At 45.9% G+C, this 72089-nt stretch overlaps 1 long non-coding RNA gene and 1 pseudogene across 1 annotated transcript; one reads left to right on the forward strand and one right to left on the reverse strand.

The window, feature by feature from the left end:
- Nucleotides 1-27898: 27898 nt before the first annotated feature.
- Nucleotides 27899-28078, reverse strand: LOC126534961 (U2 spliceosomal RNA; annotated as a pseudogene).
- A 2700-nt stretch (nt 28079-30778) lies between these two features.
- Nucleotides 30779-44665, forward strand: LOC129385408 (uncharacterized). Its single transcript, XR_011895505.1, has 3 exons — nt 30779-30855; nt 34384-34470; nt 44364-44665. It is a non-coding gene; the product is annotated as an uncharacterized lncRNA (long non-coding RNA).
- The last annotated feature ends 27424 nt before the right edge of the window (nt 44666-72089 follow it).

The raw sequence follows: 72089 nt of genomic DNA on the forward strand, positions 1-72089 counted from the left end.
GGCCATGTGGCACAGACACGCCCACCATGTCAGACCTCGCCTCGGGACCTGGCCAGCACCCTCAACTGCCACTGAGTTCCAACCCGCAGGAGGACTAGCGGCAGCACCAGTCGCTTCTAGCGGAGTACCACCTACCTCGGAGGCGGCAACCGTAGCCAGTGGTGCGGCACCCGTTGGACCGGTGTCGAGCTCGGCACCACTCACGAGGCCGACCACTACGGACCCTCCGGATGGAGCGAGGCTAGCCCAGGCAGCACCCGGCATCGCCACACCCGACCCGTCAACACCGGTGCCCAGGCGGAGTACTCGACGGCGGAGGCCACCAGACCGTTACTCGCCTGGGTAGCAGGCACCGTCGACCCAGCTAGGGTGGAGGCAGAGCCTCATAGTGTGAACTTGGACGTTTGTTTTTTATTTAACAAACAAACTGGGGGTGAGGGGTTGTAGCAAGTAGGTGACGCCCCCTCGGACATAATCTTGGTTCGCCCGCCAAGCTCGGCGGCCTGCTATAGCTCGGCAGGCAACAGTGGTCACCCGCACCACAATAAACACCGACGAGCACGGCAGCTCGCCGGTCAGTGATCATTCAGCACCACCACGCTGCGGGGCGTCCGTCTATCGGAGGGTGCCAGAAGCCCTCCCTTGTTCACGACCCGGGGTGGATCGTGACACTGGCGACGAAAATGGGATCCTCGTGACTGACTCGTGACCGTCTATCGGAGGGTGCTTCTGGCACCCTCCTATAGACGGACGCCCCGCAGAGTGGTGGTGCTGAATGATTACTGACCGGCGAGCTGCCGTGCTCGTCGGTGTTTATTGTGGTGCGGGTGACCACTGTTGCCTGCCGAGCTATAGCAGGCCGCCGAGCTTGGCGGGTGAACCAAGATTATGTCCGAGGGGGCGTCATCTACTTGCTACAGTACTGTTAGACAATAGTTTATTGATTGAAACTCCGTCTGTCAGTAGATCTGCTGGACTCGCCTGTCCCGGACAGTACTTCCACATAGAAGGATGGTTTCTTCTCTGATCTCTTAGACTCTCTCTGTTCGACACAAATTACTTCCGCTTCTTTGTGTCTCTTTTTATCCAAGACAGCGTGAATCTAGAATGCGACCACATTGTACACTGAATCTCGAAATCAGTGCGGGCACTTAAGACGTATTAAAGTGTTTTTGCTCAGGTAAATCTCCTAGAAGTACGAGCCGTGGTAGGGTTGCCTGGATAAATGTCACACGCACTTTTGCGATAAGCAACTCGGGCCTAGCTGAACCGCTCAGTACGACGTAATGCAGTGAGCCGTACGCCGAAAGGCTGGCGCCGCAAGATATGTGGACCTGTAGCACTCGGAGCTCTTTGATTCCGCTTATAAAAAACGCGGTATGGAAACATTCTGCAAGACTGGTATTGCACACCCATTCATGCTTTTCTTCTTGCAGGTCCTAAAGTACCTGCTCGTCCCAGCCTGTCGCATGTGTCCGCAGCTTATGTGAGACTCTCATGTCAATTATAAATAACGCAACAAATCACAGCGGGTCCAATGTCCGTGAAGCAGCTTGAAAAACAAACCGCTTGGTTTCACACTTTCTATCATAATTTTGAGAAGGCTCCTCGAAGAAAAAGTGAAAGTCTCTGCGCGTGGATTCGATGTGATTCCAAGTACCTTAACGTTTGTCTTGTGGAGGACCGCCAGTCCTTTGCCGGCCGACTCTTTCTCATGTTCCAATGCGGTAATGATGTCATCCGACTTGGTTGCCCATTTTTGTAGTCATTCCTGCCTCCTGCGTGATATGCTTGGCTTCTCGACAGATTTGAAGGAATTATTCATCCGACTCGGCTCCAGTCACTAGATCATCTGACTCGCTGAGAAGTTACTCGGCACTCACTCTACTTAAAGGCACGCTCTTTAGCTGATGAAGTGTAGGTGTAGCGAGTAGGAAATGGCTACATATGTTATTTCGAATGGCACTCGCGTCGTTCTCCAATCTTGAATTTCCAATTTTTTCCAAACCAGAGGAATCGAAAGGCGTCTCTATCAAAATTTCTCTGAAATCGAGATTTGAAGGAATGCTCTTTCAATGACAGCAACCAAAGCTATACGGTGAATTCTGAAGCGCAATACTAGCTTCACGAGATCCTCGTACAGGCTTTCAGCCTTTCCAAGACATTCATTTATTGATAAGTGCCCTTTGGGTTGCGAAAAAGCGTCGAAAACGGCTATGACCTTTGTGTTTAGTGCGTGTTCTCAGATGATTGCCCTGTGCGGCAAGGAATAAACATTTGTCGCATCCAGGGGTGGTTCTTCAAAAATACCCGCATGTGCAGTTCGCAGGTACTCCCGTGTAGTGTTTCCATACGCCTCTAAAGGTATTGCTTCCTCGACAGTCGGAAAAGGAGTTTCCTGAGTCTTCATATTGCGCCTTGCTTGTTTTCCTAGAGCGCGACGTTTTCCTTGCACGGCAATGTCACTTCGTATCTTGCGTCCCGAAGACTGATATCTTCTAATTGCTTCAAAACTGGACTGAGCTTGCTTTCAGTGTCGAGGGCATCTGGTATTCTCACACTCTCGAGGTCCCAAAATTAGCAGAGAACTTTGTCTTTCTCTTATACACTGGTTTTCAGTAAGCAGACTAGGATCCACGAAGCTGTCATATCCGATGTCTTGCAGCTGGTGTTGCCTTGAAACATCCACCCTAGTTTAGCGTTCATATGAATAAGTGTCTCATTTCTGTATCATTCAGTGACCTCTCTAGTCATCGCAGTACACGCTGGGTCGAAACAGATGAGAACGCGTATTCCTGTGTCCCCGACAAGAAATTTGCACAGTGGTTAATCAGCGATGACCTTTCCAGACGTCTGAATTGCCATGACGAATGGTGAGCTAGTTGTACTTGCTTAGATATCTTGCTAAATGTGTGGAATTTGTATCGATTGCAAGGCAACTTCCTTGTCTCAGGATTTTCTCTGCAGATGGAGCTGCGCAACTCGCCGCTTCGGCGCTGCCAGACTCGACGCGCTTGAAAACATGTATAGCGGAATGAAGGCAGAGCCCACACACTGCAACTTCACTTATCGTGACAGCCGCTCTGTGACGAACGTGAGCGGACTGCCTCCGTCTGTGACACCTCTGGCACATCGACATGTGACATCTGTTGCTGCCAAAGCGCGGAACGTCCGCAAGAGAACGCTTGTCGATGAATTCTCAAAGGTGTGCCGATTTTTCCCTAGAGATGCGCGCACAGGCGTTTTTATGTTTGGATTGCTAGTTGTTATTCTAGCATTTGTTCAGCCAGTTCCACGAGTCTTCTGGCTTGCTTTTTGCGGATCACAGACATTCTCGTCCCATAAATTCCTTGGCAGGTAGAACACGTAACCTTGCGTCCACAATAACATGCTCTATGACCTTTAGTCGTGCTTCTTAAGCACGTCATGTCTCCAGATAAAATGTGTTTCTTATGCTATAGTGGGAAATTGTGCGACCAGTCTTCCGTAGAACGTTGACTCGATTTACAAAACACGGATTTCTCAGGTACTTTCTTAGTGTGGTTATGGAGAACTTAAGACGTAGATATGGGGCAACAAATATAGCGACATTTGTTTTGCGCATTCTCAATACGGCTATTTCTCCATGGATGATTCACAAACTCTTTTGCTCTAAGCTCTCCGACTTCATGGACAGGAACTTATTTAGGAGTTCAAGCTCCAGCGGAGGCGCTGCCTTACTTGTCGTCCGTATGACACAACACTACTGATACTGTGGCATTAGGGCGTGTTTTAAAGCCCGAAGCAACAGGTCGTACAGCCTGGAGGAAAAGGACGTCTTGCTCACCCCAGGTGTCTCTGGATGACGATCTGGTCATACAGCTTGCTTAGAGCTGCCGGGTCACTTGAACGGGCCGAAAGCAACATCAGAATCCTGAGAAGCACCCCAGTTTCGTTCTATCACCGAAGCGCTTCTTGAGTATGTCAATGGCGTCCTTGTGGCAAGCTTCTGTGGTTGGCAGGCCCTCAATAACTGAGGCCACGTCGCCTCTAAGAAGAACCTCAGGTAGTTGAATTTTTCCGTCGCACCGAGGTTTCTGTTTGTGCGAATCATCTGGTTGAATTGTTCCCAGGAGTTGATCCATCGACACAGGTCATCAGTAAATGGATGATAGTAAGCTTGGGTTGAACCCGCTGTTGTTGTTTAGGGGCTAGGTGTTGGGCTGCTAAGCACGAAGTCGCGGGATCGAATCCCGGTTACGGCAGCCGCATTTCGATGGGGGCGAAATGCTAAAACACCCATGTACTTAGATTGAGGTACACCTTAAAGAACTCCAGGTTGTCCAAATTTCTGGAGTCCCCCACTACGGCGTGCCTCATAACCAGAACCTGGTTTAGGCACGTAAAACTCCACAATTCAATGTTTTAAGCATGGGTAGCTTGGTTCCAGAGGATCCCGGGGTACTGGAAACCGATGAAATCTGAAAATTTGATGTTGATGACGTGGACTGAAAGCCGTCTCCCTAGCTACGGTGGTAGCGTTGTCCTCGGGCATCACAATGCTGCTGCATTTGCTGCTGCAATGCTGCTTAATCAGGTACGTGACTCTCTAGCTCCTCTTTGATCTGGTTCAGCTCTTCACCTTGAGACGTCGGAAATTAGCGTTGAGCTGATTTAACGCGGCTCTTTCTTCGTCAAGAATAACTCTTGTCTTGTCGATAATGCTGGTGCACAGGCATCGTCTCGACTGCCGCTTCGATCTCAGCCTGACCATGCTGGTCAGTTCACTTGTAGACTTCTGTGATTTCGGGTAGAAGTTCCTCGGTCTTCGACACCAAATATTTAAGATGGCCTACGGTTCAATGGCAAAAAGCAAGTGTTAAAGCATCTGGAACGATATTTAGCCATTCTGGTAGACACTGGCTTCGCGTACTCGTGAGCAGGGATCTCCCGTGGAACGAGAGGCTTGTTATTCAATCCGAGACTGTGCCGAGCTTAATTCAAGGAGGAACACTGTTATGAATAAAATATACGGTTTATTTGATAGAATTTCGTAAAAATATGTCGCCTTAATGTGCCCTTCGTTTTAAAAATTGCGATAACGCGCGCGAAAACACTGGCGCACCCATTGGCGGTCAAGTCATCTTACTAGGCTTTACTAAGCTGACCAGTATGTACAAAAATGTAATTATGAGAGGGCCTTACATTCCAGCATGTTCCAGCCAGTCATGATGGCCAAATTATTATCGGCAAAGGCTAGATTCCAATACTATAGCAAGCACTTACGAACAAAAAGTGTTGCTAATGGGTTCGCGGATTGCATTTAATGTTAGAATTCTTAAAAAAACAATGCACGACGACAGGTTCTCCTGTGGAAACATTGGCCAGCCCTTCCAGGGCGCCTTATCCCTCTTTATATCCTTCATATCATGGTGTGTTACTCCATCTGCCAGCCCCTTCTTGATTCTGGATTACGCAACTAAAGTGGTGCAGTAAGGCAGGCCTGTCGGGGTGAATTGAAGCGACGTGTAGTTTAATTGCCAGCATGACTGACAACACTAGCTTCCTTCAAGCCTGTCGAATATTACAGAGCTGGGGCGCTATGCAGGATGCTCCGAGTTTGGCGAAACTCGGGATCTTCACGAGCTCTCGCGACACCCCAAAGTGAAAGCACAAATGGCTCAAAGACATATTTTATCTTTCGACAAGCCTCTAGTTTCATTGGTTTATCTAGATTCACTCAGGGTGGCTATGATTCCTTGGGCGTTGCCTTCTGTGTGGTCGACAAGCTGGAGCTCACGTGATGATACCGTCGGTGCATGGTCGTGCCTTCTTTCCCTTGTTTGTCGTTCCACCGAGTGCATTACATGCACAAGCGAGGGATAAAACAAATGCATTTAGTGCAATATTATTAGTTATTTTAACGTGGTTTAGAAGCATTTTAAAGCTTACAAGATGTACACTCAGTGTGTATTAGACTAATTTGTAATTTAATACGCTTCGCATTATACCACGAGGGAACGCTGTGGTGGCGTCATCACATCCATTCACCGGGCCAGCATGGCGGCTAAACATCGAAGAGGCCCATTGTAAACAAACTCGTACGACGAGCTTGCAGTGCGCGACGTAGTGATCAGGCTCGACAATGGCCACTATTTCTTGGATAGTTCTGTTCCTCCGTGAGCAATCTTTCCGTGCACCCCGTAAGAGTGTCAATAGCTTTCGCGATTTTACAGATCGCAGCGTGCACCTACTCTTCACGACACACTGCTGAAGAAACAACTAGTCCGGTGCTGCTTCTGTGAGTGCGCTGAGTTCGTCCACTGCGCGTGACTGCGAGCATCACGAATATTACATAGTGTGTGCAAAAGGAAGACAGCCGATGTAGCTACGATGCGACAAGGAGGTGGTGCCGACGATGGATCACGCAAACAACACAGTGAAGGAGACATCGACAAAGTGCAGATAAGTATATTTGTATTGTTTCATATTTGGCATAATAATAGTGCACGGATTAAGTCACTTTCGTAGTAACGAACTGAATGTCCCGCAGTTTAAAAAGGCATTGAGAACCAATGAGTGTTTGCTTTTACATGCACGTGGGCTCGCTAAAATATGGAATAGATAAAGGTAACCTTCACTAACTCGGCGAGATAACAGAAATTCATGAGTGACATTCAGCCCGCAGAATCTATGGAAGAGTATCTTTATCGAGGTCAAATATCAATAGCGGGTACTGATATAAAGCAGGATGCTTATACAAAAATTTCATGGGTTGAACAGCGCATGGAAGGCATTACCGAATCGTGATCGCCATGTTAACGATATCCTTGAAAAATGTTTAGAATCATTGCATTTTACCTGTTATGCAATATGGGACATAAACCTGGAGGTTTATGTCCAATCACGCTGTCTCCACACACGAGAGTCTTCGCCTAGTTTGTCACACAGCCAGAGCACTGATGTCTTCGACAGGCGAAAATAACGCTGAAACTCCATGGCGGTCATGTACGTGAACGGGTCCAGACGGTCATACTAATGCTTGCTGCCGCTGGATGCAATGACGCTGGCTGCTGCTTCCGCAGCCATGCTCCCGAGTTGAACTAGGAGGGGGTTTCGCGATGTACGCGTTTAGCACGAGTTCGCCTGTCAATCAAAGCCAGAGGTCACGCCCCGCGCGAGGCATGTGACTCTTGTGCGCGCACCCACCATGGTGGGCCACGTCCAACTTGTTTTTCAGCAACAGCGACGCGGTTGCGAGCTGAGAGGCATCAACAATCTTGATCGCGACATAAAACACGCACAACGCACTGTCATCCGTGATGCACGGAGCACCGCTATCAAAAACAAAGCGTTGACTGTCACTGGCTTATGCATATATCTTCTCGGGCTGACATGGCCCCACAGCACGGTTTCATTGCCTGCATTGTGGCGACGTGGCGCACCGTAAATAATTATCGGCGCGTCACTGTAGCTGCTTGCATGGCGTCGATGCGCCGAGGGGGACGAGGATGCTGAGGAGTGCGTATCGCAGCAGTAGTTTGAGATGGCTGCTCTGTCATCGGTGATGTATTGGAGCCACAGCATCGTAAACACGATCAGCGTCCGAGAATCGCTCGCTTTTCTATACCCAGTGCAATGGCATTTCTTCATCACAAGCACTGCGTACTCAACAGTTCCAACACCTTCCTCCGTTCGAAGTCTCATTTCATAACTGCACACAAGAGCCCTCACCTGCAAAAATGCGATTGCTGCGGTGTCGTTACGATATCCTTATGCGATCGCTGCTGGCTCCAGCATAAGTAATCCGCAAGCACCTTTGTGGGCACAAAACACTCAAATGCTGCGTACATGCGCTCAGAGGCACTTTCACTGGGCAAGCGATGACAAGCGATGAATTTTGTCGCTGGGAAGCACGCACTTCTTCGCAATGCATCACAGAGGCTTCGCGCACACAGATAAACTGGTACATTTTCACTGAACTGCGTCACTAGGGACCCTAAAATAACGCATGGCCATTTTGCAGCGACAGCCGTTGCTCCCGTACACGGAGGAAGGAAACTTTCCTTCATCCATGCTCCCGTATTTCCTTCATCCATGCTCCCGTATATATGACTAGTGTGTCGTTTTTAGTCGGTAAAGCGGGGGCCTTAATAGCCTAGTGAAGCGCCTGCGATGAACAGCCGTACCGCGGCGCTGCGTTTCTATTCCCCTAATAAAAAAAAAAAAATCGTAATGACTGACTTTACTGACAATAGCACTGCAGCGCCCCTAGGCGACTTCTCACCGTATTAACTCCCTCGTGCGTGCGACCTTCTTCAATGGATCTGCTTCTAAGCTTTCGCCTCACTGTCGGCACTCGCGGCAAGAAGTGCAAAATTAAATAATTTGCTCGATCTCCGTTTGTCATCAGAAATTTCTAGCATTCAAAACGAAAAACAGGTATTTATAGAAATAACAATGTTTGTTATTTTATTTGTTGTATTTTAACGTATTCGTTTGAGCGAAAGTGTAGGTGCAAGAATGCGCCGCATGTGCTCTGTTCGCATTCGATGGATGATAGCAAGATTGTGCCCGAAAGGGGAGGCACGCCCTTGATGCGCCCGTGAAAGGCGTGGCAAGCGACTCACGGCAAGTGTGCATACAGAAAGCGGAACAGTCACGGTTTGGCTAAGTTGCAATAATCCGTTGATAACGATACGCGGCGCTGGCGCGTTTCGTTGTGCAGCCTTCTGCGCTTGAAACGTGGAAGCAGTATGCCGCGCAGGGTGTGCTCATGTTGTCATACGCGGCTTTTTGTCTACATATTTTTTTGCCTGCCGCTTTTGCGCGTTTCACGCTATCTCCGTTCACTGACTGCCGTCGAGCAAACTCGGGTAAAACTCGGGTCAACGCGAAACTCGGCGCATCCTGCATAGTACCCCTGGATAATAAAAAAAACACATAAAATGGGCTGATATGTATGACACCAGTTCCATCGCTAACCTCAACATTTATCGTGTGTGATAACATTTTCACAGCACTTCTTATCTGGAACTAAACAGACTCAAGATGAACTACAACGCTCATGGTATCCTTATTTCTACGAGATATACCATAACTGACGTTAAGTGCAGCCTCACGTTCGACGAAACATCTTCTCATTTCTTTAAGGAGGCCAAGAAAAGTGACGTGTTTCCTTGACTCCTCCGTTAACTCTATCCCGACCACGTTGAGCTTCCGCCACGCCACTTACACGCTATATGATCTAATGATCTATGATATAATGGATCTGTTATTCTGGAGCATGCGTCCGTTGCACAAATGTGAGTTTCGCACCTCTGACGTGGCAGGAAGAGAAATGGAAATGCAATAGGCATAATCGCATTATCGCGCCCGCGGGGCCCACCATTCAAGCGCCCATGCGCTTCGTGTAATTTTTCTCTTCCGGCCTGTGATTGTGGCCGGAAAGAGAGTTTGTTCGCTCTCGATTGGAGCCATTACACAGCACCTGCGACGCTTTTTTGTTGTTCGAGATTCTCCGTTCTCGTCGATAGTGCACAGGCATCAAGTTAGCTGAGTGTCCGTGATTAGGGCTTCTGGCACATCGATAGAGCATAGCGTTAGCTTCCAAGAATAACAGCAGTGAACTTAAAATGAGATACATCAGCACTGTCTCAACTTGGTTGCTTCTCACTTCCATGGCTCACAGCCACTTCATATCGAAACATGAGGAAGTGAATGGCCCAGTGGATGCCTTCAAGGTAAGCGCGGGTAGCCCTTGACGTCTACGATAACATTGCTTACAGTTTCGCTAAACAGGACACTGAAAGCTTTCAGTTAATCGTGCAATACTGGATGAGCAGCAGAGGTAGGCTACAAGAAATCAATATAAGTTGTTTGAAAGTGTGCAGGGAGTTGTCGAGCACCACAGCCCAATTCACTCCTATTCATAGCGCCGCTTTCTTCTTGGGAAATATTGGGTCGACATGGCGTCAACATTTTACCATGACATTGATAGAGAACCAAATCATCGAACCTTGCGTTAATTGGACGTTCCAAATACAGAGCATGGCCTACCCTCCTGCTCACAAGACTGTCGCACGACGGTCACCCAGCGGCTTTGTGCAGGTCATGAAACGACGATGGCGTGGTTTTAAGTTTGGCCTTGTAGCGCGTTACAGTCTTTATTACGTATATGACAGTTGTAAATATGTGCTGCTTCTCTAGGCGATTTACCAGTCGTTCATGATTTCTATTGCTATAGCCATGGAGTTTGCACAACACGTCACAGTAAGTGGTAAAAAAGACATTGTGTTAATATGGCGAACAAAAAGAAAAAAAAATACGATCAAGAGTAGCAGATCCAATGCTGTACCTTTTAAAATCGGACATCATCAATATTAGCGTTCACATCGTTGATAGGGCAGACTTTTATTTATTTTCGTTTTTCAAGCTCTGAAAACGTGAAGCGCACTACTAGAGAGATACCGACAACACGTAATCGAAAAAAAATTGCCATTAATTGTGGCGTTTACGTGTCAAACCAACGACGTGACTGATGCACGCCGTAGTGTCAAACTTCGAATTAATTTCTGACCACTAGTGGATCTTTCACGCGTGACTGTATGTCAGCACATGCGTATTTTCGCATCACAGCCACATAAAAATGCGCCTGCTGCGACCGAGAATCGCGACAGTGTGAACGATTTGCGGAAGTCGTTCACACGCCCCTTAGCCACGATGGCGTGTGAAGGCGTAATAACCTTAAATTTCGATAACACTTATGCTATGAAAAACATTTTTGGAACATTTCGATTGCCTTAAAACAGTTCCTGTTGCTTGGCAACCTCTTGAGTTGACGGGGTGAATGGAGATGGTCTCAGAGGGACACGGAGTAGGATTGGCATTTGTCATAGTTGGCTCATACCTCATTCTATGACAGCGAATGGGACGAAGACGCAAACACAAAAACAGACGCGAAGCGCTTACTTGCTGCTGGTTTTATTGGGCCACGCACGTATACGCACGTGCACAAATGAGCATTGTCTTTGTTAATGAATACGTTACATTCCTTATGATCTTAGGACCATGACTTCTCACATCAAAGCGGAGCGTCATAAGAATGCTAAACTTTTTGATGTTGAAGAAGTTTAAAGGAAAACTACAACGAAGTTTCCCCTCCAGCTAATTTGACTATAAAGGAGTTGTACATATACTGTTGAAGCGAACTCGTTTCTTTCAATTTCGGTTTAATACCAGCATTTTAAATAGAAGCTTAAGAGGGCACTCGGGCGCGTTGTAGTTAACGTATATGACGCAGATGCCATATAGCCACGTCGTGATTTTTCACTGGCCGCTGGTGCAGCCCACCCTGTTATGTCTAGGCACTGCACTGCTTTTCATCCTTCCGTTCCTCTGTCATTGCACATAGCTGCATCCGACGCTATCGGCTGACAACCGTGGTTGGATGCGAGCCCGGACGTGGAAGGTAGTAAAGATCATTCGCCATCTTGCGTGCGTCGGTGCATGGTGTCAGAAGTGGTTGGGCGATTTTTTTCGGCAGTCGGGACCCAAGGCAAGCCCGCGGAACGGAGTTTCTGAAGACTCTCGCTGAGGTCGTACTATCAGACAACGTTGCGGAAAACTGGAAGCTCTTTCGCCAACGATATGAGTTGTTCTTCAAGGCGAAAGAAAGTGGCGATGGACACAAAGACGCTCAGAAGATAGCCCTGCTTCTCCATGTTGCTGGCAAGGAGGCTCCGGATGTGTAAACACATTTCGAGACACGTCAAAATGTACGTATGATGCAATCGTCAAAAAGTTTGAAGATTACCGCGTGCCGAAAAAGAACGAAACCTGCGAAGGCTACCTTTTCGCATGGACGTTCAGGAGGAAGGCGAATTGTTCGAGCATTTTTCCTCGCTAGAGGACTCGCTCCTGCGGGATCATATTGTCTGTGGCATCGCCGACCGCAAACTGCGTCAGCGAATGCTCCGGAAGCAAGATCTGTCGTTGGCGTAAGCGGTTCGCATGTGTCTAGCGGGAGAGGTGGCCAAGAAACCGGATGAAATGTTCAAGGAACCGCACATAATTAGGGCCAAAGTGCAGCAAGAGACGCTAAATGAAGTTGAAGGCTTCGAAGAAATGAGAAATACAGTGGTGAGGATTGACAAGACGACAAGGTGCACCTCGGGGTATGAACTTAGCGCACCGTGTGAAATCGACAAGGGACGCCAGCATTTGCCTTTGAGCAATAGCGTCAGCGAGTTGCGCAGGAGATGCCAGCTACCAAGCCACAACGAGGCATGGCCAGCATTTGTAAAGACATGCTGGAAGTGTGGCAAGAATAATTATTTCGTGATCTGCTGTCAGCAAGTGCAAGAAGTTTCCGCGGAAGAGAACGCGCAGCTAGCCGTCGTCGAGGACTGAAATACCGGATGTCAAGACGCAAGCTGGAGCTTTTCGGGACTGCATTGAACCTGTGCGGCTCGAAGGTAAAGTTGCACATGTCAAAGTCGATGCGATAGCTCAAGCGAATCTACTTGTTCTAAGTTGGGTTCGTCGAAACATAAAAACTGAGATGGTGAACTCAAGCACCGCAATCCTGCGAGGTTACAGTTGTAGCATAATTGAACAAATGGATGCTGTGAAAGTGAGCACTATTTGGAAGGAACGCAAGGCCGTGCACAAAGTCTTTGTCATCGAGAAACACAACAGTACAATACTTGGCCTTTCACGCTTGTGAAAAACTTGGTATCATCAATTGGTATTGCAGGTTTCGGCAGCGCCATCGCTAAAGGCAGCATTCCAGTCGGAATTTACGGAGGTGTTTCAAGGTCATGGATGTGTGAAATGACAGTACAAAATGCTACTACGTGAGGGAACACAACAGGCAGGGCAGCCAGCGAGACGTGTGCCTCTTGCACTGAGAGACCGATTACGAAAAGTACTGGATCGTCTAGTTACAGCAAAGATTATGTGACGTGTTCAAGAACCCACAGTTTCGGTGAGTGATCTTGTCATTGTAGCAAAAAAGTAATGGACAACTAAAGTGTCTCTCGATCTGCGACACATCAGTACTAACTCCAAACATGAACATTTCCAACTGCCCAAATGCGAGGAAATCCAGGTGCTACTGGCTTGCGCGTCTTGCTTTTTCGAAACACGATGCAAATTCTGGGTTACATCAAATTCTGCTGGATGAGGCCAGATAAAACATATGTAAAGTCGCAACGCCATTCGGTGGGTACAGTACTCGCGGTTGCCCTTCTGGATTATTCGGCGCCTGAGGTGTTTCAGAAAACCACCAGTGAGATGTTCGACGACCTAGCGGGAATAAAAGTGTATATGGATTACATATTAGCGGGCGTACGTACAACGCAAGAGAATGATGAGTGACCGCGTACTGTTTTAACTAACTTGAAGAGCGAGAATGGTATATAGAATCTCAAAAAGTGTCAGTTTGGGCTCTCAGGAATTGTATTCGTGGGTAACGTTACTATTAAAAAAGCTGCATAAGGTCCCGTGACGAGCCTGTGGCGGTGGTGACAGATTTTCTACCGCCAAATGCAAAACAGCTGTCCCCAAGTTTCTAGGCTTGATAAATTCTTTTCGCAAGTACATCCCAAGCTTGTCAGCTAGGACTGCATTACTGCGTTCACTGATCAAGACTGACAGTATCTTTCCGGGTAAAATGCTTTTGAGCAAGAATGGCAGGAACTCAAGTAACTCCTGACTAAAGCACCCCTCCTGGCCATTTTTGGTGAATCAAGAGATGCAAACCTGTCAACAGGTGCATCATCACACGGCCTGGGGGCAGCTTACTGCAAAAGCATAATGACGGACGGCGCCCGGTAGCGTCAGAATACTGTCAGAAACTGAGGGACGCTACTCACACACTGAAAAGGATGTTCTGGGAATGGTGTTTGCGTTTGTTAAATTTAGTGAATTCAGATATGGTCATCGGGTGATTGCAGGAACTGATCATAAGCCATTTATTTGCACCTCTGCCAAAGCAATTGAAAGCAAGACACCAAGGCTGCAACAGTTTTTTCCTGGAAAAGATATTGTAATTTCGCACACCCTCTTGAAGGCATTTCCACGTAAAAGACTGTGCTCAAGACTGTGCTGCGCCAGCTGAAGCACACCTTCACGCACTTATCATCCAACACAGCCGACTCAGCTTGCACACAGCCCATGAATTGGTCAAAGCTACACGAGATGGTCCGTAGCTGCAAAACGTTACGGAATCTTTGAAGGCTGGCAGTCGAATAGAATGCCCCTTCTACTCGTCTGAAGCAGAGCTATCTGAGATAAATGGACTGCGCTTGAAGAGCACCAGAGTGGTAATTCGATTAGCATTGAGACGGTAAACGCTGCAGCGGATTCACGAAGGTGACTTAGGCGTCAACAATCGCAAAGCCAGAGCACGGTCACTGGTGTTCTGCCCTAAATGGCCAGTGATGTAGAAGCTTTAATCAGGTCACGCTCCTTTTGCCCCGCGAAGCACCAGCACGACCATGCGATCGTGTGGGAGCGGACCTCTGACATTTCAGCGGGTAGCACTACCTTGTTGCATATGACGCTTTCTGAAACTTCCTAGAAGATGAGCGACTGCGAAGGACTAATGCCCGGGAAATTTTCAGCAGCAACTTTAGCAGACGTGGCATGACATTGGAGGTTGTCACTGTCAATGGTCCTCAACTCCCTTTCTGCGAATTCAGATAATTTGCAAATGTATTTGCATTTCATCCCACAACATCCAGCCTGAGATTTCCCCGGTCAAATTACCTAGCTGAGAAAGACGTGTAAATTGATAAGCGCTTACTACAAAAGATAAAATGGAAAAGAATGATTCGGGTTAACCCTGTAAAACTACAGAGCCACTCCTCCTGAATATGGACCGTGCCCGAGTGAGCTTCTCATGGGCTGCCGCCTAAGAACATGGCTATCGGACTTTGCAGCGGATGGTCTCCAAGAAGTATGTAAGCGAAACCAACCACAGTGGGGATCTTTGCTCCCTATCTTGAAGAAAGGGGACGTCGTACTAGTTCGTGAGCACCGCGGTGAAAAACGAAGGCACAGGTACAGCAGCAGTAGAATCGTGGTCATATACTGAGGCCACGGAAGACGAAACCAAGCTCCGCAGGAAAATGCAGCATCTGCTCTCAAACTAGGAGCATTACCAACCCGTTTTCACCGAAGGCTGTGGTCAATGGACGGACTCAATACCGCAGAAACGGAATCCAGACTCCAGTCACCAGCATGGCCCCACTGCTCATCGGATGGACCATCTACTCTTTCACAGCCTCAACAAGAGGTTCCCGCAACGCAGCCACCGTCCCCTGATGTGACAGGAGAAGGTAGATGAGTCAGGTGGCCAAGGCCCCCAGCAAGGCTGTCCTACGACGAAAGCTACCATCAGCTCGCATGACACCTACTTTGTTTTGCTCAGCGGCGTAGTTCAGCGAAGTGGGCAGGCCAACGTCTGAATGAGTGGTCCGTGTGAACATTCGGAACACAGACAGCGGCATGTAAAACGAGCCACACTACTCCAAAAACGGCATCAGCGGCAGTGCAAACAGACACAACTGTAACACACAGCAGAAAATCCACTACCGAAGTGTTCACACAGACACCCACATGCCCGCCTGCACACGCACATAGTCAAACAGAAATCGAGCTGGAATTAAATGAGGTACGTGGGAAGAAACCTGCCAAACTTACACATCCCACGCAGATATACGCGCGAGAAGACAAATAAATCAGAGCCATCGCAAGTCAATTATTATTCCCTGGCACAAAGCACCGAATTCCTACAGGCTAGAAAACTTACCAAGAAACGTGTTAGCGACACCTCCCATCTGAAAACGTACACAGTTTGCGCAGAGAACAATATAATCCCTAAAGGTGTAAGACTAAAGGCTATCAAAGCGCTAGGAACGCTCCCGCACAACTACCGTGCAAACTGGCTAACATTGAACAATGCTTCGCTTTCACTTTTGAATATCCCCAAGGAACACTGTGAAGAACAACTCGAAAGTTTTAGCCAGAGACTTCAGAGCGTAGCTCTGACATCGAATTAGAAGATAGATTTAGAGAATCACAACAAAAAACAGTATAGAAAATTGGTTCAGAAACAAAAAACAAAGTAAATTTTAATCAAAAAGCTTCCCGGCAAACATCCACCTCACGCCAAGAAGCGGGACAACGAGTCTAGAAATACAATAAAAAAGGAAATAAAAATGTCTAATATTGTAGGCATCTAAAAAAAAACATTAAGTAAAAAAGCAATAGGCCCGCGCAGCAAGGGCCTAAACTTGTTTCCTAAGAATAACACAATAGATGAATTCGAGCTTCATAAGAACCTTTCAGAAATTTCCCGACGATCGCATATTAGACATCTTTCGCAGACAACACAGTAGGCACCGGGACGACGCAACTATCCATTTTTACTCCCGAACCAGAACAAGCCATAGAACTTGACCTAAATCTTAAAAAACTGTCAGAAAAGAAATTATAAGTTATTCCAAGCCATCTAAGCCACCTAAAGGCAAAACTGCGTTGTAGAGTCGTATCATTTCAAATCTTAGTTTCCGGGAAGATATTGTTATTAAGGAAGCAGACAAGGGCGGAAGTGTAGTTATTTGGCCAGTAGAAAAATACCACCAGGAGGCTTGCAGACAAAGAAGCTAAACAACCAAGGACATTACCGTAAGCTAGATAACGATTCGACGTTATCCTACACACTGACAATTACCAACAGGCTGAAATCACTTTCGGCTGATGAATTAATAAAACCGTCAGAATACAAATTTCATAAACCAAGCAACAAAACTGCCGGGTGCTTCTACCTCCTTTCGAAAATTCTTAAAATTCCATCGACTGAACTATACACCGCTAATATCCCATGGTGCCCGATAGCTTCAAACGCCACCCTGACAGAGAGTATCTCCACATTCCTAATCACTTCCTTGGTGACATTACAAAAACCTTTGCGTCATTTCTACAAGATACGCGCCACCTACGGAGAATTATGGAGGACATTAATACTAAAAGCACACTACCCCAAAACATAATTCTCGCCACACTAGATGTCCCAGCCCTGTACATCAACATTCCAATCCCCAAAGGTTTTTCTTAGATAAAACAAATTCTGTCTAAACACAATGCACAACATTCTATTGAAGTCTACTTGTCCCTGCTCGAATTACTCCTAAGACATTACTGCGAACTTGATTAGAGTTCCCACCTACAAATACGAGGGACAAGTATGCGTACACCTTTTCCACCAACCTAAGCGAACACATTTATGAGAATTCTAGAAACAGATTTCCTATAGTGCTGCACTGACAAGCTCCACATACACACACCTACGATACATAGACGACATATTCATAATATGGCGACATGGTCAAGACAGTCTAGATAAATATGTAGCACTTCCAAATTCGTTTCTCCCAATAATAACATTCACATCAGAATCTTCAACGAAGCGCATAAACTTTCTGGACATAACAATATACATAGACAATGGGACACTAAAGACAACGCTGTATAGGAAACCTTTCGGCAAACAACACTAACTGGGTATAGGAGCCACCATCCCATACATTTGCAAGCAAGGCATCTTTAAAGGCCAAGCCACACGACTACGTCGCATTTGCGTTGCAAACCGAGACTACATAGATAGACTCCATCACTTTAAAGAAACCCTATCAAACAGGAACCATCCAAACAGTGCTCTTCAAAAAGCCTACACCAATGCAACGAAACTTGATCGAGCCGAAGTCCTCAAGCCCCGCATTAGCATCACAAGAACAACAGCGCCTATTCTTACAGCTAAATTCTCAAGCGCGCTCCCAAGCGTGAGGAACATCCTTAGTAACTAATAGCCAATTCTCATCATCAAACACAAACATAATATTTCCCGACAAGCTCAGAGTAGGCCAAAGACGCAACACTATTTTTAAATTCCTGTACATGTCACACTAAGGGCAAAGACGAAGTTAGGAACCGGTTCCTGTAATCGTCCCAGCTGCTCTACATGCAAACATATTCAACCTACTACTGCAGCAAAAAGTACAGCGTCGAATTACTCACACAACGTAACTTAGAGTTTCACCTGCACATCAAGCAACGTAGTCCACTGTCTCGAATGTGCCGCATGTAGCGAAAAACTGCATACCTGAGAGTGGACAACAAATTCATAGAAGACTCAACGGTCACCGCGAAAGTACAAAACAAAAGATACCTAAAGCAGTAGCCAGCCACTTCAATGAACATGCTCACTTATTCGACAAAACAAGGCTCTATATACTACAAACAAATTTTCGCTCACCTCGCGAGAGTAAATATGCGGAATCATAGCTAATACACAAGTTTAAATGTCTACAACAGACGGGAATGAAATTGGCACCTGTCAACTTTGAATATTTATAAGGTATAAATAAAGACTGAAATTCTCATATCATCAACCAAGTCATAAAACACAGTGTGCCACCAGCTAACCTTAATTTTTAACCTCATCTATTCCTCCTTTGAAGTTTTCCCATGCCTGCTACTCAAATTAATATACTCGTTCATGTTTTTACGTTTATATCAACTGTACGACCCATTTTCCCATATACACCAACCTCCGCCCGCTTTCAATCATGTCACAAATCCTATTTGTTATGCCGGTATTGGTTACCGCCCCCCCCCCCCTTTCTTGTCTCTTTTGTCTGCTTTTCATTTTATTTTTCTAAATACCCTCACCAAGACATTCCGAAGTCCCAGACGTCAGCATACCTTTTAGGCGCCTCAGCCACACAGGGTGTCGCCACTTCTGTATGCCGCCGTGACAACGCCTACGTTGAGCTAGTGGGGCTAACGTCCCTTGAAAGACCATGCCCCTGCCTTCCAGCTACCCCGTGCATTGCACCCCAGATTCCTTGTCACTATTTTAACTCCTTCAAGATTACCCGACCCATTGCTGCTACGCTATTCAAGTCATTCTTTCAACTGATGTCTTTTTGGTTATTTTATATTACTCGCGCATTGAGCACCTGACCGGCTCTTCTAAAGCCACAAGAATATGCCGGCAGCGACACCCCTGAATGCTCCCTAGCCTCTCGCCTCCCCTGTCCTTTTTCTTTTCTTGTTCTTTTTCCTCTCTTCGCCTCTTTTAATTTCTCAGTCTCTTTCTTTTTTCCCCACCTTCCTACTCTCCCGCTCTTGTCCCCTCGTTTTAGGAACCACGCTTACAGACACCAAGCGATAGTGTGCATTTTCTTTGAAGTCTCTCCCTTTACAACCAGCCGCCACCGACAACAACCACACGTGACGTCACTCTAATAACCCGTTAAAACGAACATGCCGAGGTTTGCGAGGTCGCCTTTGACAAAGATCGGTCTTTCTGTCGAAACGTTGGCCAGCCTTCTTGAGGCATCTCAACCCTGCTTATAACCTTTGTAACACAATTTTTGGAATGGAATCCCGAAGTCTACTTTTGATGGCTTTGTGCATGAAATCTGCCTTATAGCTTCCTCTTTATCGTTCTGACCATTGGTCATTCCCCAATTTGCAGCTGGACGAGGCTCATACGTGTGGTTATTCGCCCGGCCTTTACATATTTCGCATGTTCAAATGCTAGGCATACAATAAGTGATTTATTGTCTTGGGTATATTTATATTTACTGCTGCATGACAGCGTTATAACCGGATCACAGGAATACATCTGTTTTGGCGATTACTAATATTTGGATTCTGCGTCACCGTTATGAAGCTCGCCGCTAGTGGCGCATAACAGGTATGTTACCAGGCACTTTCGCATTGCTGTCTTGCAAATTCACTCAAGAAGATAGAACAAGGAGCGACAGATCAGATAATGAAATTAGTGACGTTAAGAGAAAGAGAGACAGCGACATGAGTTAGAAAATATAGTTTGCGAGCAGATGGACGAAAATAAAGGCACTTCAACAAGGAAGAATTAAGATTGGGTGGAGTGATTAGACTACAAAATTTGCGAGGGCACGTTTCCTTCTTTTAAATGATTCAGGTCTATCTTCCTCACTGGCCTGTTCATAGCACTAGATTTTTCATATTTCGTCGTAAATTTCTTCTTGTAATCGGGTGCTTCCCCCGAAAATTAATTATACTGTGGTGTTTATTGTCTCGGAGCCGCATAGTGAACTATGCCAAACGGCATAGAGCAAGTCTCCTTCATAACTGTCACGACCTAGCTGGTATTTTACACACACCCACAGTGCACGAATATTTTTATGCCACCATAATCTCAATCAGGCCATGACAGGCGGGAGTTGAACGCACGTGCTCGCACTCACAACAAGAGCGCTGGAGTCAGAGTCACCGTGCCAGGTTGTCTTGACGCAAGACTCGACTGAGGGTTATTTATGGTTATATACTCGGAAGCAAAAGCCTTCAGACCAATGCATCAGCAGGAAATTAAAATTGTTTCCAGTAGAGCTCCAGCAACGCGCATTTTTTGCTTGAATATATTGTACTGGACAAGTGTGCAAATCTGCACTACACCACTTTAGTTTAGGTGGCATGCCCACACTGCAAAGAAAATATTTTTATTTTAGCGATACTATTGATCTCAAAACATTAGCTCCCCTTATATATGGCGTGTTTTAGAAGCAATGCACTCTGGGAGATACCGCGTTGCTCGCGGCTGAGAGAACAAGATAATCCCAGAATTTTATTCGCCCTCCACGTGTTATGAAAAAACAAATCATTGGGGTTCATGTGCCAGAATCACGATATGATTGTTAGGCACGCCATAGATGGACGCTTAAGATAAATTTAGACCAGCTGGAGTTTTCGAATGTGCACATATATTAAAGTCCACGAGCATTTTTTTTTTTTTTTTGCATTTCGACATTATGAAAATGAAACCAGCATGGCCGGGATCAGACCTGCGACTTCGACTGCAGCAGCCGAATGCCATAGCCACGGGGATACTACGGCTGGCGCACCAGTTATAACGCGCCAGATAATGTAAGCATTTCTTGCCGCAGCAAAGGTAGAAACAGGCTCTGATGGTTGCTATCAAATGGCGTTATTTACTGAACATCGTATTATATGCAGAGAAAAAAAAAAGCAGCTCGCTTGCCTCGGAGGAAAATGGTTTGTTATCGCCCTATGAAGATCGTCATAAAACTCAGGGCTTGTTCAGGGAAGAACGACGTATCTACCCGTGATATGCACGGAGCAGAGGCATTAGATTTCTTCGGAGGATACCATGGGATCCCGTGTGATTCAGTATTGGTTGTCACACTGTTGCCCTAGATCCAGTGGAGGAGCCAGGTGTGGCAGGTTAATGTTTGGTGATTAGGTGCTTACGACCGTCGCAGTGAGGCCCACTGCCATACAGGTGAAGATGCGCCCAGTTGTCAGGGCCAGCATTTGATGAGAAACAAAATTCCTGCTTGGTTGCCATAGCGAACATTATCACAGCCACTTTCCATGCCGTCTGCATGCGCGACATTAAGGCGTGCAATATTGCGCCAAAGGTAAAGAAACATCAATATTACCGGCGTATACATAGGTCTCCTCTCGATGTTCTAGTATTATATCAAAAATTACGCAAGAGAATCATGGGCTCCGTAGCGTAAACACTATAGCTTCCTTACTCCATCGCAATTTTCCTTGTGTTACATTTACGTAACCGCTGAAACGTATCCTGCAGGGTTGTTTTAAATGTCCAATCAAACGCTCTGCTTGTTTATGGGCGGTCATCACTTTTTTATGTTTTCGAAGCGAATAGCATCGACTACATTGACAGAATTTGCCCAAATAATTGAACAAGAGGCGAGGAGCGCATTAAAGAGGCGAGAGATTCGGCGGGGCCGAGCTCATCATCATCATCATCAGCCTGGTTAAGCCCACTGCAGGGTAAAGGCCTCTCCCATACTTCTCCAACAACCCCGGTCATGTACTAATTGTGGCCCTGTCGTCCCTGCAAACTTCTTAATCTCATCCACCCACCTAACTTTCTGCCGCCCACTGCTACGCTTCCCTTCCCTTGGAATCCAGTCCGTAACCCTTAATGACCATCGGTTATCTTCCCTCCTCAGTACATGTCCTGTCCATGCCCATTTCTTTTTCCTGATTTCAACTAAGATGTCATTAACTCGCGTTTGTTCCCTCACCCAATTGGCTCTTTTCTTATTCCTTAACGTTACACCCATCATTCTTCTTTTCATAGCTCGTTGCGTCGTCCTCAACTTAAGTAGAACCCTTTTCGTAAGTCTCGAGGTTTCTGCCCAGTAAGTGAGTACTGGGAAGACGCAGCTGTTATACACTTTTCTCGTGAGGGATAATGGCAACCTGCCGTTCATGATCTGAGAATGCCTGCCAAACGCACCCCAGCCCATTTTTATTCTTCTGATTATTTCCGTCTCATGATCCGGATCCGCCGTCACTACCTGCCCTAAGCAGATGTATTCCCTTACCGCTGCCAGTGCCTCGCTGCCTATCGTAAATTGCTGTTCTCTTCGGAGACTGTTAAATATTACTTTAGTTTTCTGCAGATTAATTTTTAGACCTACTCTTCTGCTTTGCCTCTCCAGGTCAGTGAGCATGCATTGCAATTGGTCCCCTGAGTTACTAAGCAAAGCAATATCATCAGCGAATCGCTAGTTACTAAGGTATTCGCCATTAAATTTTATCCCCAATTCTTCCCAATCCAGGTCTCTGAATACCTCCTGTAAACACGCTGTGACTAGCATTAGAGAGATCCTACCTCCCTGCCTGACGCCTTTCTTTATTGGGATTTTGTTGCTTTATTTATGGGGGATTACGGTGGCTGTTGAGCTACTATAGATATCTTTCAGTATTTTTACATACTTGTATGATGCCAGGGTTAGCACAGAGTATGAAGTCTATTTCATTTCTAGTCTCGCCGTTCGGGCTCCTCCACGCCCACTTCCGGCTATTCCGCTTGCGGAAGAAGGTATTCATTATCCACATATTATTGTGTTCCGCAAACTCTACTAATAACTCTCCCCTGCTATTCGTAGTGCCTATGCCATATTCCCCCACGGCTTTGTCTTCAGCCTGCTTCTTGCCTACCTTGACATTGAAGTCGCCCATCAGTATAGTGTATTTTGTTTTCACTCTACCCATCGCCGATTCCACGTATTCATAGAAGCTTTCGACTTCGAGGTCATCATGACTGTATGTAGGGGCGTAGACCTGTACAACCTTCATTTTGTACCTGTTATTAAGTTTCACAAGACCTGCCAACCTCTCGTAAATGCTATAGAATTCCTGTATGTTACCAGCTATATTCTTATTAATCAGGAATCCGACTCCTAGTTCTCGTCTCTCCGCTAAGCCCCGGTAGCACAGGACGTGCCCACTTTTTAGCACTGTATATGCTTCTTTTGGCCTCCTAGCTTCACTGAGCCCTATTATATTCCATTTACTGCCCACTAATAGCACTGCTAGACTCACCTCACTAGATAATGTCCTAGCGTTAAACGTTGCCAGGTTCATATTCCAATGGGGGCCTGTCCGGAGCCAGGGATTCTTAGCACCCTCTGCTGCGTCGCAGGTCTGACCGCCGCCGTGGTCAGTTGCTTCGCAGCTGCTGGGGACTGAGGGCCGGGGTTTGATTGTTGTGTTCATATAGGAGGTTGTGGCCAAGTACTGCACCAGGGTGGCCAATCCTGCTCTGGTGAAGGAGTGCGTTACCGGTTCTGGTCACCGGGATCAGGCCACACTCCAGCCCTGTTTATGCAATTTTATCAACTCGTGGATGTTTTTTTAAACCGGTGGAAAATTGCGCGGCACCGGGATTCGAACCACGGATGTCTTGCACGCGAGGCTCGTGTTCTACATCTGCGCCACCGCTGCGCCACCTCTACGCCACCTCTACTCCACCGGGGCCGAGCTAGCGCAGTGAAAGTAAAAACCCGGATTTGGAGGCCGATACCCACGTCTCCGATTGGTGCATTTTCTCTTGCTTACCTTGCAGTGGATCGTAGGTGATTGTGGCGGCGTGCAACAGGGCGTAAGAGATGCTGACAAAACGGATGTTCAGTAATAGGAGTTGGCATAGCGTTGTCGTATAAGTGTCGAAAGGCCTCAACAACTTTCTATTGCTGCGCAAAGATTTTATTATTCAAAAAGCGATCAACACTCATCGGCAGCGCCGCATTAGAAATGCCACTACAACCAGTGAACAGCCTTCTTTTATCCATTTCGAAACGCTCCCCTCCCCCCCCCTAATCTCAGTGTATTCTAAAGGAAGCTGAGCATCACATTTTTTAATCATAAAAATACATCTTTATTGCGTAGACCTCCCATGGACATGTTGAGTTTCCGCTGCTTGATGGCGTCGCGGCTCAGGCAGGTGATGTAGGGGTGGTGCATAAACATTTATACCTGTCGCAGAAGGATAATTTTTGCACAGGCGTAAAATCAAAAGGAAGGCTTTTGCTTATGTTGGCTTAATCGAGCAAAATAAATGTACACACATTATCTTGAGATGGGGAGTGTACGTGACTTTCGCGACGTCTCCTGAGAGACAGGAGAAGTGGGCATGGACCCCAAATTATTTCACTAATCCCGGAGGGCCAATGCGAGAATGGCACATATACTTCTTCGAATATGCTTATGTTTTGGATCCCGATGTTTTATTAACTGATATTAGGTAATCTTCGAACACGCATCCCAGTACCGTTGTGCAGCTGAGCTCCAGGACGTGGGCGCTTACCTGGCCGCGGCTGCTGCATTCCGATGAGGCATAATAACAAAGAAAAAGAAGCGCCCATGCGGCGTGCATTGAATGCACGGTATAGAACCTCAGATGGTAAAAATTGTTTTGGTGGTCCCCGCTGCGGTGTGCCTTGTAATCATATCGTGGTTTTGGCATGTTAGAAACCTAAGTTTAACATAATAATGTTTCCTTTTTTTACTCTTTGTTAGCTATTTGTTTGTCAGTTTCTTGTAACACAAGTGTCGTACCCTCCGTATCTCACTGCTTTTTGCGCATCACTTGCAGGATCCCTCACAGATTCTTTTGTCCCTTAAGGCAGTTTCCTGTCCCACGACTTGAGGACGGATAACAATGTTATGGGTGCAAGCAAGTAAGGGCCAGGAAGACTATATTTAAACCTAGTGTAGCCGTATGCAGGATATTCGTGGTCCGAGACAACAATAAATATTGCACTGCCATGGCCTCATGAAACTGCTCCAGTATCCCTGTGCTGCTGCGCGCTCTCCATGTTGAACGCTAGACTGCATACGTGTGGTAACCTTGGAATTTGCTGCCCCTTTGCGAACGCAGGCGATGGCCGCGTTCCCCCACATTGCCATGGCGTACACGTCAAGCGACGACGCGGAATTCCAGTGTCTCACCAGCACGCTAACCTACTTGAATGAAGAAACAAAGGAGGGCACCTACGTTTGGTACTTCAAGAGCCCCGTCGATCATCACACGTAAGAAACTTGTGAGTGGTGCCACGGTAAAAAGATGGCAAGCCGAAGCTATCCAACGACAAGGACTCGCTTGCGCTGCACGTTTCAAAGAATATTACAGCAACGCTAGAGTATTAAGCTGAAAAGTTGGCATATGCCAAACTGTTGCTTAACTGCTGCCATGTATTTGGACAATCTTTCGTTTTGTGTCAAATAGAATGACAAGAATTAGTTTACCAGCTGCATTCGACATGATTACCGACTCTACCAATGTAAGATATCGAAGTATATTATATTCTATGACACAAATTTTCTCGCGGTGTGAATTATAGGGGAGTTCGAGGCAACGTAGCACCGTCGGCGCCACCGTGGGTGGTGGCGCCACCGCCACTGTCGTTGTCTTACCAGGGTATCGACACGCTCGCGCGACCCAGGCATGGAGGTTTACAGAACTCTAGACACCCGCGGTCGGTTCGACCGCAAAAGCAACGAGGCCAGTGGGATGCGTCGTCGCGCTCCCATCAGTCGCCAGCGAGGGCAGTGCATTGGCATCGCTGCTAGCACGAGCGTCGCACGCACGAGCAAGGGCGTTCTCGGTGAGTAGGTCCATAGATACCACACTGAGGTGAATATACCGGCTTGAGTGGAACGGAAAATAAATAGCAAGAAAAATCCACCTGATACTTGCTTTGGACACTCTCGAGCGCACATAGTTTGCCTGGCTCTCATATCGTATAGTGTAGGTACGACACCAGAAACGCCATCGGTGGCACTTATCATCAGGATAGTGCCCTGAGTCGGCTTCAGCCAAGCGCTGAACCTTTGTATTGCTTTCAGTGCTTTTTGAGCGCCTACAGACGATGTCTTATTGCTTTTATTTCCATGGCTTCTACGACCTAGGCACCTATGGCCGCAGCCGAAGCAATATAAGAAGTACCATTCTCTCTTCTTTTGTTTGGAGATAACACATATATAGTGAGCAATTTTACTTTATCAGGCTGTTGGTTTAACCAACATTGACGATATGATGGCGTGCAGCTTGTCTATGCAGATTAACCGCTTCGGGCGAACCCCCCCCCCCCCCCCCCGCGCCTAGCAATTTCTACTCTCTCTCTCACCTGCAGCAGTAAGGACTGGTGCTGAAGGCTATCGCTTCCCTTCATCTCACTTCGGCAGCAAAATTCGTTCGTTAGCTTGCCGGTATTCTTTATATTTGTTGTCAATATTGAATGGTGAAGGCCTGGCTATCAATGTGGACCTGGCGCTATAGTAACACAATGGTGGCTCGCCAAGTCAAAGGCTTGGACTTGCGCGGCTGGAGATATCATATGCCAGCAAAGGCTCTGTTTTGATCGTTCAAGGTCGCACTTTTGTACTGTTGAAAATGCTCATTGACGCATAGACGCGCACGAGCACATCGAAGCAATTTCAGAAGCAAGCAAAGAACAAGCGAAAAATAAAGATTGATGGACGATTAGGACACTGCCTGATGCAAAACTAGAGCCCAGTGCTATACGTGCTTAGATTTCTGGATATGTTGAGGCATCGCACCGATTAGCGTAGCGAGTGGCAAAGCCGCGACGCGCGGCGCTATATATAGACCCGCCACACAGTTGCCGCTTCCAGCAACTCGAGCTTATGCAACCGCGGTCCTTATAGGGAAACACTTGTGGTGAACGCTATGCGTGAACACAAGCTTTCTGGTTCTTTTTAAGGTGAAAGCCTGAAGTGGCTCATGCATCCGGGGGTCTGGAAAACGCGGCGTGCGTTATAGAAAGTCATGTGAGCTTGCCTCGCGCAGACACGCGCTAGTGCCACTTATCGCGCGTTCCGCGTCGTCTTCTTCCGCAGCTGGCTACGATGGTGCTCATCACGCAAACAAAAAAAAAAGAAAATTAAGATAGAGCGAATCAGGCAGTCGAACCTACGCCCTGCGGTGTGACCTACGCACTGCGGTGTGACCTCGAGCTCATGTGGAAATTGAACCTATACGACATTTGATGTTAAGCAGAAGTTAATTGAGGCACAGTTATCATAGTTTTTTTCTTACACCTGAACGCCAAATTTCTTGCCCCAATTTTTTCTTGCCCCCGAACGGCCGCTGCCACCGTCGCAGCGGATGCGCGGACATGAGCGCCATCCTGTGGCGCTTCAAGGTGGCTTCCTCCGCTTTCCTCCTCACACTCTATTCACTGTGGAATAGAAGGCCGGAGGAAGACGCAGCAGGCGATGATGGCCCAAGCACGAGGTGGAACTCAGGTTGCAACGGCATGAGGTTGATGTAGCCGAGGTGAAAGTGCGGCAGATACAATCATGACACTTGGGCTACCACGGTTCTAGTGCCTCGACCTAGGTGGCTTTACTACTCGATTTCTGTCGCCCGTGCACATCGTCGTTGTCGTCACGCACCATTCAGCCACACACAGAGCTCTTCTTCTTTGCTGATGAAAATAGTTTTACAGCGAGGCTGTTTATGGCTAGATTCCCGTTCATTTTTTTGCGCTAGCAAAAACCGTGGGCCGATCCGGAAGATAGCTTAATATTGGGCCGACCCGTGGTGGAAAATAAGCAGGCCTCAGGCACTCCGCCAACTTGCAAAAATAAGTTTCGTATCTTGGGCCCAAATACAACCCCTACCAGATAATAAGCTGATGCGAGCAAATAATAAACGATGGCCCGCGTCGGCCATGCCTACGTTCGCACCGTCCTCTATTTGTTGGCGTTCCAAGCGCTTGCGCATCTAGTTTCTTTGCCTTCCTTTCTCCCGTGGTGGCGGTCCCGTCGAAACGTCACGCGTGTCTACATGCATCTGGCTTCTCGGGGCGATGGTATCGTCGTATATGCGAAGGTATATAAAAAAAAGAAACAAATGTCGGCGTCGCCTGCTACCCACCTCCGCTGATCGTTCACCTTCACAGAGCGGAACGGCTCGGGATTTTTCAAAAGGGTGCAGAAATACTTTCTATTACAGAATCTCTGAACAACGGTGTTATGAGAAGTACTGTCTGTGGCAGTGCAGGTGTCGTACCTTAATGCTTGCACGAGCTGAGAGTGAAGCAAAACATTCAGCGTTTGTAGACGGATGAGCACTGTTTGTTTCGATCAGGCACCTGTACGCAGCAACAAATAACCACGGTATGGTATGTACGCATTTGCAATTAACGCTAGTGTTTGGGCACTCACTGCTTACGTCAGCAGCGGAAAGGGAAATTCTGCATTGGCTCCGCAGCAGAGGCGATGAGCGGAGCAGCGTCAAGGTTCATGCACTTGAATTCGTCGTTTTTTTAGGGCAAATGCATTGAGCTTGTCCGGCGTCTTTAGAGACTTTCCGATACCGGAGTTAGATGGTCACGTTTGATCATGATGGAGCCCCATCGGGATCGGGATACCTGTAGGTAATCAAGAGTGATCGCTGCTGCATGGTCCAACGATTAGGATTGAGTTTCGCCGAGGTCAAGCGCAATATTGGTCGTTAGTGTGTCTAAAGGACTTATCAAATTTGTCTGATGAGCTGCAGAAATCGTAATACAAAACCACTTTTCTTGGAAAATACAGTTTTCTTTGTCATTACCTCATCGCGGTAAGGCTATTATCGTCTGCTGGCCTGTAACTCTCCTACATACGTGGTCATCAGCACACAATCGCGAACAAGAAGCTCGATCGTGATGCATAGATCTTGGTGTTCTAGATACGAATCGGGCCAGCTCGCGGTAGAGAGAGAGAGCGTGCGACACCAGTATTACCTTCCAGGCGTGACCTGCGTTTGGGCCGACGATACCCAGATAACAGGTGGCGGCGACGGCATGAACGTGGAGCAATGGCCGACGACAGGCTACATTGCACACTTTTGTGACCACATTGAATGTTATTGTGCTAATCTGCGCCAGCTTATAGCTTGACTAGCTTGAGTCACACATTAAATAGTCGTGGAGATAGGAAGCCCATTACAGCGAAGTATATAAAGGCATTCCCTTTTAAGTCGTTTTGAAGAATTATTTCATTAGTTTCTTTTGCAGATTTACATATATTTATTGTGCAAACATCAAAGATTGCTCCGATATGCACGGGGTCTACTAATTTTAATTTTTTTTACCCTTGATGCAAATTTTTTCTTAGTTGCCATAATACGTACTACTCCTACTTTTTCGACAATGCCTATAGAGGCCTATATATTCTCGCTAGTACTTAGGTAAAACTCGCACACTTTACACAAACCACAAGAGCAGTTTCTTTTATTGATTTCGGAAATGTTTCCAAATGATCTTGCAAAAATTTGTCTTGTTTACTTCATCCTTGTCTCTATTTTTGGATCGCTTCCCCAGATCCAAGGTATGTTTTTATGATGTCTGCCGAATTTTTTTGCCATTTATGGCTTTCTTACGCTTCTTAATTGCGTCAGGACATTCGTGTACAGTTTATTTTATTGTTAAAGGCTGCACCTAACTAGAATTTGAGCGTCCATAACTGCCCATCATTTCACATTGACCTGCCTGCACTGATGTTTCATAAATTGATATCCATCCACTAAATCTTATCGGACGCCGTGATGGAAGTGGTGAGTGATGGAAGTGGTTTTGTCAATTCTTGTGTTCTCTTTAACAGTGAACAGCTCTTTACAATAAATAGTCTTGTTCATGACCTACAAAACACGTCAACGCTAAATTTGCACACCATGCCGATATCTTGCACCTTGAAATATATCACGGGAATGATTATTGCATCATTCTTTTTGTCCACTCGCCCCATGCAGTGTTTGCAGTGTTATGTTATGTAAAATTGGCTTTATGTCGTCTTATCTCCTTGTTGTGCGAGTTTTCAGTATAAAGCGGAAAGCAAGTATCGTGACCTAGCCATTTTAGTTGCTTCTGTTCAGTGCTGCGATCAAACAAGGAAACTTCTCACGTGGGGCGGGTGACGATGTGCCAGCGCATAAGTTACGCAGAAAGCCTTAATTTATTGAAATAAATCACACAATGATAAATCCATTTTGAAGTTGTTTCTTTCATTCGACTGTCATACCAACTTACCCTAGTGTACTCCTGCGACTAACCTCTCTGCTTTTCGCACATAATTTCTCTCTCTCTCTCTAACTAATCTCACTTGACAAAATGTACAGCCAGTGAAAATGTCAATGTAATTATTAGTCACTCCATGCGGACATCTTCAACGGGATACTTCAAGATTCAGAGATGTCGTGGACATTTACAAACATTAATTTGGATTATGTACGTACGTTTTTCTGTAGATGTGTTTTTGGTCTAATTACTTTGGAGAAGTTCATTTGTTTAAATGTTTTTGCCTATACCGGAACGTTTACAATGTCGTTGCAACGCTTAATATAGATTGAAAATATTTCATATTCATTCGGTCTCTTCCTCTCTGTTCTTTCCAGTGTTATAAAGGAGTCCACCTTCGACATATCACCTGGAGAGACTCAAGATCAGGTACATTTTCTGCTAGACAATGGTAAGTGAGGGAAGTTGGCTATTTTCCAGAACTTTACTTTCAGTTTGTATAGTTGAAGCTGTGCACATGTGAAGAGTGTAATAAGGCGAAGACGTTAACTGGCTCGTTCCAGTGCCTCATACCCGAAAAGAACGGCGAGTGGTAAGGCATGGTAAAATTGTTTCTGGTCATTCTAAACGTGCGTGAGCACGTAGCAGGCCGCTTCTACCTAGTTACAGAAATGCCGAGCCCCTATGCTGCGTTGCGGGCCAGATGAACAGCCCATAGCTGTGCTTCAAGGTTGGGGCTGCTTCGGGCAGCATCCCATTTGTACGACATGACGCCGTTCAGGGATGGAAAAAAATCAGTGATGCAAAAAATTTGATCATCAGTAATGGCTCATACTCCCGTAAGCAAGAAAAGATGCCATGGCTATCGGTGAATATGAATGCACAAACTAAAGAAAGGAAGAACGAATGAAAGAACAAAGAAAAAGAACAAATCACGAAAAACGATAAAGTCCGGAAGAAAGACAGAACGAAAGAAAGACGAAGAAAGCCTTAGGTAGAGCATTAGGTGTTCGTACGTGTCGCTGCGGAGGTCAACCAATAGCGCTGCACGTTTACTTCAGACTGAGGCGCGTTATGTATTGCAAGGAGTCTGACCCCTCCAATCGTATAACTTAATGCATTACCACGTGAGCAGCCGGCTTTCGCCTTCACGTGTTACAGGCGTGTAACCTGCTGTTGAATTTTCCTGAGAGCAGCAGCACCGCTCAAAATGAGAATTTATTTACAAGGACGTTTAATCATATGTGCACTTCCATTATGTGGTGCAATAAAATACAGAACGTGTACTGCTTGCAGTCTTGCACGAACAGCTGCTGGTCTTCTTTATTTCAAATAGCGGAATAATTGCCAGAGCACAATCCAACTGCATTATGAGTGAAAACGTTATCCCAGTGAATAGTTGAAGTGCTTACAATGTCGAGCGGGTCTGAATGGTAGCGAGACCATCAGTATTTCTGCATAATTTTATTGACGTTTGACACAAAGGGCATTATTGCAAATTTTCTCGAAATACTGGCGACGAGTTAAAACATACGATTGAGGACCTTAACAGAGAGAGTGTAACAGCGGGGTTGAAGAATTATGCAGAAGACAAAGATAATGATGAATAGCCCGGCAAGCGAACGAGAGTTAAGTATTCCCAGTCTCTAGAGTCTGGGAAGGAGTACGTTTACCTAGGTGAAGTACTCACAGGGAACCCTGATCATGACAAGGAAATTTACAGAAGAATAAAAAAAGGTAGAAGCTTATATGGCGGACTTTGTCAGCTCCCGACTGGGGACTGGACATTATCATCGAAAAGGATGGTACGCAATCAGTGGATTTTACAGGTGCTGATATATCAGTCAGAAACCTGGAGACAGACAAAGAAGCTTGAGAAGAAGGGTTCATGTTCGGGCAAGTTGGTACATAGTTGAAGGAAAAAAAGCACTCACAAGCGACAAAGGACAAGAGGAGACATTCACACCTCAACGACTGGACTACTCTCGCAATTCTCCAGGCAGGGCAAGGAACCACGTTTGCACAACGCAACACGAAAACCGTTTCATGGCATCTGTCGCCCGGGTTGTGTGTTAGTTCCCTCTCACATGCGAGAAAGTTTACATAGGCCAAACTGGCCAATGTATTAATGACCGGTTGCGTGAGCACCATTCCTCCCTGGGGTACCATGATGGTGCAAACTTGCCTCACCATTGCAATGGATGTGGCTGTTACCCATTGTTCAGCAATGTAACGATTCTCGGTGGAGGCAAGGGCAAAGAAGAACGAGAAATCCTGAAAACGCACTAAATCAGGTTATTAGATGGCGTCTGCATTAGTACAACGTCGGAGCGCTTACATGAAAAAGAATTTGCTTTAGGTCGGTCTCGATAGATGTGCCACCATGTCTTTTCAATGCTCTGTGATTAGTGATGCTGCTGTTGCGCATGCTGTGCTGGCCTTGCTGGGACTATGCCGTTTCTAATAGGCTCAGTGGATAGTCCAATCGTTGTGGTGTGCACATACCTTCTTGCCCTTTGTCGCTTGTGACTGTTTTTTTCTTTCAAGCTTGAGAACATAGGACCGCGCAAGGAACGGCGGAACGAAGAATGCTAGGCACAACGTTAAGAGACAAAAAGAGAGCGGTTTGGATCAGAGAGCACATAGGTATAGCCGACATTCTGATTATTATTATAGCCGACATTCTGAGGATAAGAATATGGAGCTGGGCAAGTCATGTAATAGGTAGGGCAAATAACCGGTGTTCCCTTAGAGTTATAGAATGACTGCCAAGAGAAGGGAAGCGCGCTCGAGGACGGCAAAAGAGTAGTTGGGGCGATGAACCTAGGGAACTCGCTGGCGCTAGTTGGGATCGGTTGTCGCAAGACAGGGATAATTGTAGATCACAGGGAGAGGCCTTCGTCCTGCAGTGCACATAAGATAGGCTGATGATGATTATTAATAATAGTATTACTCTTCATTTTCCCGCGTAGGCGCGACCACCACCTATCGCGATCTGTGTACGGTGGCCTAGCCAGTGACGCGAGGAAACGTTTCGTCCTCCGTCTAAGACAGTGGAGTAAACTAATGTTGATTAGCATTCATGTTTGCGAATTCATGTTTGCGAACTTCCACAACAAAAGGATCAATGTTTGTGCATGAGCTTCTCGGTAAAAAGAAGTACTATTGCTCCTAATGCAAAGTGTTTTAACTTGAATCAAACATTTCATCTAGAGGAATTGGGGGAGGAATAAATGCCCTGCGTTACACTAATGTGTGTGCTTATGTTAAGAAACAGTCATAGCGTAATATATACATGAAAAAGTATTTTGTGTCAGTTATAAATTGCTCAAGCCAAACGAGCAATAAGCCGTTGCCGTCGCGAAATTCTTTTCTTTGTGGCTGGCAAGCTGTTTCCGAGCTCAAGTAACCTCAAGTAATTTTTGCATAAGCTCTGCCTGGTCTTCCCTCGGTTCTGTTGTGGTGACTGAGGGATATGAATTGTTAAGGCGAAAACATTAAGGACCTCGTTGCAATGGCTCATGCTAGAAAAAAACGGCGTCTTGCTCAGTGATGCAAAAAACGAGGGATGGGAAAAATGTAATCGTCAGGAATGGCTTATACCCGCGTAAGCAAGCAAAGGTCCGATGAGGGAATATGAATCCAGAAACAAAAGAAGGAACAAAGGAAAGAAAGAAGGAACGAAATAGACAAAGAACGAATGAAATAAAAACGGAAAGAAAGAGAGAACGAAAGAAAGAACCTTTAAGTTGTGCGTTAGGTGCTCGAATGTGTCGCTGAGGAGGTCGACCTTCAGCGCCATACCTTTATTTCACACTGCGGCTCGTTATGTGCTGCAAGAAGTCTGACTTAATGCAGTACCACGTGTGCAGCAGGCTTTCGCCTTCATATGACACAGTAATATGACATGCTGCCGAACTTGTTCATTGCAGTTTTTATTGCGGGAGGTTACAACTTGTCATTATTGTTGCTTTTTCAGACCAGTGTGACCTCTATACTGGATACTTCAACTACACTGACTACGAAAATTGCGTTGTAACAATCATTCCATACTACGGTGACAATCGTAAGTTATATTTGTCGTAGCAAGAGTTATGTTCCTAAAGAGTAACGAATCGAGTTTTCATGATAAGTGAACAATAAGAAAACACTATTGAAAATTGTGCTTTAGAACTTCAGTAAATGCACATAACGCTAGGAGCCCCGCCACCCAATAGCTGCCGCGAAGGATCTACCTTCACAATTTGCCTCTCACTATAGGCCAGAATGTCTAGCGCCTGTAGGCAGTCGTCACGTTTTTTTGTGATGATGATAATGGTGGGAGGATTGCGGGAATGGCGCGGGTGGCAGCGGGCACCAACACGTTTGCGATTATGAGTCGTTTGCGTTGGCTCGTTCCGAAAGCGCTGCAGCCGTCTTGCCAGCTCTGAATTCCGTTATGTGCATCGTCTTTAGCGCAACCCAATTTCAGGCCACACAAATGTACTGTGGAGATAATTTTCCAGTGGGATCTTGCAGCACCATCTGCTTAAACGTAGCTTCAGGGTTTTCTGCTTTAATGCAATTGCAATGTAGTGCAGTTGGCTAAGCTTTTTTCTGTGGTATCTGAGTAAATTTACACTTGATTCTTGACGTTTCAGGCACTACATCAAAGACACTTGACGACATCTAGTACGCTATAGTTTCTTTAAAGACGAATGTAACATTTTTGCCGCGCCCTACCGCATACACTGTGCTGAATTTTTACCCTGCTGTGTCATTTCAATATCCGTGTGCTCTTAGCATACTACAATTGCTATGAGTACAATAAAGCGCCGCCGCATTGAAAGCTTAGCTCCTACGCGTGTGGGGAAGATTTTGACCCGAAACAAGTATCAGCACACAATACTTTACTTCTATAGACCTTCGGTCCGCCTATTGGTAAATCGCCGTTGAGGAAGCGAGAAGAGCGCCTGTATAACACCTAATGGGCTCTACCATTCCAAGGTTATGCTATTTGGCTTATAGAATGCCCCAGTTACATTCGAACGAATTATGGACTTCATTCTTGGCGGTTTCAAGTGGTCTACTTGCCTGCGCTAACTAGATGACGCCGTCATTTTCTAGGCTACGTTCTCAAGTTGCCCACAGAGTCTCTCGGCTATGTTGCGCGTCCTTCGCAGTTTGTGTCTTCAACTTAACTTGGCCAAATGACACCTCGGCCGCCTATTGATAGGTAGATATATTTGGCCATATTTTGTATGCCACCGGTATACGACCTGACCCAGCCAAAGTTAGCACCATTTCCAAGTTTTCTACACTTCATTCTACTCAGGACGTGCGTCCCTTTTTTGGCCTTTTTTTCTTATTTCGGGTAGTTTGTGAAAGACTTTGCGGAAATAGCACGGTTCCTAATGAGTATTCTTAAAGACGACGCGAATTTTTTCTGTGGTCCAGAAGAAGCGTGCGCCTTCTCACAACTGATTGAAAAAGTGACATGACCACTAGTTTTGGCTCACATCGACGAATCTGCTGCCACGTAAATCCATACTGACACCAGTCGCCATGGAATCGGCGCAACGCTAGCCCGACGACCGCATGGTCAGGACTATAGGAAAGTCTAGGTGTGGTTGAGGGAAGTGTTGCGAAGGAGGAGGGTACGTAGAAGCGCCCTGCGTTGACCTGCTCTTGCAGTTGCTACGGGTTCTTTGGGTGGTATGCGCGTACTGGGTTTATCTCGTGATAACGTCATCTATGCGCGCCGTATGCTGTATGTGCTTGCGAAAGCGTACGACGATGAGCCGACGATGGTGGCTCAATATTCCGCGTGCAAGTGTATAAGCGCGCCGCTTTCCGTCGCACATGAGGCACCGAAGGGAGGAGAGGGAATGGGGAGGGCGTTCTACTCCGGCGACTATCGGACATGGCGCGGCCGCGCGAGCCCTGTCTTGAAAGCGATCGGCGATTCGGACAGTCTAGGCGCATTGAGGACCGGTAGCGTCGTGTGCACTATAGCATTCATACACTTGCGCGTCCCCCGCGTTCCCAAAGTGAAACATCACTGTACATTGCAAAAAAAAAAAAAAAATCACACGTGAGATCGTCGCAGTTTAGTTCCTGATGGTCCAGACCTGTTGCTTGTCGTCCCGGCTCACCTCGGCTCCACGATCGCGGTGCAGCTTCACAACAGAACAACGACACCGATTTCGGTCCGCCGACTGTCGGCGACCGCGTTTTTTACTTCGTGCCGACGACTCTGTCGCACTGTATCGATGCCGGCAGTCTGCCGACGGCCCGCCGACAGCCGTGTCGGGGGCTCGTCGGCGGAGAGATCGTGTCGGGAAGAAGTCTGCAGCTTGTACCACTTGCGCGACGTTCACCGATGCAGACTTCAGGCTACAAGCGGTTCCTTATCTGCACATTTCTGGCAACGTTGTACCTTGTTCGCAACGAGAGTGGACCTAGTTCAAATCGCAGCCAACACTACGGCAACGCCATTGTGTTTAGACGCCCTTGAAGAACGGCAGGAAATAAAAAGCCAAGAAGTTGCTGGGTGTCTCCGTGGCTGCAGGAGGCGTTGCTGCAGCAAAGGAAGACGCAAGGACTGTACGAAAACCTGATGCGGGAAATAGCTCTCGTAGACACTGAAAGCTAGAGACGCTGGATACGAATACGTCTCGTGTCTACATGTTCTGACCATTTTCCACATCACAGGAAGAAATTGTAGCAGCACCAACAAGGCAACGTACTGAAGGAAGAGGCAAAGCTACTGCCGACGCCGTTCGCGTTTCGGCGCGTTGGTCCCCAACGCGCGCAGTGTCCTTGACTACAGCCAGCCGACTCGTACTGCCGATCATTCAACTAAACCATGTTTCCATAAATTTTGAGCGCGATTAAGCATATGTGTACAAGCGTGGCTGCTTCGGAAATTGCGTTGTCAGTGCGATGTTCTCGCTCTGAAGCCGATATCACGCCGAGGAACCAAGGACGACGATCAACAGACCGGTTTTGTCTGCGTGGGCGTCACAAAAGCCTGTCACGCTGCGACGACTCGCATCGTCAGTGGTGTCGGCGGCATTGCCGGCCTGGTGTGACAGAGCGCTACTCAGCCACACAATCTGTACACTAGTCGGTCGATGGTAGGCGTCGGTGTCTTGGTATCTCGTCGCCGTTGGAGTCATGTTGGCCTAGTGCGAATAAGCCTTACCGTTAACACCTCGTTGCGTCCACAGACAGCTTGCAGCGCTGAAGAGAGGAAACGCAAGCGCACCGAGATAGGTGAGTTCGACGGGCTGATGAGTGTGCCGATGCGTGTTAAACACGTGCCAGCCATGCGAAGAAAGACGGCCGATGATCCTAGGTCCAGTTGTCACCCAACTCCGTGGTTCATATGACAACCGGCAGGAGCTGCAGGATATCGAGTAGGGATTGTGGGATCTTGAGTAGAAGAGAGTCGCCCAACATATATGCATGGTTGTCGAGAGTACTGAAGAATACGCGAGCGTATCCTATAATGCCGGATGGCCAAGTAGACCAGATTGCCATCATCGTAACTGTTCATCAGATACGATGTGATTAAGATATAAATTGAGCTAATAATAAACGTGAAAAAAGACCAAATACGTGAGTGTCATTTGAACAAACATGCCGATTGATCTTGTCCTCTTTAGCCTCGATACTTGCTTTACACGTTCTTTTATATGCCTACAGCCTGCCTGCAATATCCAACACCTGCAAGACTAACCTGCGTACAATTCAGAGTATTCAAGCCCAAGCCCTTAAGATATGTCTTGGCTTACCACGCAGTGCATCAACGGATGAAACTAGTGCCCTTGCGCAATATTACCCAGTCACGACGCACATTACCGTTGAGACAATGCGTATGCATCTCAGGCAGTATGCTAGGACCCCTTCCCACCACTTGGCGAGCCTCACTGCTGCAAGGCCCTGCTCGACATTTAGCAGTATTGTCAGTGCACATCGTGCGTTGTTTACTTCAGGGTACGCACCTGTGGCCAAGCCAGCGTTTCCTCCGTGGTGTTTGAGCCGTCCACAAGTACATCTAATGATTCCGGGACTACAGAAGAAGACAGATCTACCGGCTCCTGCTCTAAAACAGCTGAGCTTACTTCTTCTGCATGAAAAGTACAGCAACCACGTGCACATCTATACCGACGGATCGACTACGTCGTGCAGTTCTTCTGGTGCCGTGGTCATACCAACGCGAGGAATGACACTGCGGTTCAAGACATCGCATGTCACGACCTCAACGGCGGCAGAACTAACGGCCCTGCGTCGAGCATTGGAATTCATTGATTCTGAAAGACCTAGAAAATGGGCTGTGTTCTGCGATTCAAAACCAGCACTACAGGGCAGGCAGTCAGTTCTCCGACACGGATGTCATGACCAATTGACATACGAAGTTGTGAAACTTTACCATGATGTCCAACAAAAAGGTCACGAGGTCGTTTTTCAATGGATACCTGGTCACGGTGGAATCAGTGGCAATGATTCCGCCGATAACGCTGCTCGCACAGCACATCAAGGAGAGCACAGCGTTTCAATTCCGCTTTCGAGGACTGACGCTGCAAAGCAGCTTCGACACCTTGCACGCAGTCTCACACTGACCGAGTGGAACTCGCCAAACTTACGACTCACGCGACTGCATCGACTAAACCCCTCCCTGCAACTCCGACCGCCACTCGGACTTCCTCGACGTGAAGCTGCGCTTCTCTGCCGCCTTTGGTTAGGAGTGGCCTTCACAAAGGCATACTCTACATTAATTGGAATGACTGACAGTGCAGCTTGCAAAGTCTGTGGCACCGAAGAAAACATCGACCACCTGCTGTGCCACTGCCCAAGATATGCTTCAGAGAGACAAGAACTTGCCAAAGCTTTCCAAAAACTGGACAATCGGCCGCTTTCTGTGCAGGTGCTGCTAGAACACCGCCCCCATCGCCCGTCGGCCCATAAAGCGGTGAAGGCGCTTTTGTGTTTCTTAAGGAGGACGGGTTTGTGCGACCATCTGTGACTATTAACGCGATTTCTGTAAGACCACACGCGTCAGCAAACTCGCCGCAATTTCCTTCTTTCCTTCCCTCCTCTCTCTCCCTGTGATCTTTGTTCTCCCCTTTCCCATTCCCCCGGTGTAGGGTAGCCAACCGGACGTTATTCTGGTTAACCTCCCTGCCTTCTACTTTTCTCTTTCCTCCTCCTCCTCTTTTATATGCCGCCTAACGGGAAGTCAAGCGCCTTCTTTTAAATAGCTCTTTGCGATGTTTCTGTTTCGCTAACGTAAACATTCTATTCCAGTCGTTTTCCTTCTTACACTTCGTCAGTTGTCGGTGTGGCACTCTGCCCACGTTATCAGCACTGTCGGCGGGTTGTGAGTAGTGTATGCTGTGAATGAAATCGAATTGAATGAAAAAATGCCGTTAACTATATTCACTGCTTCCCTCCGTTTAAGTTCCTTAGCTCCACGAGTTGTCACGTTTAAGGTAGGGGCATAAGGCACTAAGGGGCATAAGTCGGAAAATGATGAGCCGACTCTCTCAGAATTACCCAGACTCAGATCAAACCCCGAGGCTGGGCAACCTTGACGGAAAAAACCTTTCTGGAAATCGAGCCCGAGTGATTACAAGGCAAGAAATATGGTCACGCTGCACGGCGCCGCCGAAGGAATAGACAGCAGAGCAGTGCGCGAGGAGCTCGTCGCTACATGATGGCCTTGCATGACCACCCAGTCCCTTGCGCAACGCTAGCCATCTATCACTTTGCAAATAAAACCATCCTATCCGTTACGATTTTGATGGAGGCTGCGGGTACGTCACACTGTACGACCTAGCTCTAACACCCTTTCGAAGCAGCAAGCGGTTGGCCGCGCCACTACCGGGAGACGCTGACATGAGCGATTCGGACGAGGCGACGTTCATGAAATAACCGCCGAAGAAAGCATTCGTCCAAGGCAAGCTGGTTACTGGACACCTGATTGAAAAGCACCTACATTCCCAGGTGAAACGAATCAGCAAGTCGAAGACTGGTTGAGGCCCTACCAGAGGGTGAGCCGCCACAATGAATGGAGCGTGTCTGCGCTAATCTCCAACGTTGTTTCTGTCCTTGCCTGTGTTCCCCTTATATGGCTCGACAATAACGAGGGCTCGCTCACAACTTGGGACAGCCTCGTCAGAGAGCTGAAGAAATGCTTTGGTGAGTCGCTTTCGCAAAAGGAAAAGGCTGAGGAGACACTTTCCCGGCGAGCACAGTTTGCGAGAGAAATGTGTACTCTGTAGATTGAGTGAACCTGAAACTTTGCTGAATTGTGAACGCAAGGATGTCGGACTAGGAGAAGGTCGGACAACTATTCAAGGGAATTGGCGAAGATGTGACCTATTTTTTTTCATCTCTAAGGAAGACCTCACTACCCCGTCTGCCGTAAGGCTGAGACTCTTAAAGCACGCCGCATTCTTCCGAAGGTTGGTCGATTTGACGACGTGACCAACGTAGCTAGCGTGGCCGTCTCTGGCGCTAATGACCTTGCTGTTTAATTAAGACGTGTTATCGAAGAGCAAATCACTAATTTTCAAGGAAATGATGCCAACTGCGTATTCCACGAATGCTTTGTTGATGAGCGCTGCTTGGACGCACCGGTGGCTTGGCCACCACCTGCCTACGGCGACCGCCCCATATACAACAACATCCATGGTCAGAGCACCATGATCCAGCCAAAATAAATGAGTTTTGAACGTCGAAAGGATAGACAGCCTTGATGTACCTCTCTCGTCTACAATACGTCTTAGGAATCTGTGCCCAGCCTCAATGAATATCGCAGCCCACCTGTGTCGTACAGCTGCGGGGACCAGGCACACATCGGAAGTTATAAGGGCCAGCGGCCCAAAGTAGACGCCACTGAGACTTTACTGAGAATGCTGAGTGTTTATCTCGCCTACCGTCAGGAAGCACGCTAGATACGGATGATCACTCCGATGAATACCTCGCTTCCATCTCCTCAGTCCTTCCGGATGCCATCACCTTCAACCCTGTGCAACCGCATGACCCTTCAATTAGAACTATTTTCGATGCCACTTTGGCATCAGCACATGGCTCACCATTCATTATTTTTGGCGATTTCTTGTGTAAAAATTATTCTGCTAATGGCGCTCCACTTCTTCTCGTGGTTCCCCAGATATTAAGGCCTATTATCCTTCACAGCATGCACAATGACATTGCATCAAGCGACTTTGGCTTTGATCGAACACTCCACCGACTGTGCCAGCGTTTCTATTGACCCAAGTTCTGGAAGGCGGTGAAGTAGTACTTTACAAGCTGTGCCGTTGGCCACCGCCAGAAGCAGTCAACGACGCGTCCTGTGGGTGCCTGCATCCTGTTAAGCCGCTGACCTTGCCATTTGAAAAAGTTGCCAGAAATTGATAAGGCCTATGTGACCCAGTATACTGATACAGCAGTGCTCGCTTCGGCTACAGATGCCGAAGTTTCATCTTGCCTGCGGTACTCCGTCATTCTCCATCACGTTGCGCCACGCGTTGTCGTTAGTGAATGTGGATGGCAGTTTAGTGCAGACGTCGTTGAAGAACTGCTACCTCAGTCAAATTGATTACCGGCGCTCGACTCCTTACCAACCACAAACAAACGGCCTCACATAGCGCACGAATTGGACCCTCGCTAACATGCTTGCCGTGTATGTCTCGCCAGGACACGAAAATTGGGATTCCCTTTTACAATTTGTTACGTACGCTTGTCTTACTGCCAATGAGTAAATCATAGACTATGCACCTTTCTTCTCTATGCTCAAGACACTCAAAGCTTGAACGGCACCATCCTTCCCTAGTTCCCTCATGATGACTCTTCAACAGACCGGACTTTATGTCGTACCGAAAAAGCGCGTCTAGGCTGGCACGCTTCAGGACTCCTTTCTGTGAAGATCGTGCCAAGGCTCGTTACGATACTCGACATGTGCTCGTCACATGTGTCCTTGGAGAATGTTTCGCTTTGGACGCGTGTACGGAAAAAGAGGCTGTGCACGAAATTTATGTCACGATACAGCGGCCCATACGTCATACTGAAATGTTTCAGTCACGTGACATACGCCACCGGAAGAGTAACTTTGCACATCCGGCGGCCACGTAAAACGCAACTCATGCACGTCGCCCGACTAAAACTGCTCCACCATCTGGCTGTGTAGCTCGCTCGGAGAGGTTCGTCGTTCCCGGAGAAATTGTCGCGTTGCACGGCGCAGCCGAAGGGAGAGAAAGTAGAGGATTGCGCGAGGAGCTGGCCGCAGCCTGTCGACCTTATATGACCGCCATGTCCCTTGCGATACGCTAACCATCTATAATTCTGTAAATAAACCCATCTGATATCCGTTACAATATGCTTCGTTAGCAGGTTCGAGCGAGCTTCAATTATTTTGCAGGTGTATAGAAGGGCCAAAAGAAGACGACTACTTTTGCTGCGTCTTTTTTGAAGTTGTTTGCTAGATGCTCGTTCATGACTTTTTGGGCGGCAAGTTTTGAGGGGGTTCTGGAACTGTTTTCGTGCGGCATCAGCGGTGAAAAGCGACGATGACGGCGCGGTTCGTATCAAATGCCGATGAAAGAACAGATATCAACGCAGGGTGAGCAAGGGCAAGCGGTGATATGGCCAGCACGTCAGTGAGAACGCAGGGCCGGACAGCCATGTCGGTGACGAGCTATTAGAACATCCAGCAATGCAAGCCTGTCAGGCCATCGGAATGCTTAGCCCGACACCAACGTCAGGACAGCAGCCACAGTAGTGAAGAGGAAGAATAATGGCATGTAAAGGAGAATGGGGAAGCATTTAACTAGCCAAGGGAACAGCAAAGTGGATTGCACCGGATACTGTAAAACGTTTGGTAACTGTTTAGGAGATTGCAGGGAAACCAGAGAGAGAGAGAGAGAGAGAGAATAAACATTTTTATTGGGTGAATGCAGCTTAGGAGAGGAGTCCTCATTTCAGAATACCTTGAGCTCGGGCCACGTCCTGGGCCCTCGCAATCAGACGTTGCTGATCCTCGAGTTCGGAGCTGGCCAAGGCTCTCTCCCAAAGCTCGTTGGCGTGGTAAGGGTTCGGAGGATTTACTGGTGCCGCTCTGCAACCCCCTACTATGTACCTAAGGAACCCGGGCTCTGCACTGAAGCAGCATTGCGGAGAGAATTGTGTAGGGGCTATGAGGTGATTTCTGGTTGGTTGGCGAATGTATTAACATGTACAGCTCGGAGGAATCGCTACTGCTCTCTAGGTAGTGAATTGTGTGGGGCTGCATATTTTCTGCAGGTTAGCGTGTAGTGTTGTCTGATGTCTTTGTACGAGACTAGAGCGTGCATGAACTCAGGTTGAGTTTCCTCGGCGTCGGCGCGGTGGGTCAAATCTCAAGCCACGTGGTTGGCGACCTCTTTGCCAGCAATGCCGTGATGAGCTGGCGCCCAGATGATCATGGCTGATCTCGTTAGCGGCTTTTGATTGGTCATGCGGAGCGTAGTGGTATGAATTCTGCCGCTAGCAAAGTTGCGGCACGCCTGTTGGGAGTTGGTCACTATGACTTTAACCTCTGTTTGGGAGAGCGCGAGGGCTATGACTCAGGGAAACCAGTGCACACTTCCAAAGTTTATGAGAGCTCGCTTATGCAGCTTCGCTGTCTCTGAGTGAGGTGCTGCTCAAGTGGCCAAACTGTGAAGTTTTCAATGTAAATATTTTTTTGTGTGTGTAATTGTTGCATAAGCCTCAGCTGTAAGTTGTCCTGCTGACGATGTGTTTCGAATTGCTGGTGCCGTAACACACCCGGTGTAACTGTGGCCAATTAGTATTCGAATTAGTAGGCGAGTGTGCGTGTTCAAATGTCAATTGCCTACGTTGCACAACTTCTCACATTTCGTGATTTGCCGATTACAATTGAACCAGATACGTTTATTGCAGCCGTACTTATATTTCTTTCTCTCTTTTCAGTTTGCATACTGTGGGTGGCCATGGATGCTGTTGATAACATTCCTGAAAGCTGCCTTGGCGCCTACCATGCGACATGCCCAATAGAATACAGGGCTTACGACAGTGACATCTGCGAAAACTGAATCCAGCCACGGCGAATGAACGAACTTTTTAGCTGCTTCACGTGTCACTTTTTTTTAATGGACCCTACAGAGGAACACTAAGTATCTTTAAAATTATTAGGGTATTCCTTCAGGGCACTACTTGCTCTCATTTAGCAGTAATCTGTTGTTTATTAAAAAAATAAAGGAACGTCAAAGTTGTATTTGTTTTTTGTCGGTGTCGAAACCGAGCTTCTAGTACGTCAGTGCCGTGCACAAATTTGTATGTACTCTTTTTTTTTTCATCTTTGGGTTCATCTGGGCCAGCAATAGCAGAGTATTTGATGTTCTTAAATGCGACCAAATGCAAAATTATGTCTTACTCGCGTCGCTAAAACTTTCGGCTATATTATCAATGAAACCAACCTTGAGCACATGACTTCCTATAAATATCTTGGAATCCAGCTAAACAGTAACCTTTCGTGGCATGCGCACATCGAACATATCACAAACAATGCAAACAGATATCTTGGCTACATTCGCAGGAATTTTTCAATAGCGCCACCCCATTTGAAGTTACTGCTCTACAAAACACTAATTAGACTGAAGCTGGGGTATACGTCATCTCTTTGGAACCATGGTCAAAAAACATTAGCAGATACCATTGAGTCAGTCCAGAAGAGGTCAGCACATTTGATCCTTTCAAATTATTTCCGCACAGCTAGCGTTTCTTTATGAAGGCAAACGTTGGGCTTACTAATTTGCAGCTTGGAAGAAAAATTTCCCATCTTTGCCTTTTTCAAGTAATATTTTACCAAAATAGCTCGCTTATACAAGAATTCATTTCAGAGCCTTCGTACCAGTCGTCGCGCCTTGATCATCGGTGTAAATTGTTCATTCCTTTCTGTTGCACAAATGTTTTCTCTGATTCATTTCTGCCAAAAACCAGTGCCGAGTGGAACCACTTTCCCCCCTCCATCGCCTGGAGCGAGGAGGCATCACCTTTCAAGATTGCTATAACTGATTATGTTTTGAGTTTATCACCTAAATACTAATAATTGTTTGAACGTGTTTATTTTTTTATTATTATTGCACCCACCCCCTCTGCAACGTCCTTCTGGACCCTGAGGGTACTGTAAATAAATAAATAAATTCTGCTGAAAATGATTCAGTTTAGTTAGCTCTTTTAAACTTAAATAGGTCTGAGCAGACACCACGAGAATGCATGCTGTCATGGCAAACTTGTGCGGAAAATTCAAAGCGGCTTCACCATGTTGTGCGACTTTTCTGCTTTATTTATTCTCTGGTCGCGGCACAAGTAGATTTCTTGGCATTGCAGAAGGGTAATCCGATTAAAACAGCTAGAATTATTCGTCAGTGTCTTTAAATGAGCACTGCCCGGTGATAATAGCATAACATTTTCCTCCTCTAAACATCAAATTTGAAATGCATGAGTGTATCTTAGGGACATTCAGAAGATCCCAACATTTATTTCATATTCTTCGCAGTCAGCACGGCGACAAATGAATGATCGCAAAGAAAACCATCGAGATAAATAGGGTTTGAATGGTACAAATCGGTAATACAGACATATGTTTTGCAATTTTTCACGTCTAAAGGCATCATACTTCTGCATTTTAGTTTTCAATTGAGCTACGCGTTCCAACTTAAGGAAACTTTTTGAAGTAACCTGAACGACTTAAGTGTAGTTCAAAGGAGAGTTGTCTGTGCAAAAGTATTCGTACACGAGGATTAGGAACAGAATTTGCGAACATGTGAAAGTGGCTAATTTGCATTATGGTGCTGCGCATAGCATGGCTACGCCTGGAAAGAGTGTGATGAATGCGAAAGGACCTAACGCCGCTATGGGAGCTTATGAATGTAAGGTGTGAAAACAATATTGAAATTTGAGTCAGAGACGTTTTCTTCTTAGGCCATACTCAGAAAACATCTGATATTGTTGCGTTGGTTGTTGCGTTCAATGTTCCCCCCCCCCCCCCTTATGTAATGCCCCTTCCAGGGGTCTTTAAGGACCAATAAATGATTATGATGATGATGATGATATTGCGCGTTGTGCTGACGATAAGTTCTCAAGCTCCATTGTTAACCTCTTTCTGTTCCATATGTTAGTAGCCGAAGAATGTAATGAAGGCGCATTTTGCATCTGAAGGATAGTGGTAAGCTACCGACCATGACTTTGCAAGCCTAGCGTAAACGCTCCAGCCCATTTTTATAGCGTAAATATCCTTCTGAGGACCAGGGTCTCCTGTGAGTAATTGGCTTAGACAAACGTACTCTTGCACAGATCATATAGGTTGTCTGCCAACCCTAGATTATCGTTCTCTTGCCAGGCTACTAAAGGGACACTGAAGGCAAATACTAAGTCGACGCCGTTTGTTTAAATATCATTCCAGAAACCTCGCAACTTTTGTTTCGTGCTAAGAAAAGACATAGTTTACGACGAAATTGCATCTGAAGGGTCCGAATCATCACTCTTTGCAAAGGGTGAAGCATCACCACCTTTTTGCTGCCGTTTCTGAGTAAAACGGTGGTACCGGACCAAGATAGAGCGGTGGTTTCACCGCTGCAGCTGCTTTTGGTCAAGTGGCGTAAACCGTTCGGGCATCGCGCGACGTCACATGGAATTTGCATTCTCTGGTACTTGCAGTTTGTGCAAGTCTCACCAGCTAGCAAAACAAGCGTAGCACTACGCCATAACGAAAATACTCAAAGGCGAAAGCGGGGGCGTTGCGAAATCCAGCGAAAACGAAATCTTTCGACCGCCCGGGTTGTTGTCGACGGTGATTTCAATGAGTTCTTTTTTCTAAAAATGGAATAGAGTTGGAAAGTAGCATTTTATTTCGTCTTGTAATAATGTACAAGGATGTTTTTTGGAATGAGCGGTTGAGTACTAAGGACAGAATTTCACTGAGGAGTGCTTTCTTCATTGGGCAAGTACTTGAACGTCCTGAAGGAGTCGCGTCTTGTCTTGCATTTGCCTCAATTTCTCGATTATGAAGGCTCTGTTCGCCAGAATATTGACACTCAAGCTTTCAAAGACATCAAGGCAGCACTCGCCAGGTTGACGCTCTTATCCCATCTTGTAAAGGAGACTCCCACTTTTGACATGATCTGTAATTCGGATTTGAATGTTGGTGATGATCTCCGACAGTTCGGCGCCGGCGCATGACAGCCCTTCATAAGATAACACCGCAGGGAAGCACTAGGTCACATTCGGCCAGGAGTTGCTGCGTCTATGACTCTACTTGAAGCACTTCCCCGACTACGTGAAATGTTTTCACTTTGTTCATACTCCCTTCATAGGCCCCTCACATACGCTGTCGATTCAAGCAGCTCCTGTTATACTCTCCGTCAGCTTTTACATATAGCTTATAGGTACGAATTTACTAGCGCAATTCGTCATTTCAGCGGCAACGACAATGCTTTCTTCCGTACAGGTGGATTCAACGGAGTCTGAATTCAACTGACTCACCCTCTCCAGGCTGACTTCACGTGGATTTCATAGCGCGATGACTATGAGTGTGTCGAAGACATTGTACTCCTGAACCACCTTACCGCTGCTCGTTTGAAAGAAGGTTCGAAAATCACTACGCCAGGGCATCGTAGAGGAGAATTTGCCAAGGAAGACGCCTGCATCACTTCCTCAGCAGCCCTGTGGCTTCCTTATTTCTCTACAGTGTTCTAAAAGATATTCTTATAGGTGTAACTAAGCGCTAAACCCCGTAGCAAGCGTGCATCTTTCGGTGCGACTCCTGAATCAATAAGACAATAACGACACATGGCGCACGCTCACTTTATACCGTTCACACTCTTGCTCGCTAAGTTTGATGGTGATGGTCCGCGAGTTACTAGTGGCGATTGACCTTACATTTTGTAAACTGGGGTACATTATCAAAATATGTTTCAGCTATGTGTCGTGAACTAGCACAATACTTCGTTTCCTACAATGATAACGTGCTCTTCTTAATTTTATGGCCTTATAAATCCTGCAGCCACACATAGAATTTCACTATTACAGTCAATGGTATGAAAAAATAACAGCTGGTTCATTTCTGGCGCTCTATTGTGGCCACAGAAGTATTTTCCGACAATAATGATAGCTCGAACGAAGTATTTTTATTGCGTTTGTTTTAAAAATATATCCGTGTTTTTGTTGTTTCTAGGCCTGTGGCCCGCGTCACAAATATCCTGTGATTGCAAAATAAAGTTCTAAGTTGTCAGTAGGCTTGTCTTTTCACTGTAGCGTGATGCTTGCTAGAGCGATACAAGTTGCAGTGCATAACCCGCCAATGCGGGTTATTATGCACAAAACTGTACAGAATTCTCCACCCAGCGCCTCCAGAGAAAGAGAGACTGATTGTGAAGAGGAAGAGGTGCTCCAGCACTGCCTCATAGTTCTGCGCCTAGAGACTACTAGCTTATCAAACCATCATATCGTTGACCCATGCTTCGCTTGTGCAATTCACGTCCTACTTCGGCATGATGCCATCAAGACAAAATTCAGGCTAGCATATGACGGTCCAATTTGTGTCGAACCATGAGCGCCCACGTCAGCAATTATTATTATGACCGCGGAAGGATCGTCAACATGAATCCCCCAAAATCGGCCTGCCTGAGCACGGTTCACCACATTTTAAACTATGGGCATGTACGCCACTTACGTCACGATCCCTTCAAAGATTTCTTGCGTTTGGCCAGTTAGTTCTGACAGGCTCGAACGATGGATTGCGAACAATAGTATGGACATGAACGTAATACACTAGGACACTAGAACACACGCTGTAGAGACTATGAATTGTTTATTGGCAACGACGGGAGAAGCATAAAGAGTGAAGGTTGTTCATGTCCTCGTCCACCGCATTGCTTCGTAGTGCAGCGTTCCAACATTGCTTCTACTATCAGCTCGGTAGCGCCTCTGTACAATGTACATTTCCATGTTTCATCTGTGGGTTGAGGAGCTCTGGAACTCCCAAACCAGGCGGTGTAGGCGAGTTACAGATTAAAAGAACATGTTATGCGAATCCCTCGTACTGTGCGTTTCAGTGTATGCGAAGCCTTCGTGAGCCAGCAAGGCAAAATGGGACCCTTCGACAAAACACGCGCAGCAGATTTCGGCAATGAACACGTCTCTCAGCCATCATAGGGCACCATGTTGAGAAAGCGGAACTTTCATTATTCATCAAAACGTATTAGTCACAAGACATGACGTGCTTGACCTTGTGGAAATGCGCCATGGCACTACTGTACGACGAGTGAAAAGCGGTGAATCGTAGTTATTATTGTTCCCCAATGACCTGACGTAACCAACTCTGGGGTATCGGGCATGAATCGGGCGGTGCAAGCTAACCGAAAAATAAGAATAGTTTCGAGGAATATGATCACAATAAAAACCTGTAATTTGAAGTTGTGTGAATTAAAATGTATGTCATCTAGATTTAAATTGTGTTGTAGCTACATAATTCAGTGCACAAAATTAGAAATTTAAAAGAAAAAACGTAAAATTTTTGGATTGCATTCTTTTCGTCTGATACAGAAAATTGCGGAGTCCATAATAAATGTTCTTTTGGCTAAAGCACAGCTGGGCAGCACTGAAAGAAAGGAGCACTCGATTCAATGTGAAGTGAAATTTACACAGTTCTTTTTTCAAGAATCTTCTTCTTCGAACCTTGAAACGTCGATATGCTAAAACGAAACCTTCAAGAGATTCACTCTCATTGCAACAATGACATAATGGTCATTTCGTCAGACCAGACGTGTGAAGGTAAATGTTTAGTGAGTGACTCGACAACGAAGTCTGATAACCGACACCTCAGCCTTTCAGTGGAGCATCATCTATTCTTCCAAGAAACAAAAATTGAGGTGGACATTTAGCAGCGGATATTGTAGATTTGTCAAAGTTATCCTCAGTGGTAATTGTTCTCAATCGCACCACTGTTACAAAAGGAGATAATGGTAAAAGAGGGACTAACGGGCCACCAAGTGATGCGACAGAGATCATGAGCAGATTCATTTAGTTTTAGCCCTTTGTGTCCCGGCACCTACCTCCATCAAACATACGAGGCGTAGGTGTCTTGGAACGAACAAATTGAATGCTTCTAAAGCGTTTTACATAGCAGAAGTTGTTAGGGAAATATAAGCAGGGAGACAATCTGTGAAAATTACGGGTGCTGACAAAGATGAAACTTAAGCAGAGGTATAAGAATTGCAAATATTTCAGCCTGAAAGGCAGATGTGAAGTCAGGTAGCCGTATTAAAAGGAGCGATTAAGACACTCCGATCCAACGTCCAAACCTACCTTCTCTTTACAGAGGGAAGCGTCAGTTGCTTTCCCACTTTTATTTCTGGTTGTGCAAGATGATCTTCTAAAATGGCATGTAGGAATTCATAGGGCAAATGTTCAATATTATTTGGATAAAATATCATCCAATTCAGTCTTAGCTGTCGGAGCGTAGCTGCTTAACACGTCTATCTTGCAAAGGTGAACTTGTAAAATTTCTGATAGTGTTTGTACAAAAACAACTTTATGGCACCGTAAACGAGGCCACAGAATATAAAAAAGGGTCCGATTCAATAATGAAAGCGTAATAAGATCATCTCTGTGGGGATGCGTAGATCTTCGGAAATAGTTTGCACTGGCAGGATGTGAAACCGAACGAGAACAGAATGCACGCGTGTTAATGTAAGATATTAATCGCGACAAACAGAGGTAAACAAAGACATAAACGCAATGCCTCTGGTTCTAAAACGACACGAAGCAGAATTCATTAAGCAGGTCTGCCCCAGAACAAAACGCAGCCGAACTCTCTTCTTGGGCGAACATGCATACAATAAATCATTACAAGGACATCCCTACGCATTCCGTAGCGACTATTTTCTACAGAGCTTGCCGGCTCCACATGCTCCGTGGATGTAACGCGTTCTACGTGTGGGCTACAGTTCGTTTTGTGGTTGTCCGGAACTCCCGAATATTTAAGTGACTCCGCCGGTTAGATAACCCCGTGTCGGTACAGCAGCGATATGTTTAAAGGGACGGTTTTAGGAAAAAGGAGAATCGAACTTTTGCTGTCATTAAGAAAGAAGCAAATGTCATCGAACCACTTTTCAAGGTTGCTCATATAGCACTGCATCATTTGGTAGAGAGTTCCTATGTCCACTGATGCAGAAAACATTGAGACGTCATCGGCGTCAACACGAATCTGCACTTCCTGTTCAGGTGGGACAGAGCCTAATAAAATATTAAACATCAATGGTCATAGGACCTAACGTTGGGGGAGGCTTTTAACTTCGTTATATTTTAAACATGAAAATCCGTAGTGAGAGCAGTCATGTTTTCTGCCGCTTAAAAATGCATATATCCGTGCTATAAAATGCCTTGGTAGGTCTGCATTCTGAAGTGCTTTTATTAAAATGACATGTTCTACGCTGTCAAAGCTTGAGCAATTTTTTGATGGCCAATGCTATTCTGTGATGCTCGGATTAAAGAATGTTCGCAGAGAACAGAGCTTTGGGATGTTTCTATGCGAGATATGACCTTTGCAATAGTTTTATTGGACGGCCGTGAAACGTCATTTGGCCCTCGGTTTAATTATACATCTCCCGGCAGAGAGATGTATAATTGTCTTGATGTTGTCTGTTGTCGTGATGATTGATGTTGTCTCTATCTCTCTGCCGTAACGGCAGAGAGATAGAGACAACAGTCCACACAACAGCCCACAAGAAGTTCGAATAACACAAGGGGGGCACGACATCTCACGAAAACAGCGATTTCCAGAGGAGAAACTGACCTGCGTCAAGAAGGGGATTTTTGTGACCACTGTCGTTGCGGTGGCATGCCCCAACTCGCTCCAGTCCAGTGGTGCAATATGTAGCCGATGCGGCTGTCCATCGCACATAGTTTCTCGATGTTGCCGACGAAAAACCGGACTGTGGCAAGGAACGGTTTGAGGGAGGTGACCTGCGAAGAATCGTCAAGGGTCATAGGTAGCATCTGGGTGGGTGCGCTTTGGTGATAAGCCAGAAACGTGTGGCTGCCGCGGAAGCTCTGCCGAAGCGACAGTACGAACCACAGGACGAAAATCTTAGTCAAGAAGGGGATTTTTGTCACCACTGACGTTGTGGTGGCGTGCTCCTTCAACATAGCTTTGATTCGACTAGCTAAAAAACTCCAAGAAATTCCTGATATCCGTCACTCCCTATACGCGGATGATATAACCATATGGATGACCAAGCGCAACCTGGGAGAGAAGAAGAAGCTTCAACGGGCAGCCAATATAACAGAAAACTATACCCAGCAAAGAGGAGTCCAGTGCTCGGCAGAGAAATCAGAACTCATTTGCCCCACAAAAACAGAAAAAAAAGAAACAAAAAACTGACCTGAGACTCAAACTCGAGATCATGCTGGAAGATACAATTATTCTTGAGACGCAAATAATAAGGTCGTTGGGGATGTGGCTGTAATCGAATGTGAGATGTCTCCACACTTTAAACACGATCAGAAAAACAACGCAACAGATTAACCGGATGATAGCCCATGTAGTTCATATTCGAACAGGGATGGGGGAAGATCATCATCACCATCAGACTGGCTACGCCCACTGCAGCGCAAAGGCCTTTCCCATACTTCTCCAACTACCCCGGTCTTGTGCTAATTGTGGCCACATTGTCCCTGCAAACTTCTTAATCTCATCCGCCGACCTAACTTCCTGCCACCCCTGCTACGCTTCCCTTCTCTTGGAATCCAGTCCATACAACACCTAATGACCATCGGTTATCTTCCCTCGTTATAACATGCCCTGCACATGCCCATTTCTCTTTCTTGATTTCAAATAAGATGTCACTAACTCACGTTTGTTCCCTCACCCAATCTGGGGGGAACAAGACACCCTCCGACTGGTGGAAAGCCTGGTCATTAGCAGACTAATGTACTCCCGACCTTACCATGCCATGAATGAGGAGGAAGAAGAAAAGGCTGATCAAGTAAAAAGGATGGCACATAGGCCAGCCCTGAGGCGGCCACGCAACACTTCAAGTCAGAAGCTTCTAGCCTTCGGCCTACATAGTACATTTCATGAGCTGGCTGAGGCCCAACTCATAGCGCAGAGGAGTCGATTGGTGATAACGACAGCCGGCTGAGCTCTTCTTCAACGAGTTGGCCTTGCAGAATGCATACAAGTATACCAAAACGCCAAGGGTCTGCCCTACCAGATTAGATATTTGTATCGGGTATCACCAATACCAAACAAAAAAACATGACCCGACATTACATGCAGGAAGGAGAAAAGTTAAAGCAGAATACATAGACAAAATGACAAAGCACTTGAACACTGCAAGATTTACAGATGCTTCATCATATTGGGCCACGCAAAGAATATGGTGCCAGTTGTCAAAAACCGTCCGTAAAGGTAAAATCACGGCCTGTGTTTCGGTTTCCAGAGCAACCATTATAGAAGCGGAAGAGATAGCCATCGCCTTAGCTATACTAGAAGGCGTAGAGCGCAATGCTGCACTGTCAATAATCACAGATTCTGAGGCCGCATGTAGGAGCTACCAGAGGGACAAATCAGCGCTAAAACACACCGGATACTAACCGAAATAAGCAGAGAACTCAACGCCAGGTATTCCCAAACAATAACGTGGGCCCCGGGACACAAGGGTGTCACTGGAAACCTCCATGCAGATGAGGTGGCTCGAGGCTTCACTAATTACCACCCGACACCCATCAATCTATGTTATAAAGGAATCTTGCAATACTACAGGGAATTGAGAACGCTCTACCTAGCAGCGCATAGGAACCTCTCAGCGGTGGACTCAGTGATGTTACACAGGCTCCAAACGGACACGTATACAAACCTCCACAAATTGTCCATATACTACCCAAGATTATACAAGGACATATGCCTGCGGTGTGGGACGACACCGACGCTCTACCACATCAAATGGGAATGTACGGCTCACACCGAAGAGCAAGAAGGAAATAATACGAGTGAGGTAATAGGCATTGCTATCCAGCTCCGCCCGGGGATCAGCTCAGGCGGGTCCGGAGGGCAGAAAGGATGGCGAGGGCCAGCGGTGCCTTGGAATAGGGGCCCGACCACACGGCGTTGCCCCGTTGCAGGGGCAACAAAGTCGTTTCGGAAAAATGGTTCGTTCTCGACTGCGTGCACAGCTTTCACCGCCAGCGTTTCCCGGTAAACATTCCGGTTATATAAGCTGTAGTCGCCTGGTAGCGTGAGAAGCAGTCCGGAATTATTGAATGCTAACGCGTTCCACTCTCAAAGGCGAAGCTTAAGCGTTCTCAAATTGTTTTTCTTGTTCGCAAGAGAGAGGTTGTGAATAATAGTTGTCTGTAAAAGGTACTGTGTACGTAGGAAAGTGGTTCACTATCCAAGTGCGACTTTGTTGGGGCTCAGAAGGCTAAGCAAATGGCAACGGGACAGGACGCCAGGCCACCAGGTAATTTGCAATTGATAAAGTCGATGTTCGAAGTTAGAATTGTTGAAAAATAAAAAAAAATGATTTTATGAGTTATTGATTGCGTCTCATGCGATTTTATATACGCGCTTGACACATAGATTTTTTGTTAAGAGCAACATCATCTATGTGCCAAAAGCGTGGTGCGGTGCAGTTTCTATATACGGAAGCACCTTAGTAATCTATGTAACAATATTACTTTTATCATATCTACCGAAAAAAAAATAGTTCACCATGAGGTCATCCTGCCGGCTAATTAAGAAAGCAGCGCGCAGAATTGAGGTATTTGGAGGGGGCGAGGATTTCTGGGTTCAGGAATGTTAACGATGCAGTCGGGCAATGTATTGCACTTGCCATCCGCGAAACTGAATCCTCAATATGTGGCATTACATGCATAAACAAAAATTGAACTATTTGCCCTATGCTGTGACGTACCCTAAATATATTTACAAAAATAATTAAATCCCTATCTCGTGCAACGCGTTCTCGTTGAAGAAATTGCGCAAAAGTGTTTACCTATAAAGCTGCCAAAGGAATCTTATGATACTAAGCTCTGCAGCTGCAGTTAGAATCCTTATGGCAGCGGATGGGCCCGAGTCTTGGCTGATTATCAGCGCTACTGCTGTGGACTTTTACGGAAGACAGGAGCAAAAAAAAAAAAAAACTACATCTAGGTATGAGGGGTTACTATGCACTTTCCGGGATGCCCGGCACAGGTGATTGTTGATACAGGAAAAAGGCACACACGAATCTAATTTCGTCCCCGCAATTACACTGCACTAGTTTTTCACAGAAACTCTCCGGCTTGGACGTCACATTCATCATATAACATTTGTTTCCACGCGTAAATAAACACTCATGCTGCATCGATAGAGTAGCTCACGCAAAAGACAAGCCGTTGACGTTGTAATGTACTTTTGCGTCCTGCTGTGATACCGTTTGAGAGAGGTTGCCTCAGCTCTGTTTATGTTCCTAAAACCTCATTATGTTTCACTTTACGTCGTACACAGCCAAAATATTCCCCGGACGCTCAATTCCTGCCAGTCAAAGGGCTGCATGTGCAGATATGTTTGTTAAGTTCAACGACCTTGCAAGTGGCTCGCAGCTCACTAAAGAAGGACATTAGAAAAGACAACGCTCTCACTGTACAGTAGTGCCGAGATGCGTAAGTTCCGCTTTCACATTTGCGCTACTTGCTGCGGGCAATGACGTATTGCGTTTCAGACAGAGGCTGGTATTGAAGCTTTCCAAACTATGTATACACAGATATTGGTTCTGGCCCTTTGTCCATGTCTTGTTCGCGCCTATCGCGTTGTTGTAGTAGCACAGAAAGGTGGGAGCTAGCTCTTGCTACACATAGTTAAACCACTGACAATTTTGGTGAGTGTGATTACTACCCTACCGACGACAAAAAAATTCCCGGACTCCCTGAATTCCCAAGGAGCTTCAAAATGCTTGAACTGAATTTGCGACTGTGGTGAATAACTCGTTTTTCTAAATCAAAGGTAAACACACGACTAAACGTTTCCTGCTTCTTGATTATCGTAGGGCGTTCACTCTTCAAGTAGGGAAATATCATCAGCAATCTCGAAGACACAAAGCAGTGGAAGAATTCTGTACAAACCTGTACAGTACCGAGAGCAGCCACGATACCTATATTCGAATGAACAGGTTACAGAGGCTACTAGCGATCAAGTTAGAAGGGTCTTACAAGCCATGAAACGGGGAAAACCGGCAGGAGAAGTTGGAATAACAGTCGATTTATTCAAACATGGTGGAGACATAGCCCTAGAAAGACTGGCGGCCCTTTATAAGACTGTCTATCGACTTGAAGGGTCCCAAAAAACTGGGAGAATGTCAACCCAATACTAATTCATAAAAAGGGAGACGTTAAAGAATTGAAAAACTATAGGCGCATTAGCTACTTCAAGCATTATATAAAATATTTACCAAGATCATATCCAAAATAATAGGGGCTACACCAGACCTCAGTCAACCAAAGGAACAGGTTGGTTTCAGGAAAGAATACTGTGCAATGGCTTGCATCCATGTCATCAAACAGGTAATCGACAAATCTGCAGAGTACAATCAGCATCTCTATACGGCTTTCATAGATTGTGAAAAGGCATTTGATTTATTAGAGACACCAGCAATCATAGTGGCATTAGGCAGTCAAAGAATACCGGACGTTTGCGTAAATATCCTGTAATATAGCTACAGAAATTCCACAGCTACCTCAATTCTGCACAGGAAAAGTAGGAAGAGACACACACACACACACACACACGCACATATATATATATATATATATATGTATATATATATATATATATGACTGCTGAGGTTTCGACTGAATCAAATGCTTTTTCGTAATCAATGAAGGCTATATATAAGCGTTGATTATATTCCGCACATTTCTCTATATATATAAAGGGGTAAGACAAGCAGACACAATCTCGCCAACGCTATTCACTGCGTGCTTAGAACAAGTATTGAAGCTATTAAAGGTATTAAACTGGGAAAGCTTAGGAGTGAGTATCAACGGCAAATCTCTCAGCAAACATCTATTTGCAGATTATATTGTTCTGTTCAGGAACACTGTGGATGTGTTGCAACAAATGATTGAGGGCCTTAAGAGAGAGGGCGTAAGAGTGGGGGTTGAAGATTAATATGCAGAAGGTGAATGTAAGGATCAATAGCCGGGCTAGGGAAGAATAGTTCAGAATCGGCAGTCAGCCTCTAGAGTGTGTGGAGGAGTACGTTTACCTAGGTCAATTACTCATCAGGGGACCGTGATTATCAGAAGGATATTTCGGGAAGAATAAAAATGGGCTGGAGTGCTAACGGCAGATTTCTTCAGATCCTGACTCCAAGCTCACCATTATCATCGAAAAGAAAGGTGTACAATCAATGCATTCTATCGGTGCTGACATATGGGCATAACTTCCAGCTGGACATAGAAGCACGAGAACAAGTTAAGGACCGCGTAAAGAGCGATGGAACGAACAATGCTAGGCGTAACATTAGGAGACAGTAAGAGAGCACTGTGGATTAGAGAGGATAGGCGGCAATAGGCGGTCTTGTAAGTGACATTAAGAGAAAAAAAAATTGAGCTGCACCGGCCATGTAATGAGTAGGTTACATAATCAGTGTGCCATTAGAATTACAGAATGGGTGCCAAGCGAAGGGAAGCACAGTCGAGGACGGCAGAAGAGTAGGTGGGGTGAAAAAATTAAGAAATTCGCAAGCGCTAGTTGGAATCAGTTGGCGCAGGACAAGGGTGATTGGAGACCGCAGGGAGAGGCCTTCGTCCTGCAGTTGGCATAAAACATACTGATGATGATGATAATGTACGATTGCTGTCAGGTGGAATGCTGCTGATGGCGAATAATAAGCGTGCACAGATCAGCGCCTATGTCTGAGGAATATGTCATACCACAGACGTTATATCCCACAGTCCGCTAAAGACAGCGTTACATGCGCCATGAATGCTGACAAGTACACGGTATTTCCGCGAAGTTTTAGTGCAGCAGCTGATACGCAAGAGAAAGATTAAGTAAACGTTAGTAGGCTTATGTTTACTTGTGTAAAGTTACATAAGCATACCTAGCAGTTATCAACCTTTCTTACACTGTAAACAGCTTTGCTCTCAAATTTGGTAAGGCTCCCCTTTGAAGTTACTTAATTTTACCACCGTTTATTTGTAGTCACGAAATTCTTGACACTCTCACGTCACTGAAACTTTCCTGTTTCACTGTCTTTTTTATTTGCCAACAAATCAAACATGGACAGTATCAGCTCCAACAAACGCGTCTTTGTGGAGGATTACGGTGGCTGCGGAACCGCTATAGATATCTTCCAGTATCTTTACATATGGCTCATCTACACCCTGATTCCGTAGTGCCTTCATGACTGCTGAGGTTTCGACTGAATCAAATGCTTTTTCGTAATCAATGAAGGCTATATATAAGGGTTGATTATATTCCGCACATTTCTGTATCACCTGATTGATAGTGTGAGTATGGTCTATTGTTGAGTAGCCTTTACGGAAGCCTGCCTGGTGCTTTGGTTGACAGAAATCTAAGGTATTCCTGATTCTATTTGCGATTACCTTAGTAAATACTTTGTAGGCAACGGACAGTAAGCTGATCGGTCTATAATTTTTCAAGTCTTTGGCGTCCCCTTTCTTATGGATTAGGATTATGTTAGCGTTCTTCCAAGAATCCGGTACGTTCGAGGTCATGAGGCATTGTGTATATAGGGCGGCCAATCTTTCTAGGACAGTGTTCCCACCATCCTTCAACAAATCTGCTGTTACCTTATCCTCCCCAGCTGCCTTCCCCCTTTGCATAGCTCCCAAGGCGTTCTTTACCTCTTCCGGTGTTACTTGTGGGATTTCAAGTTCCTCTAGCCTATTCTCTCTCACCTTATCGTCGTGGGTGTTACTGGTACTGTATAAATCTCTATAAACCTCTTCAGCCACTTGAACTATCTCATCCATATTAGTAACGATATTGCCGGCTTTGTCTCTTAACGCACACATCTGATTCTTGCCTATTCCTAGTTACTTCTTCACTGCTTTTAGGCTTCCTCCGTTCCTGAGAGCCTGTTCAATTCTATCCATATTATAGTTCCTCATGTCCGCTGTCTTACGCTTGTTGATTAACTTAGAAAGTTCTGCCAGTTCTATTCTAGCTGTAGGGTTAGAGGCTTTCATACATTGGCGTCTCTTGATCAGATCTTTTCGTCTCCTGCGATAGCTTACTGATTTCCTGTTTAACTCCTTAATGATGCCCATAAAAATGTCGTTCATTGCTTCAACACTATGGTCCTCTTCCTGGGTTAAAGCCGAATACCTGTTCTGTAGCCTGATCCGGAATTCCTCTAGTTTCCCACTTACCGCTAACTCATTGATTGGCTTCTTATGTACCAGTTTCTTCCGTTCCCTCCTCAAGTCAAGGCGAATTCGAGTTCTTACCATCCTATGGTCACTGCAGCGCACCTTGCCGAGCACGTCTACATCTTGTATGATGCCAGGGTTCGCGCAGAGTATGAAGTCGATTTCATTTCTAGTCTCACCATTCGGGCTCCTCCACGTCCACTTTCGGCCAATCCGCTTGCGGAAAAAGGTATTCATTATCCGCATATTATTCTGTTCTGCAAACTCTACTAATAACTCTCCTCGGCTATTCTTAGAGCCTATGCCATATTCCCCCACTGACTTGTCTCCGGCCTGCTTCTTGCCTACCCTGGCATTGAAATCGCTCATCAGTATACTGTATTTTGTTTTGACTTTACCCATCGTCGATTCCACGTCTTCATAGAAGCTTTCGACTTCCTGGTCATCATGACTAGATGTAGGGGCGTAGACCTGTACAACCTTCATTTTGTACCTCTTATTAAGTTTCACAAGACATGCCACCCTCTCGTTAATGCTATAGAATTCCTGTATGTTACCAGCTATGTTCTCTAGCCGAGTGCTATCCGTGCGCTATAACCGAGATCAGATTGGTCCACCTTCACTGATCAAATAGGGCACCACTGTAGGTTAAATAAGGCGTACAACTCCTGCGGGACCCGCCGTGGTTACTCAGTAGCTATGGTGTTAGACTGCTGAGCACGAGGCCGCGGGATCGTATCCCGGCCACGGCGGCCGCATTTCGATGGGGGCGAAATGCGAGAACACCCGTGTACTTAGATTTAGGTGCACGTCAAAGAACCCCAGGTGGTCGAAATTTCCGGAGACCTCCACTACGGCGTGCCTCATAATCAGAAAGTGGTTTTGTCACGTAAACCCCCATAATTTAATTTTTAATTTAACTCCTGCGGGGACGGTAGAGTATCCGCGTCCCGTGCAAGAGGACCGTGATTCAAATCCCGGTGCCGCACAATTCTCCACCGGAAAATACAAAAATAGCCGTGTGTTGAGAAAATTGCACAAACAGGCCTGGAGTGCGGCCTGATCCCGGTGACCAGAACCGGTAACGCACTCTCTCACCAGAGCAGGATTGGCCACCCTGGTGCAGTACTTGGCCACAACCTCCTATATGAACACAATCAAACCCCGGCCCTCAGTCCCCAGCAGCTGCGAAGCAACTGACCACGGCGGCGGTCAGACCTGCGACGCTGCAGAGGGTGCTAAGAATCCCTGGCTCCGGACAGGCCGCCATTGGAATATGAACCTGGCAACTTTTAACGCTAGAACGTTATCTAGTGAGGCGAGTCTAGCAGTGCTATTGGAGGAATTAGAGGGCAGTAAATGGGATATAATAGGGCCCAGTGAAGTTAGGAGGCCAGAAGAAGCATATACAGTGCTAAAAAGCGGGCACGTCCTGTGCTACCGGGGCTTAGCAGAGAGACGAGAACTAGGAGTCTGATTCCTGATTAATAAGAACATAGCTGGTAACATACAGGAATTCTATAGCATTAACGAGAGGGTGGCATGTCTTGTTGTGAAACTTAATAAGAGGTACAAAATGAAGGTTGTACAGGTCTACGCCCCTACATCTAGTCATGATGACCAGGAAGTCGAAAGCTTCTATGAAGGCGTGGAATCGACGATGGGTAAAGTCAAAACAAAATACAGTATACTGATGAGCGATTTCAATGCCAGGGTAGGCAAGAAGCAGGCCGGAGACAAGTCAGTGGGGGAATATGGCATAGGCTCTAAGAATAGCCGAGGAGAGTTATTAGTAGAGTTTGCAGAACAGAATAATATGCGGATAATGAATACCTTTTTCCGCAAGCGGATTGGCCGAAAGTGGACGTGGAGGAGCCCGAATGGTGAGACTAGAAATGAAATCGACTTCATACTCTGCGCGAACCCTGGCATCATACAAGATGTAGACGTGCTCGGCAAGGTGCGCTGCAGTGACCATAGGATGGTAAGAACTCGAATTCGCCTTGACTTGAGGAGGGAACGGAAGAAACTGGTACATAAGAAGCCAATCAATGAGTTAGCGGTAAGTGGGAAACTAGAGGAATTCCGGATCAGGCTACAGAACAGGTATTCGGCTTTAACCCAGGAAGAGGACCATAGTGTTGAAGCAATGAACGACATTTTTATGGGCATCATTAAGGAGTTAAACAGGAAATCAGTAAGCTATCGCAGGAGACGAAAAGATCTGATCAAGAGACGCCAATGTATGAAAGCCTCTAACCCTACAGCTAGAATAGAACTGGCAGAACTTTCTAAGTTAATCAACAAGCGTAAGACAGCGGACATGAGGAACTATAATATGGATAGAATTGAACAGGCTCTCAGGAACGGAGGAAGCCTAAAAGCAGTGAAGAAGTAACTAGGAATAGGCAAGAATCAGATGTGTGCGTTAAGAGACAAAGCCGGCAATATCGTTACTAATATGGATGAGATAGTTCAAGTGGCTGAAGAGGTTTATAGATATTTAAACAGTACCAGTAACACCCACGACGATAAGGTGAGAGAGAATAGGCTAGAGGAACTTGAAATCCCACAAGTAACACCGGAAGAGGTAAAGAACGCCTTGGGAGCTATGCAAAGGGGGAAGGCAGCTGGGGAGGATAAGGTAACAGCAGATTTGTTGAAGGATGGTGGGAACACTGTCCTAGAAAGATTGGCCGCCCTATATACACAATGCCTCATGACCTCGAACGTACCGGATTCTTGGAAGAACGCTAACATAATCCTAATCCATAAGAAAGGGGACGCCAAAGACTTGAAAAATTATAGACCGATCAGCTTACTGTCCGTTGCCTACAAAGTATTTACTAAGGTAATCGCAAATAGAATCAGGAATACCTTAGATTTCTGTCAACCAAAGCACCAGGCAGGCTTCCGTAAAGGCTACTCAACAATAGACCATACTCACACTATCAATCAGGTGATACAGAAATGTGCGGAATATAATCAACCCTTATATATAGCCTTCATTGATTACGAAAAAGCATTTGATTCAGTCGAAACCTCAGCAGTCATGAAGGCACTACGGAATCAGGGTGTAGATGAGCCATATGTAAAGATACTGGAAGATATCTATAGCGGTTCCACAGCCACCGTAATCCTCCACAAAGACGCGTTTGTTGGAGCTGATACTGTCCATGTTTGATTTGTTGGCAAATAAAAAAGACAGTGAAACAGGAAAGTTTCAGTGACGTGAGAGTGTCAAGAATTTCGTGACTACAAATAAACGGTGGTAAAATTAAGTAACTTCAAAGGGGAGCCTTACCAAATTTGAGAGCAAAGCTGTTTACAGTGTAAGAAAGGTTGATAACTGCTAGGTATGCTTATGTAACTTTACACAAGTAAACATAAGCCTACTAACGTTTACTTAATCTTTCTCTTGCGTATCAGCTGCTGCACTAAAACTTCGCGGAAATACCGTGTACTTGTCAGCATTCATGGCGCATGTAACGCTGTCTTTAGCGGACTGTGGGATATAACGTCTGTGGTATGACATATTCCTCAGACATAGGCGCTGATCTGTGCACGCTTATTATTCGCCATCAGCAGCATTCCACCTGACAGCAATCGTACATTATCATCATCATCAGTATGTTTTATGCCAACTGCAGGACGAAGGCCTCTCCCTGCGGTCTCCAATCACCCTTGTCCTGCGCCAACTGATTCCAACTAGCGCTTGCGAATTTCTTAATTTTTTCACCCCACCTACTCTTCTGCCGTCCTCGACTGTGCTTCCCTTCGCTTGGCACCCATTCTGTAATTCTAATGGCACACTGATTATGTAACCTACTCATTACATGGCCGGTGCAGCTCAATTTTTTTTTCTCTTAATGTCACTTACAAGACCGCCTATTGCCGCCTATCCTCTCTAATCCACAGTGCTCTCTTACTGTCTCTTAATGTTACGCCTAGCATTGTTCGTTCCATCGCTCTTTACGCGGTCCTTAACTTGTTCTCGTGCTTCTATGTCCAGCTGGAAGTTATGCCCATATGTCAGCACCGATAGAATGCATTGATTGTACACCTTTCTTTTCGATGATAATGGTGAGCTTGCAGTCAGGATCTGAAGAAATCTGCCGTTAGCACTCCAGCCCATTTTTATTCTTCCCGAAATATCCTTCTGATAATCACGGTCCCCTGATGAGTAATTGACCTAGGTAAACGTACTCCTCCACACACTCTAGAGGCTGACTGCCGATTCTGAACTATTCTTCCCTAGCCCGGCTATTGATCCTTACATTCACCTTCTGCATATTAATCTTCAACCCCCACTCTTACGCCCTCTCTCTTAAGGCCCTCAATCATTTGTTGCAACACATCCACAGTGTTCCTGAACAGAACAATATAATCTGCAAATAGATGTTTGCTGAGAGATTTGCCGTTGATACTCACTCCTAAGCTTTCCCAGTTTAATACCTTTAATAGCTTCAATACTTGTTCTAAGCACGCAGTGAATAGCGTTGGCGAGATTGTGTCTGCTTGTCTTACCCCTTTATATATATAGAGAAATGTGCGGAATATAATCAACGCTTATATATAGCCTTCATTGATTACGAAAAAGCATTTGATTCAGTCGAAACCTCAGCAGTCATATATATATATATATATACATATATATATATATATATATATATGTGCGTGTGTGTGTGTGTGTGTGTGTCTCTTCCTACTTTTCCTGTGCAGAATTGAGGTAGCTGTGGAATTTCTGTAGCTATATTACAGGATATTTACGCAAACGTCCGGTATTCTTTGACTGCCTAATGCCACTATGATTGCTGGTGTCTCTAATAAATCAAATGCCTTTTCACAATCTATGAAAGCCGTATAGAGATGCTGATTGTACTCTGCAGATTTCTCGATTACCTGTTTGATGACATGGATGCAAGCCATTGCACAGTATTCTTTCCTGAAACCAACCTGTTCCTTTGGTTGACTGAGGTCTGGTGTAGCCCCTATTATTTTGGATATGATCTTGGTAAATATTTTATATAATGCTTGAAGTAGCTAATGCGCCTATAGTTTTTCAATTCTTTAACGTCTCCCTTTTTATGAATTAGTATTGGGTTGACATTCTCCCAGTTCTTTGGGACCCTTCAAGTCGATAGACAGTCTTATAAAGGGCCGCCAGTCTTTCTAGGGCTATGTCTCCACCATGTTTGAATAAATCGACTGTTATTCCAACTTCTCCTGCCGGTTTTCCCCGTTTCATGGCTTGTAAGACCCTTCTAACTTGATCGCTAGTAGCCTCTGTAACCTGTTCATTCGAATATAGGTATCGTGGCTGCTCTCGGTACTGTACAGGTTTGTACAGAATTCTTCCACTGCTTTGTGTCTTCGAGATTGCTGATGATATTTCCGTACTTGAAGAGTGAACGCCCTACGATAATCAAGAAGCACGAAACGTTTAGTCGTGTGTTTACCTTTGATTTAGAAAAACGAGTTATTCACCACAGTCGCAAATTCAGTTCAAGCATTTTGAAGCTCCTTGGGAATTCAGGGAGTCCGGGAATTTTTTTGTCGTCGGTAGGGTAGTAATCACACTCACCAAAATTGTCAGTGGTTTAACTATGTGTAGCAAGAGCTAGCTCCCACCTTTCTGTGCTACTACAACAACGCGATAGGCGCGAACAAGACATGGACAAAGGGCCAGAACCAATATCTGTGTATACATAGTTTGGAAAGCTTCAATACCAGCCTCTGTCTGAAACGCAATACGTCATTGCCCGCAGCAAGTAGCGCAAATGTGAAAGCGGAACTTACGCATCTCGGCACTACTGGACAGTGAGAGCGTTGTCTTTTCTAATGTCCTTCTTTAGTGAGCTGCGAGCCACTTGCAAGGTCGTTGAACTTAACAAACATATCTGCACATGCAGCCCTTTGACTGGCAGGAATTGAGCGTCCGGGGAATATTTTGGCTGTGTACGACGTAAAGTGAAACATAATGAGGTTTTAGGAACATAAACAGAGCTGAGGCAACCTCTCTCAAACGGTATCACAGCAGGACGCAAAAGTACATTACAACGTCAACGGCTTGTCTTTTGCGTGAGCTACTCTATCGATGCAGCATGAGTGTTTATTTACGCGTGGAAACAAATGTTATATGATGAATGTGACGTCCAAGCCGGAGAGTTTCTGTGAAAAACTAGTGCAGTGTAATTGCGGGGACGAAATTAGATTCGTGTGTGCCTTTTTCCTGTATCAACAATCACCTGTGCCGGGCATCCCGGAAAGTGCATAGTAACCCCTCATACCTAGATGTAGTTTTTTTTTTTTTTGCTCCTGTCTTCCGTAAAAGTCCACAGCAGTAGCGCTGATAATCAGCCAAGACTCGGGCCCATCCGCTGCCATAAGGATTCTAACTGCAGCTGCAGAGCTTAGTATCATAAGATTCCTTTGGCAGCTTTATAGGTAAACACTTTTGCGCAATTTCTTCAACGAGAGCGCGTTGCACGAGATAGGGATTTAATTATTTTTGTAAATATATTTAGGGTACGTCACAGCATAGGGCAAATAGTTCAATTTTTGTTTATGCATGTAATGCCACATATTGAGGATTCAGTTTCGCGGATGGCAAGTGCAATACATTGCCCGACTGCATCGTTAACATTCCTGAACCCAGAAATCCTCGCCCCCTCCAAATACCTCAATTCTGCGCGCTGCTTTCTTAATTAGCCGGCAGGATGACCTCATGGTGAACTATTTTTTTTTTCGGTAGATATGATAAAAGTAATATTGTTACATAGATTACTAAGGTGCTTCCGTATATAGAAACTGCACCGCACCACGCTTTTGGCACATAGATGATGTTGCTCTTAACAAAAAATCTATGTGTCAAGCGCGTATATAAAATCGCATGAGACGCAATCAATAACTCATAAAATCATTTTTTTTTTATTTTTCAACAATTCTAACTTCGAACATCGACTTTATCAATTGCAAATTACCTGGTGGCCTGGCGTCCTGTCCCGTTGCCATTTGCTTAGCCTTCTGAGCCCCAACAAAGTCGCACTTGGATAGTGAACCACTTTCCTACGTACACAGTACCTTTTACAGACAACTATTATTCACAACCTCTCTCTTGCGAACAAGAAAAACAATTTGAGAACGCTTAAGCTTCGCCTTTGAGAGTGGAACGCGTTAGCATTCAATAATTCCGGACTGCTTCTCACGCTACCAGGCGACTACAGCTTATATAACCGGAATGTTTACCGGGAAACGCTGGCGGTGAAAGCTGTGCACGCAGTCGAGAACGAACCATTTTTCCGAAACGACTTTGTTGCCCCTGCAACGGGGCAACGCCGTGTGGTCGGGCCCCTATTCCAAGGCACCGCTGGCCCTCGCCATCCTTTCTGCCCTCCGGACCCGCCTGAGCTGATCCCCGGGCGGAGCTGGATAGCAATGCCTATTACCTCACTCGTATTATTTCCTTCTTGCTCTTCGGTGTGAGCCGTACATTCCCATTTGATGTGGTAGAGCGTCGGTGTCGTCCCACACCGCAGGCATATGTCCTTGTATAATCTTGGGTAGTATATGGACAATTTGTGGAGGTTTGTATACGTGTCCGTTTGGAGCCTGTGTAACATCACTGAGTCCACCGCTGAGAGGTTCCTATGCGCTGCTAGGTAGAGCGTTCTCAATTCCCTGTAGTATTGCAAGATTCCTTTATAACATAGATTGATGGGTGTCGGGTGGTAATTAGTGAAGCCTCGAGCCACCTCATCTGCATGGAGGTTTCCAGTGACACCCTTGTGTCCCGGGGCCCACGTTATTGTTTGGGAATACCTGGCGTTGAGTTCTCTGCTTATTTCGGTTAGTATCCGGTGTGTTTTAGCGCTGATTTGTCCCTCTGGTAGCTCCTACATGCGGCCTCAGAATCTGTGATTATTGACAGTGCAGCATTGCGCTCTACGCCTTCTATTATAGCTAAGGCGATGGCTATCTCTTCCGCTTCTATAATGGTTGCTCTGGAAACCGAAACACAGGCCGTGATTTTACCTTTACGGACGGTTTTTGACAACTGGCACCATATTCTTTGCGTGGCCCAATATGATGAAGCATCTGTAAATCTTGCAGTGTTCAAGTGCTTTGTCATTTTGTCTATGTATTCTGCTTTAACTTTTCTCCTTCCTGCATGTAATGTCGGGTCATGTTTTTTTGTTTGGTATTGGTGATACCCGATACAAATATCTAATCTGGTAGGGCAGACCCTTGGCGTTTTGGTATACTTGTATGCATTCTGCAAGGCCAACTCGTTGAAGAAGAGCTCAGCCGGCTGTCGTTATCACCAATCGACTCCTCTGCGCTATGAGTTGGGCCTCAGCCAGCTCATGAAATGTATTATGTAGGCCGAAGGCTAGAAGCTTCTGACTTGAAGTGTTGCGTGGCCGCCTCAGGGCTGGCCTATGTGCCATCCTTTTTACTTGATCAGCCTTTTCTTCTTCCTCCTCATTCATGGCATGGTAAGGTCGGGAGTACATTAGTCTGCTAATGACCAGGCTTTTCACCAGTCGGAGGGTGTCTTGTTCCCCCCAGATTGGGTGAGGGAACAAACGTGAGTTAGTGACATCTTATTTGAAATCAAGAAAGAGAAATGGGCATGTACAGGGCATGTTATAACGAGGGAAGATAACCGATGGTCATTAGGTGTTGTATGGACTGGATTCCAAGAGAAGGGAAGCGTAGCAGGGGTGGCAGGAAGTTAGGTCGGCGGATGAGATTAAGAAGTTTGCAGGGACAATGTGGCCACAATTAGCACAAGACCGGGGTAGTTGGAGAAGTATGGGAAAGGCCTTTGCGCTGCAGTGGGCGTAGCCAGTCTGATGGTGATGATGATCTTCCCCCATCCTTGTTCGAATATGAACTACATGGGCTATCATCCGGTTAATCTGTTGCGTTGTTTTTCTGATCGTGTTTAAAGTGTGGAGACATCTCACATTCGATTACAGCCACATCCCCAACGATCTTATTATTTGCGTCTCAAGAATAATTGTATCTTCCAGCATGATCTCGAGTTTGAGTCTCAGGTCAGTTTTTTGTTTCTTTTTTTTTCTGTTTTTGTGGGGCAAATGAGTTCTGATTTCTCTGCCGAGCACTGGACTCCTCTTTGCTGGGTATAGTTTTCTGTTATATTGGCTGCCCGTTGAAGCTTCTTCTTCTCTCCCAGGTTGCGCTTGGTCATCCATATGGTTATATCATCCGCGTATAGGGAGTGACGGATATCAGGAATTTCTTGGAGTTTTTTAGCTAGTCGAATCAAAGCTATGTTGAAGGAGCACGCCACCACAACGTCAGTGGTGACAAAAATCCCCTTCTTGACTAAGATTTTCGTCCTGTGGTTCGTACTGTCGCTTCGGCAGAGCTTCCGCGGCAGCCACACGTTTCTGGCTTATCACCAAAGCGCACCCACCCAGATGCTACCTATGACCCTTGACGATTCTTCGCAGGTCACCTCCCTCAAACCGTTCCTTGCCACAGTCCGGTTTTTCGTCGGCAACATCGAGAAACTATGTGCGATGGACAGCCGCATCGGCTACATATTGCACCACTGGACTGGAGCGAGTTGGGGCATGCCACCGCAACGACAGTGGTCACAAAAATCCCCTTCTTGACGCAGGTCAGTTTCTCCTCTGGAAATCGCTGTTTTCGTGAGATGTCGTGCCCCCCTTGTGTTATTCGAACTTCTTGTGGGCTGTTGTGTGGACTGTTGTCTCTATCTCTCTGCCGTTACGGCAGAGAGATAGAGACAACATCAATCATCACGACAACAGACAACATCAAGACAATTATACATCTCTCTGCCGGGAGATGTATAATTAAACCGAGGGCCAAATGACGTTTCACGGCCGTCCAATAAAACTATTGCAAAGGTCATATCTCGCATAGAAACATCCCAAAGCTCTGTTCTCTGCGAACATTCTTTAATCCGAGCATCACAGAATAGCATTGGCCATCAAAAAATTGCTCAAGCTTTGACAGCGTAGAACATGTCATTTTAATAAAAGCACTTCAGAATGCAGACCTACCAAGGCATTTTATAGCGCGGATATATGCATTTTTAAGCGGCAGAAAACATGACTGCTCTCACTACGGATTTTCATGTTTAAAATATAACGAAGTTAAAAGCCTCCCCCAACGTTAGGTCCTATGACCATTGATGTTTAATATTTTATTAGGCTCTGTCCCACCTGAACAGGAAGTGCAGATTCGTGTTGACGCCGATGACGTCTCAATGTTTTCTGCATCAGTGGACATAGGAACTCTCTACCAAATGATGCAGTGCTATATGAGCAACCTTGAAAAGTGGTTCGATGACATTTGCTTCTTTCTTAATGACAGCAAAAGTTCGATTCTCCTTTTTCCTAAAACCGTCCCTTTAAACATATCGCTGCTGTACCGACACGGGGTTATCTAACCGGCGGAGTCACTTAAATATTCGGGAGTTCCGGACAACCACAAAACGAACTGTAGCCCACACGTAGAACGCGTTACATCCACGGAGCATGTGGAGCCGGCAAGCTCTGTAGAAAATAGTCGCTACGGAATGCGTAGGGATGTCCTTGTAATGATTTATTGTATGCATGTTCGCCCAAGAAGAGAGTTCGGCTGCGTTTTGTTCTGGGGCAGACCTGCTTAATGAATTCTGCTTCGTGTCGTTTTAGAACCAGAGGCATTGCGTTTATGTCTTTGTTTACCTCTGTTTGTCGCGATTAATATCTTACATTAACACGCGTGCATTCTGTTCTCGTTCGGTTTCACATCCTGCCAGTGCAAACTATTTCCGAAGATCTACGCATCCCCACAGAGATGATCTTATTACGCTTTCATTATTGAATCGGACCCTTTTTTATATTCTGTGGCCTCGTTTACGGTGCCATAAAGTTGTTTTTGTACAAACACTATCAGAAATTTTACAAGTTCACCTTTGCAAGATAGACGTGTTAAGCAGCTACGCTCCGACAGCTAAGACTGAATTGGATGATATTTTATCCAAATAATATTGAACATTTGCCCTATGAATTCCTACATGCCATTTTAGAAGATCATCTTGCACAACCAGAAATAAAAGTGGGAAAGCAACTGACGCTTCCCTCTGTAAAGAGAAGGTAGGTTTGGACGTTGGATCGGAGTGTCTTAATCGCTCCTTTTAATACGGCTACCTGACTTCACATCTGCCTTTCAGGCTGAAATATTTGCAATTCTTATACCTCTGCTTAAGTTTCATCTTTGTCAGCACCCGTAATTTTCACAGATTGTCTCCCTGCTTATATTTCCCTAACAACTTCTGCTATGTAAAACGCTTTAGAAGCATTCAATTTGTTCGTTCCAAGACACCTACGCCTCGTATGTTTGATGGAGGTAGGTGCCGGGACACAAAGGGCTAAAACTAAATGAATCTGCTCATGATCTCTGTCGCATCACTTGGTGGCCCGTTAGTCCCTCTTTTACCATTATCTCCTTTTGTAACAGTGGTGCGATTGAGAACAATTACCACTGAGGATAACTTTGACAAATCTACAATATCCGCTGCTAAATGTCCACCTCAATTTTTGTTTCTTGGAAGAATAGATGATGCTCCACTGAAAGGCTGAGGTGTCGGTTATCAGACTTCGTTGTCGAGTCACTCACTAAACATTTACCTTCACACGTCTGGTCTGACGAAATGACCATTATGTCATTGTTGCAATGAGAGTGAATCTCTTGAAGGTTTCGTTTTAGCATATCGACGTTTCAAGGTTCGAAGAAGAAGATTCTTGAAAAAAGAACTGTGTAAATTTCACTTCACATTGAATCGAGTGCTCCTTTCTTTCAGTGCTGCCCAGCTGTGCTTTAGCCAAAAGAACATTTATTATGGACTCCGCAATTTTCTGTATCAGACGAAAAGAATGCAATCCAAAAACTTTACGTTTTTTCTTTTAAATTTCTAATTTTGTGCACTGAATTATGTAGCTACAACACAATTTAAATCTAGATGACATACATTTTAATTCACACAACTTCAAATTACAGGTTTTTATTGTGATCATATTCCTCGAAACTATTCTTATTTTTCGGTTAGCTTGCACCGCCCGATTCATGCCCGATACCCCAGAGTTGGTTACGTCAGGTCATTGGGGAACAATAATAACTACGATTCACCGCTTTTCACTCGTCGTACAGTAGTGCCATGGCGCATTTCCACAAGGTCAAGCACGTCATGTCTTGTGACTAATACGTTTT

Source organism: Dermacentor andersoni, chromosome 7 (assembly GCF_023375885.2).
Source record: "Dermacentor andersoni chromosome 7, qqDerAnde1_hic_scaffold, whole genome shotgun sequence".
NCBI classification, from domain to species: Eukaryota; Metazoa; Arthropoda; class Arachnida; order Ixodida; family Ixodidae; genus Dermacentor; species Dermacentor andersoni.